We start from the raw sequence: 68,643 nt of genomic DNA, 5'->3' as shown, positions 1-68,643 counted from the left end.
AGATAGATAGATATGGGATAGATAGATAAATAGATAGATAAATAGACAGAAAGATAGATAGATAATAAATAGAAGGAATGAGATAGATAGATCTATAGATAGATGTAGATAGATATATGTATAGTTAGATAGATATATGGATAGATAAATCTATAGATAGATAGATATATCTATAGATAGATATATCCATAGTTTCTATAGATATAGCCATAGATATATAATAGCAAGGCTGATGTTTATTAATGAACAATACGTTTAATTTTGAAAAAAAAAAACGGGGAAAAAATGGCTCCCACGCAATTTTCTGTGCCAGAGTGGTAAAGCCGACGGCCGGGGGCCAATATTTGTAGCCTGGGAAGGGGGTAATACCCATGGGCCCTCCCAGGCTATGAATACCAGCCCGCAGCTGTCTGCGTAGCCTTTACTGGCTATTAAAATAGGGGGACCTCCCCAAAATGACGTGGGGTCCCCCTATATTTTGTAGCCAGAAAGGCTACACAGACAGCTGCGGGCTGATATTCATAGCCTAGAGAGAGGCCATGGTTATTGGCCCCCCAGGCTACAAATACCAGCCCCCAGCTGCCCCAGAAATGGCGCATCTGTAAGATGTGACAATTTCAGCACTCAGCACTTTCTTCCCATTGCCCTGCAAGGGTGGTATATGGGGTAATAAGGGGTTAATGTCACTTTTGTATTGTAAGGTGACATCAAGCTGGGTTAGGAATGGAGAGGCGTCAATAAGATGCCTATCCATTATTAATCCTATAGTAGTGAAAGAGTTACAAAAAAGACACAGCCAGAAAAAAAGTATTTTGATATTCTTAATTTCACCATACTTACAAGTACGCCTAATTCCTGCGATGCCCTCGATCGCCTGCAAAAAATATAAAATAATAAACCAACCGTATACTCCCTGTCAGACGCAGCCTAATTAATAACGAGTGTCCCACGATGATCTCCCCTATAGAACAGTGACATCGGGTGATGTCACCGCTCTATAAGACCCTCAATGACACACTGACAGGAGACAATGGCTCCTGCAGTGCATCACTGAAGAGGTTACAGGAGTTAATTCTCTCGCTTTATGGCAATGCTACGTGAGAATTTTCCCATCCAGCTGTGCCGCAAGTGACAGTATGAACTATACTGTACTAGCAGCCGCCGAGGGATACAGTGCGGAAGGATAATTTCTGTCATTGTATCCCGGAGTCCCTGGAGAGCGGTCACATCAGCTGATGAGGCAGCACTCCATAGTAGATCGTCGTGGAACAATCGTATTAATTGCATTACGTCGGACACAGGGAGCATATTGTTGGTTTATTATTTTAATTTTTTTCAGTTGAGCGAGGGCTTCGGGGATTAGGTGTAGATGGTGAGTATGAACTATATATGAACTGTACGTGATTTTTTTTTTTTTACATTCAACGCATTAGCCGGATGATGGGTCTACTACTGACCCATCATTGGCTAATGTGTCAATCACTGTCAATGTAGCAAGCATAGCCGGGTGGGACTTGTAGTCCCATCGGACGATGCCTGCACACACACACACACACACTGACACAGCCCCAGCAGACCACTGCACAGCCTCGCAGACCCTCGCAGACCCACGGACAGCCCGCAAAGCCCCGGTAGACCCCCGCTCAGCCCCGCAGACCCCCGCACAGCCCCAGCAGACCCCCGCTGAGCCCCTCAGACCCCCCCACAAAACCCTGCCAACCCCGCACACAGCCCCGCTGACCCCCGCACAGCCCCGCAGACCCCCGGACAGCCTGCAGACCCCTGGACAGCCCCTCAGACCCCCACACACAGCCCCGCCAACCCCGTACACAGCCCCGCAGACCCCTGCACAGCCCTGGCAGACCCACGGACAGCCTGCAGACTCCCGTAAAGCCCCGGCAGACCCCTGCACAGCCCCGGTAGACCCCCGCACAGCCCCGCAGACCCCCGCACAGCCCCATCAGACCCCCGCTCAGCCCCTCAGACCCCCCCACAAAACCCCGCCAACCCCACACACGGCCCCGCTGACCCCCACACAGCCCCGCAGACCCCCGGACAGCCTGCAGACCCCTGGACAGCCCCTCAGACCCCCACACACAGCCCCGCCAACCCCGTACACAGCCCCGCAGACCCCTGCACAGCCCTGGCAGACCCATAGACAGCCTGCAGACTCCCGTAAAGCCCCGGCAGACCCCCGCACAGCCCCGGCAGACCCCCACTCAGCCCCGCAGACCCCCAGACAGCCCCTCAGACCCCCACACAAAGCCCCACCAACCCTGCACATAGCCTTGCTAACCCGTGCACAGTCCCGGCAGACCCCCACACAGCCCTGCAGACCCCCGGACAGCCTACAGACCCCTGGACAGCCCCTCAGACCCCCACACACAGCCCTGCCAACCCCATACACAGCCCCGCAGACCCCCACACAGCCCCGGCAGACCCCTGCACATCCCCGCAGTCCCCCGGACAGCCTGCAGTCCCCCGGACCCCCTGTGGATGTGCCTGACTCAATGCAAGTCAATGGGTGCAGAAACGCTGCAGATCCGCAAAAAGAATTGACTTCCTCGGAAAATAAACCGCTGCGTTTCTGCGTGGAATTTTCCGAAGCATGTGCACAGCGGTTTTTGTTTTCCATAGGTTTACATGGTACTGTACACCGCATGGAAAACTGTTGCGGATCCGCAGGGCAAAATCCTCTGCGGATCTGCGGTAAAATCCGCAATGTGTGCACATAGCCTTACAGTAAATGCAAAAATATAAGTTCCAAAATACTTCTGTGGAGACAGGGGTCAGTGGGTGCTCTCATCTGTTGTCCGGAGACCGCATGGACTAGGGCTCATCCCACCAAACACCCACTTTTACCACGGGCGTAAAACTACTCAGACAACACAGGGCTAGAGTAAAAATGTGTGGCAATACTTTATTGAACCACCAATCAGACAATAACATAGAGAACGGTCCCAGTAAATACCCAAGATGGTGCAAAATTACAGAGTCTTACCCTTTCACTGACTCACCAGGATAAGACTAAAAAAGAAGAAATTTGGAGCTACAAGGTCCAAAGAATAATATAAAAAGGTATAAATTTATTGCAAAAACATGATCGTAACAAGCATATTAATCCATGTAGCATGAAATAGAAACAGTACAAGAGACATATTAGGAAAGAGATCAGGTATATAGCAGCGTGCGCGGCCCTATTACATCGGGTAATTACATAATAAAGTGCATAGTGCGATTCTATAGCATGAGATACAAGGATAAGGTATTGTGGCGGTAAATATATACAACAGTGATAATGGTATATAGAGCAAAAGTGCCCCCAACAGGTATGACCACCCCATATCCTATAGATTCTGACCCATAATAAGATGTTTCGGGTCACATACCACACAGCCCCTGGGGGCATTCGCGGGTCCCTTTCCAGGGTGGGAAGCATCTGACAAAATTTGGTTTTATAACATGGATCTAACAGAGTGGCCACCCAGTAGTCAGCAGTATTCCTATTCATAACTATACGGGGATCATGTTGCAGAAAGTGCAGCAAGAAGGCACTCATATGTCGGGCTCTACCATGAGGTCCAAGCCCATGCTGTGTTGGTGGCTGGGTAACAATGAGGCTCGTTTCCTCCGTACCCTCCTGACAACCACAAACAACGGAGAGGGGAGGATTATCCTCTTCATCTAACAGTTGCTCGCCCATCATCTCTTCCTCCTCCATTTGTCTGTTATCACCAGACCCCTCGATCACAGTAATCCACCCTCCCGTGGCACCCGCCTGTGTGATGACAGTCTTGAACTTAGAGACACTCTTTCGCATCCTCCTCTGCTTCCTCCTCTTCCTCTGGGACCACCATCTCCTCCCGCAGACTATTCAAAGTCTGCTCCAGCATATAGATGACCGGAATAGTGATGCTGATGATGGCGTCTTCAGCGCTAACCATCTTAGTAGCCATTTCGAAACTGCGCAGAAGGTGCAGAGGTCCTTAATCTGTGCCTGCTATGTAAACGTGATATGCGTCACGTCCGTACTGTGTTGGCCCAGGCTATATGACATGACATACTGCGTCAGGGCTCGTTGCTGCTGCCACAGTCGCTGCAATATGTGCAGAGTCGAATTCCACCGTGTCGGCACATTGCATATCAACCTGCTAACTGGCATGGACAAAGACCTCTGTATCGATCCAAGTCGATGACCAGAGGGGTGCGAACAATGGAAATGAGCACACACCTTACGTGCTTTCTGAAGCAGCTCACCCAGGCGAGGATAGTGGCGGAGAAAATGCTGTACTACCAAGTTGAGGACGTGAGCCATGCAAGGCACATGTGTGAGCTTGCCTCGCCGTGGGGCCATCACCAGGTTTGCACCGTTATCGGACACGGCCTTCCCTGGATGCAGATTCAGCAGAGACAGCCATTGATCAAACTCAGCCTGGAGAGCTGTCCACAACTCTTCAGCTGCATGACTGTGATCTCCAAGCCATGGCAATTTTAATACTGCATGATTGTGGTGAGCCCTGACTGCGCAGTACGAAGGTGGTGGGGATTCGCTCTGCACTGTTGGAATGCGTGTCTCATTAAATCAGAGGTTGAGGGCGCAGGTGGAGGCTCTAGAGGAGATAGAGGAGGCAGAAGCAGTGGAGGAAGTGCTAAATGTAGAGATTTGTCCTACAAGCCTTGGGGATTCCAAGACTTGGGGAGCAGCGCCTGTCCCCACAGCCACCAGAGACATCCAGTGCCCAGTCAGCGAGATGTAATGCCCTTGGCCATGCTTACTCCTCCAAGTGTTTGTGGTATAATGCACCCTGGCAGACAGAGATTTTGTCAAGGAACGGGTGATGTTGTGTGTGACATGCTGGTATAGCGCAGGCACAGCTTTCTTAGAAAAGTAATGGCTACTGGAAAATTGGTACTGGGAGACTGCGACGGCTATCAGCTCTCGGAAACCATCTGTATCTACCAGGCAGAAAGGCAGCATTTCCATGGCCAACAAATTGGAGATGGTGGAGTTCAAGGTCTTAGCTTTGTCATGCATAGGAGTAAACATTCTTTTACGTGACCACAACTGTGGAACTGTGGGCTGGCTGCAGTGCTGAGAGAGGGCGGAGTACGGTGAACCAGACAAACTGCTGGACAGAGAGAGAGGTGCAGGCGGAGATGTTATGGTGGATTGAGAAAGCTGTGGTGTTCTCATTCTCTGAGAGCGGTCAAAAACAGCAGGCATGTACGCTTCTGTTACAGCTGACAGTGGCCTCTCAGTCATCGTGACTGGAGCGGGTAAAGAACGCGAGGTTCTGCAGTCGAAGACCTCTGTCTCATTAGGTGGCACGGTAACAGAGGAGGAGGAAGAAGCAGCAGATGTGATTGATGGGGCGGCTGATGGTTGTTGAGGTCCACTGATTAGCATTTTATTGCAGTGGGATTTCCACAGTAATGCATGTTGATTGCGCAAGTGAAGGTTCATAAATGTAGTAGTCAAATTATTTCACTTTTTACCTTGACTCAGTTTTTTTTGCAAAGTTGGCAGATTACGTGAGTTAGCTCATCCTTTGCAGTATCAAAAGAGGCCCAGGCTAGGCAACATTTGCCATTAGCCTGTGAGCTACAGACCCATGGGCGCTGCTGGTCAAAGCCACAGTTGTTGCTGAGGATGCATTGCTCGTCGTGGCTGCATCAGTACGGTGCAACGTAACCTCGTACTCTTCCACCTCAGATGACCTACTCCGCTGTGTGCCTCTATGTTCACGTCAACTGGGATCTAGCACCTCATCATCCTCTGTGTTATCATATTCCTTGCTCTTGGAGTCACCCTCCTCTTCCTGCTCGGACAGCACAGTACATTTCATGTGAGCCTCAGATATCAGTCTCATCAGGATCACCTACCCCCCAGGGATTAATGTCTGATTATGAGGGTCAGGATGCTGTTCGGACCCTACTTTGTCCTGCCACGGATCCAAGCTAAAAAGATTTTGGGCATCAGTGCAGATTTCCTCCTCTTGACTCTGTGAAGATTTTGAGTACACTTCTAATGACCATGGCATAGAATGTGTGAGCAGCTCTTCAGACTCACCCATCTGTGGTTTCATACAGTCAGTTGTACGGTTGGAGAGTTGGGACGCGGGGAGAAGTAAGGGGAATTTGGGTGCCAACTCTGTGGACTGTACTGGGTGTGTTGTTGAGGTGGAAGAAGAGGAGGAGAGGCCACTTGAAGCTGCACTTGCCATCCACTCGAGCACATGCTCTTTTTGGGCATCATCAACCAGGCGTACCGCTGTGCGTCTGCCAAAGCAAGGTAGTGGAGTAGCCCATACAGTACAGAACTTGACAGTTGTCTTTGCATAGGACGTGATGTTGGTTCACTAGTGCTTGCACAAACATTACTACCTACCCCACGTACCCTTGCTTTTTCCCAGTCATGTTGCTTAGATAGTGTGGTAGGAGCACAGTATTACCAACAAAAAATTAGATGTTTAACTCTGCACCACCTCTGCAAACAGCTGAATGAATTTCCATGACAGTAAATTCCAAGGTGAAATATGGTGTACTGTATCGTCTTAGTCACAGAAGAAATAATTGTTTGAGTGTGGATGAGGCCTGTATGACAGAGAAGATATGCTACAAACAATTTGAAAGTCAGGTCTCCTACTGTATGATGTCAGGAACAGAATATTTTTTTGTGGCCTCTTTGACACACTAGATACTGCAAACTATTTTAAAGTCAGGTCCCTTACTGTATGACACTAGGAACAGAAGAATTGTTTGTGGCCTCTGGATCAGGCCTCTATAACACACTAGATGCTACAAACTATTTTTTTGCAGTTTAGCTCCGGTTGGACCAATTCTTGTATGTGTTTTATATTTTAATATAGATTAAAAGGTGAGTTTTAGGCTACCGCACATCGCTAAAGTGCGTTAATATAATACTGTTCCCCTATATACAGGAATAATACTGCTCCTATGTACAAGAATATAAGAACATAACTACTATAATACTAAATGTTAAATGCCTCCATTATATGAAAGATTTTAAATAAACAAAATGCACCCCCATTACTTTCCAAAAAAAAAAAAAACAATGGTACAAGTAAAGCTTTTTAGTTTCAAGTTCCAAAAGCAAGTGCCTGTAACAGGTCGCTGTTTTTTGGTGGGGTGACATGTACTGGTCTGGTCTGATATTGGAATACTACAACAACAAAAAAGTTTAACAAAAAATGTACATTTTTTCACAACACACATACTTTGATAAGTAGACAGATGATTTTACATTTCTGGATTCTGGAGATTTGTCATTTATTTAAAAAAAAATATGACTGGAACGCACAAGCCTTGGTTTCAGGATTCTTTTTTACTTGCAAAATTAGGACAGAGAGCATTAAACTGTCCTCCATGTTTGCAATTGCAGCATATGAAGAGTAAAAACATTTCTGCCGTTGTTAGTGCAATATACATTCACAGTTACACTGACTCTAGTGGTGCTGTGCCTCCCTAACACTTGACTCCTTGGATTATTATTCACAGACTTTTAATGTGCAGTAGTATAGCACAATCTGACCACTTCTTGTCCCTATGTGAATGATCTGTGCTATGACCTCTTATCTATATGGTATAAAAGCATAAAGTGGGCTGCTCTCCAACTTTTAGACTGGCTGTGATGTTCCCCTAGACCATGTGATGTGGTGGGGCATTATGGGGAAGCTCGTACAACTGTGCCTGATGCCATGAGATTTTTCTATGACTTCAGCATTGTGTGAAATAGTGCCTGGAATTGTTTGTTGACTCACCCTAGAGTATCACATCACAAGTTGTTAAAGTTTACAGCGTCCGGTGATTGTTACGAAATTCTGAAAAATGCAACATTGCGATGTCACAACTAAAACACACGCATGAGCACATGCTGACCTAAGTGATTGGCTGCAGCGGTGATGTCACAACTAAAATACATGCATGAGTGCATGCTGAGCTCGGAGATTGGCTGCAGTGGTCACACGCACTGTATTTCTGACGCCACCACAGCAGCTTGTCAACAAAGATTGGAGCAACTGCAGAGAGGTGAAACCAGAACAGCGAAGGGTGAGTAATAACTCTTTATTATTTTAATCAAGCACAATTTATAGGTTGCAGAAACTTTTATTCAGAAAACCCCTGTATCGTAAAAAATTCAAAACGAAAGGGATAGAGATAATTATGGATATTTATCCTATAGCTCAGAACCCGTGTGGATAAAAGAACGCTCATTAGCCACGGATGAAAAGTTCCTTTCCTGGAACACCGTGTGGGATCCACAAGTTTCACCACTGTGCCGGCTTCATCAGGGGAACCAATGCTAAAGGTAGTAACCAGTTTTTACAAAAACCCCTCGCGCATGAGAAAAACATCACAAAAGTCAAAAGTTTCCAAAAACAAATCCAAAACTTGTAGAATCCACAAAGCAGAACGACAAGAGACTTGCTGAAGTTTCACGGTGATGTCCTGAGGCGAAACGATCTCGGCCGGATCATCATGGAGACTTTCTTTAGCGAGTAGTAGTCAGTGTTCTTCCAGCTGTACCACACAACGCCGTCTGGTCCCATCATCTCACGACTTTTGACGTATTTTCCTCCCTAATACAGGACAAACAATTTCATTTCGATTTTATACAAAAAAACAAACATGAAAATAAAATGTTATGTGTGAACGACCTTTTTTTGGAAGTGCATTTGAACAGCAAGGTGGATTGCTGTTAAGGGAACTAGAGAAAGGAAAAAAAAATCTATAAATCTTCAGCATAACGAGTGTGAACGAGCTGAGTGTGGCAAGAGCGTAAGTGTGGACGGCGGTAAGTGTGACTTGTGATTCAGTGACTTTGGAGTCAGGGAGTTTCCAAGGGAGGAATTACTGAATTGCTGTCTGTTTTGTATTAATACTTTGTATTTATTTTTTTATTATTTAACTGTTCTGTCTGGTGCAATCCCCATTAGGAAATGTGCTCCACTCTTGTTAATGCCATCCAGTGCACATCTTGCCACATGTATGCAGTCCTTGAGCAGCCGATCGAGGGTGCACACTGCTGTGCGAGGTGTGAGCACGTTGTGCATTTGGAAACCCAGATTCTGACTCTAAATGTGCAGCTGGCAACACTGAGATCCATTGACAATATGGAGAGGAGTCTTCTGCTCACGGAGCAGACGCTCAATGGGACAGATGAGGCGGGGGATGGTGGGATGGAGCTGCAGGACGGTGAAGTAGCAAGCTGGGTGACAGTTAGGAAGCGGGGTAGAGGGAAGAGTGCCAGGGAGGCTAGTCCTGATCTGTTGGCAGATGAGGGGGTGCCAGTACAGGGGTAGCACTGCTGCAGCCAGGCATGTCCTCTGAAAGCCGGAGGAGTGACTGCTCCAGTAAGGAGGGAAATAGGAGAGCAGGGCTGGCCAGACAGGTGCTGGTAGTGGGAGACTCAATTATTAGGGGAACAGATAGGGCAATCTGTCACAAAGACGGATCGTCGAATGGTGTGCTGCCTACCTGGGGCTCGAGTCCGACACATCGCTGATCGGGTGGACAGATTACTGGGAGGGGCTGGTGAGGACCCAGCGGTCATGGTGCACATTGGCACAAATGACAAAGTTAGAGGTAGGTGGAAGGTCCTTAAAGATGATTTCAGGGAATTAGGCTGCAAGCTGAGAGCAAGGACCTCCAACGTGGTATTCTCCGAAATACTGCCTGTACCACGTGCCACGCCAGAGAGGCAACGGGAGATTAGGGAGGTTAATAAGTGGCTCAAGAATTGGTGTAGGAAGGAGGGGTTTGGGTTCCTGCAGAACTGGGCCGACTTCTCAGTTGGCTACAGGCTCTACGCTAGGGATGGACTGCACCTCAATGGGGATGGTGCAGCTGTGCTGGGGGAGAAAATGGCTAGAAGGTTGGAGGAGTGCTTAAACTAGGGATTGGGGGGGAGGGTATTCAATTTATAGGAGGGGAAGATAGTGCAGACAGAGACCTGGGCACAAATAAGGAAGTTGGGGGTGGCGGTGGCATGGGGGGTGGGGTTAGAACAGTTAATAATTTAAGAAAGAATAGAGGTACAGAGAGGAACATCAAGTGCATGTATACTAATGCCAGAAGCCTCGCCAACAAAATAGACGAATTAGAACTAATGTTGTTGGAGCATAATTATGACATGGTGGGGATTTCTGAAACGTGGCTGGATGAGAGCCACGACTGGGCTGTTAACTTGCAGGGTTATAGTCTGTTCAGAAATGACCGTACAGATAAGCGAGGGGGTGGGGTGTGTCTATATGTAAAATTGTCCTTAAAACCCATCCTGCGTGATAATATAGGTGAATTTAATGAAAATGTAGAATCCCTGTGGGTGGAGATAAGGGGAGGGGGAAAAAATAATAAATTACTGATAGGGGTTTGTTATAAATCTCCAAAAATAATGGAAGCAATGGAGAATATCCTCATAAAGCAAATAGATGAAGCTGCGACTCAAGGAGAAGTCATTATTATGGGGGACTTCAACTACCCTGAAATAGATTGGGGAACAGAAACCTGCAGTTCCAGCAAAGGTAATCGGTTTTTGACAACTATGAGAGACAATTACCTTTCACAACTGGTTCAGGACCCAACAAGAAGGGGGGCACTGCTAGACCTAATATTAACCAACAGGCCAGACCGCTTAGCAAATGTAAGAGTTGGGGGTCACTTGGGAAATAGCGATCACAAAATAATAAGTTTTCATGTATCCTTTAAAAAGATGTGTAGTAGAGGGGTTACAAGGACACTAAACTTCAGGAGGGCAAATTTCCAACGGATGAGTGAGGATCTTGGTGCAATTAACTGGGACGATATCCTGAGACACAAAAATACACAAAGAAAATGGGAGACGTTTATTAGCATCCTGGATAGGACCTGTGCACAGTATATACCGTATGGGAATAAACATACTAGAAATAGGAGGAAACCAATATGGCTAAATAGAGCTGTAAGGGGCGCAATAAGTGACAAAAAGAAAGCATTTAGAGAATTAAAGGAAGTAGGTAGTGAGGAGGCATTAAATAAATACAGAAAATTAAATAAATTCTGTAAAAAGCAAATCAAGGCAGCAAAGATTGAGACAGAGAGACTCATTGCCAGAGAGAGTAAAAATAATCCCAAAATATTCTTTAACTACATAAATAGTAAGAAACTAAAAAATGATAGTGTTGGCCCCCTTAAAAATAGTCTGGGTGAAATGGTGGATGAGGATGAGGAAAAAGCCAATATTTTTTCATCAGTATTTACACAAGAAAATCCCATGGCAGACAAAATGACTAGTGATAAAAATTCCCCATTAAATGTCACCTGCTTAACCCAGCAGGAAGTGCAGAGGCGTCTAAAAATCACTAAAATTGACAAATCTCCGGGCCCGGATGGGATACACCCCCGAGTACTGCAGGAATTAAGTACAGTCATTGATAGACCATTATTTTTAATCTTTAGAGACTCCATAATAACAGGGTCTGTGCCACAGGACTGGCATATAGCAAATGTGGTGCCAATATTCAAAAAGGGGACAAAAACTGAACTCGGAAATTATAGGCCAGTAAGCTTAACCTCTACTGTGGGTAAAATCCTGGAGGGCATTCTAAGGGACGCTATACTGGAGTATCTGAAGAGGAATAACCTCATGACCCAGTATCAGCACGGGTTTACTAGGGACCGTTCATGTCAGACTAATTTGATCAGTTTCTATGAAGAGGTAAGTTCCGGACTGGACCAAGGGAACCCAGTGGATGTAGTGTATATGGACTTTTCAAAAGCTTTTGATACGGTGCCACACAAAAGGATGATACATAAAATGAGAATAATGGGGATAGGGGAAAATATGTGCAAGTGGGTTGAGAGCTGGCTCAGGGATAGGAAACAAAGGGTGGTTATTAATGGAGCACACTCGGACTGGGTAGCGGTTAGCAGTGGGGTAACACAGGGGTCAGTATTGGGCCCTCTTCTTTTTAACATATTTATTAATGACCTTGTAGGGGGCATTCAGAGTAGAATTTCAATATTTGCAGATGACACTAAACTCGGCAGGGTAATCAATACAGAGGAGGACAATTTTATATTACAGGATGATTTATGTAAACTAGAAGCTTGGGCTGATAAATGGCAAATGAGCTTTAATGGGGATAAATGTAAGGTCATGCACTTGGGTAGAAGTAATAAGATGTATAATTATGTGCTTAATTCTAAAACTCTGGGCAAAACCGTCAATGAAAAAGACCTGGGTGTATGGGTGGATGACAAACTCATATTCAGTGGCCAGTGTCAGGCAGCTGCTACAAAGGCAAATAAAATAATGGGATGCATTAAAAGAGGCATAGATGCTCATGAGGAGAACATAATTTTACCTCTATACAAGTCACTAGTTCGACTACACTTAGAATACTGTGCACAGTTCTGGTCTCCGGTGTATAAGAAAGACATAGCTGAACTAAAACGGGTGCAGAGAAGAGCGACCAAGGTTATTAGAGGACTGGGGGGTCTGCAATACCAAGATAGGTTGTTACACTTGGGGCTATTTAGTTTGGAAAAACGAAGACTAAGGGGTGATCTTATTTTAATGTATAAATATATGAGGGGACAGTACAAAGACCTTTCTGATGATCTTTTTAATCATAGACCTGAAACAGGGACAAGGGGGCATCCTCTACGTCTGGAGGAAAGAAGGTTTAAGCATAATAACAGACGCGGATTCTTTACTGTAAGAGCAGTGAGACTATGGAACTCTCTGCCGTATGATGTTGTAATGAGTGATTCATTACTTAAATTTAAGAGGGGACTGGATGCCTTTCTGGAAAAGTATAATGTTACAGGGTATATACACTAGATTCCTTGATAGGGCGTTGATCCAGGGAACTAGTCTGATTGCCGTATGTGGAGTCGGGAAGGAATTTTTTTCCCCAATGTGGAGCTTACTCTTTGCCACATGGGTTTTTTTTGCCTTCCTCTGGATCAACATGTTAGGGCATGTTAGGTTAGGCTATGGGTTGAACTAGATGGACTTATAGTCTTCCTTCAACCTTAATAACTATTTAAATCTTTGGGTACACTCATATGGCTAACACTTATCCGCTCAGCCCCTTTCCCCAGAACCACCCCCCATACACATACATGCTGAACTTGGTCGAGATACATGTATTCTTGATAGAGGCAGAGTTTTTTGAAATGAGGAAAAAAGATTGGGCATGTTGAATTTCAGCATGTTCTATCCTCCCTTTTTATCTAACATCTGCCACCAATGAAATGTTGGACAGTGAATATAAAAAACATCTCTCACGTTTGAGAACCCATCCTGTCAAGCATACACAACCAGGGGGAGAGGGTCACTGAGATCCACCCACTGTTAACTGTTAATACAGAGCCGGGGGGGAACTAACAGTGAATGTATGGTACACACACCTCGGATTCCAACGCATGGAATATATGTATAGTATATATCCCATACAGTCACTACCTGCTCCACTATAACACATAGAAACTACTAGCTGCAACCACCAATCGCTTATACAGGCTGATTGGACACCTGTTACAGGAGCGTGTGGTTTCACAAGTGCGGTTTACAGAACAAGAGGAACAGAGCTATTAAATATTACATTTAATCGAGAAAGTTTGGCAGTGTTTATAAAAAATGTACCAGATGATACAAAATGGAAACAAACAATACATTACATACAATTACAGAAAATAAAAATAAATAACTAAAGAAAACTACTAATTCTGGTCACGGAAATGGCTCAGAGATTAGCGGAGTGAAGCACTTCGATTGAGAAAATGGACAGCCCACTGCCGGGTTGTTTACAATACATCCTTTCATGAAGGAAGCCTCTGGCTAGGTGGGCAGTTCTCTTGGGTAAACAAATTAATTTCCTTTTTAATTACCTGGACATGGCAGGGAGTCCTGGCTTCAAAAGGAGCTTCAATTGCTTGCTCTTACTAAGTTTTAATGAGCTTTTTTCACTTTCTATATGTTCAATGTGAGAAGGGGGGGGGGGCATGTCCCTTTCCTGGAGATGTCTTATGGATTTTAATTTTTCTATGGCACATCCCATCCTGTCCTGCATTACGCAGACAACCTTTCAAGCGAGTGTTCAATTTCCCTGCAGCGCCACCACAGGTGGGATAAAGTATTGCACATTTAATGCCTAGACATATTTGGTCCTCCAAAGAGAGACATTTATACTCATTAGCTGACTCTGATGTGGTCCGAAGCCCAGTAACTCCATATAGTTATGGCGATAAATGGCCACTTACCGGATGGTAAACACCATTGAGGTTGGAGTAGAAGCACTGATAGTACCACCAGCCCCCATGAGAGATGTCTGCACAGAGGTTCCCAGACCCCGGAGTGCTGAAGCTTCTCTTATTGTGGTACCAAGCAAATGAGTCCTCAGCTGTTCCACTGAACCCGGCCACGTGGAGCCGGTAATGGTTGGCTTCATTGTCTATGCTGCAAGAAAAATAAGAAACAGTAATCGTGTGTATGTACATAGTGTAATTACATCTAACTATTATCTATCTATTATCTGTTATCTATCTATTATCTATGTATTATTATCTATTATCTATTATTTATCTATTATCTGTTATCTGTTATCTATCTATCATCTATCTATTATCTATCTGTTATCTATTATCTATGTATTATCATCTATTATAATAATAATAAATCTTTATTTTTATATAGCGCTAACATATTCCGCAGCGCTTTACAGTTTTGCACACATTATCATCTATTATCTATTATTTCTCTATTATCTATCTATTATGTATTATTTATCTATTATCTATCATCTATCTATCTATCTATCATCTATTATCTATTTATTATCTATCTATTATCTATCTGTTATCTGTTATCTATCTATTATCTATGTATTATCATCTATTATCTATTATTTATCTATTATCTATTATCTATCTATTATCTATTATTTATCTATCATCTATTATCTATTTATTTATTATCTATCTATTATCTATCTATTATATATTATCTATCTATTATCTGTTATCTGTTATCTATCTATCATCTATCTATTATCTATCTGTTATCTGTTATCTATCTATTATCTATGTATTATCATCTATTATCTATTATTTATCTATTATCCATTATTTATCTATTATCTATCATCTATTATCTATTATTTATCTATTATCTATCTATTATCTATTATCTATCTATTATCTATCATCTATCTATCTATCTATTAATTATCTATCTCTTATCTATCATCTATGTATCTATTAATTATCTATCTATTATCTATCATCTATGTATCTATTATCTATATATTATCTATCTATATATTATCTATCTATCATCTATCTATTATCTATCTATTATCTATCTATCTATCTATCTGCAAAGAGTTTGTATGTTCTCTCCGTGTTTGCGTGGGTTTCCTCCGGGTACTCCGGTTTCCTCCCACATTCCAAAGACATACTGATAGGGAATTTAGACTGTGAGCCCCAATGGGGACAGCGATGATAATGTGTGCAACCTGTAAAGCGCTGCGGAATATGTTAGCGCTATATAAAAATAAAGATTATTATTATTATTATTATCTATCTATCATCTATTATCTATCTATCTATCTATTATCTATTATCTATCTATTATCTATTATCTATCTATCTATCTATTAGTTATCTATTTATTTATTATCTATCTATATCTATCTATCATCTTTCTATCATCCATCTCACAACGATCGATTTTTCCATTTATCTACCTATTATTCATGTCCTTATAATATAAAAAGAATACTGATTGGGTTCCTGAAGCTTTGACGTTACTGAAGGACCACCGGCGCCCCCTACTGTACGATCACATACTTACATTTCTCCGCCTGTTACCTGAACTCTCTGTAGTCTGCAGACTTCTGCTCTCCATCCCAGTCCTCCAGCTCAATCCTCAGGACATATTCCCCCTTGCTGGTGATTTTGTGGATATTTTCGTTTCCAAGCCAGAATTCATTGTTCAGGTCACCAAATCCTTCTCTATATTCTTTCCAGGTGCGGGTGAAATTCATCGACCCATTTCGACGTCTCTGAATCACCGTCCACCCCCCTCCTTACAGAGAAGAGGAAGAAAACGTAGAAACGGTATATGCCTATAGGGCGAGCGTTACTACTGTGGAGCTGATGAAAAAATCTCCCATTAATGAAAGCCTGAGTGATAAACTGTACTCTGTGCGGGAATTTGGTTGATAATTTGCCTACACTGCCCCCGCAGGCCAAATGAGGTATTACACTAACACCACGTAAACAGGACTATTTTGTCTATTTTTTTTTTTTTTGTGTGAAGTATAGTCTGGCACTACCGTGAGGTGCTCAAGTAGGCTACCAAAACCAATGTGCGGTAAAATAAAGAACTTGGCACTCAACTTAGTATGTCATTGCAAAATGATTTTTTATTATTTTATTATTTTTTTTATTATTATTTTCAGTCTGCAAAGGACTGCAAAAATAATACAAAATCCTTTTGCAATGACATACTAAGTTGAGTGCCAAATTCTTTATTTTACTATTTTATTTCTTTGTGGCCACGTCCCATTGGAAAATATCATAAATATTAGCATAAAGTAAAACAAACAATATCTCTATCAACAAACGACGGATTAAAAAAACCCAAAATATTCCGTGAAGCACAGATTTCCTTCTGTTACGGTGAAAATAGGAAGAAACAGCGGAATGTACAATATACATTTCTAATATTTCACACAAAATCACAGCGACAATATCATAATATGGCGACTCCTCTCCTCAGCGTGATATAGTAATACATATAGTAATATGGCCGCCCTTCTCCTCAGTGTGATATAGTAATATATATAGTAATATGGCCACCCTTCTCCTCAGCGTGATATAGTAATATATATAGTAATATGGCCGCCCTTCTCCTCAGTGTGATATAGTAATATATATAGTAATATGGCCACCCTTCTCCTCAGCGTGATATAGTAATATATATAGTAATATGGCCACCCTTCTCCTCAGCGTGATATAGTAATATATATAGTAATATGGCCGTCCTTCTCCTCAGGTGTGATATAGTAATATATATAGTAATATGGCCGCCCTTCTCCTCAGTGGTGATATAGTAATATATAGTAATATGGCCGCCCTTCTCCTCAGGTGTGATATAGTAATATATATAGTAATATGGCCGCCCTTCTCCTCAGTGTGATATAGTAATATATATAGTAATATGGCCGTCCTTCTCCTCAGCGTGATATAGTAATATATAGTAATATGGCCGCCCTTCTCCTCAGTGGTGATATAGTAATATATATAGTAATATGGCCGCCCTTCTCCTCAGCGTGATATAGTAATATATATAGTAATATGGCCGCCCTTCTCCTCAGCGTGATATAGTAATATATATAGTAATATGGCCGCTCTTCTCCTCAGTGATGATACAGTAATACATATATAGTAATATGGCCGCCCTTCTCCGCAGTGGTGATATAGTAATATATATAGTAATATGGCCGCCCTTCTCCTCAGTGGTGATATAGTAATATATATAGAAATATGGCCGCCCTTCTCCTCAGCGTGATATAGTAATATATATAGTAATATGGCCACCCTTCTCCTCAGCGTGATATAGTAATATATATAGTAATATGGCCGCTCTTCTCCTCAGTGATGATACAGTAATACATATATAGTAATATGGCCGCCCTTCTCCGCAGTGGTGATATAGTAATATATAGTAATATGGCCGTCCTTCTCCTCAGTGTGATATAGTAATATATATAGTAATATGGCCGTCCTTCTCCTCAGGTGTGATATAGTAATATATATAGTAATATGGCTGCCCTTCTCCTCAGTGGTGATATAGTAATATATATAGTAATATGGTATACTCGACCAATCAGCGACGAGCACAGCGACGATGATGTCATAAAGGACGTAGACATCCCGCATCTCTGATTGGTCGAGGTCGCCAGGCCTCGACCAATCAGCAACGGGCACAGCGACGATGATGTCATAATGGTTGCCATGGCGACGATGATGTCATAAAGGGTGCCTCGACCAATCAGCGACGGGCACAGTCTGCCGCGAATTCTGGAATTATCATTGTCCATATACTACAGGGACATGCATATTCTAGAATACCCGATGCGATAGAATCGGGCCACAATCTAGTAGTAATATATATAGTAATATGGCCGCCCTTCTCCTCAGTGTGATGTAGTAATATATATAGTAATATGGCCGCCCTTCTCCTCAGTGGTGATATAGTAATATATATAGAAATATGGTCGCCCTTCTCCTCAGTGATGATATAGTAATATATAGTAATATGGCCACCCTTCTCCTCAGTGTGATATAGTAATATATATAGAAATATGGTCGCCCTTCTCCTCAGTGATGATATAGTAATATATAGTAATATGGCCGCCCTTCTCCTCAGTGGTGATATAGTAATATAGTAATATGGCCGCTCCTCTCCTCAGTGATGATACAGTAATAAATATATAGTAATATGGTCGCCCTTCTCCTCAGTGATGATATAGTAATATATAGTAATATGGCCGCCCTTCTCCTCAGTGGTGATATAGTAATATAGTAATACTAGATGGCAGCCCGATTCTAAAGAATCGGGAGTCTAGAATCCATATATACTTTATTTATTCAAATGTAAGAATAATACAATTAATAAATAATAGTAAGAAAGAACAAAAAATGGCTGCACTCACCAGCTCTTGACAATTCTTGTTATTTAAGGTACAGTTACACAGGATCCATGAACATGCTTATGAGGGGAGGGATGAAAGACATCAGACGATCACTGAGGAGTTGGAAGGTGTATCGTGGTCAGAGTTTATTAATATGGAGGTGCAAGCGGTTTTTTTTGCGCCATTCACGGCGTGCACCAGCTGCATTTGGTAATGGTTTGTTTGTTGCCTTAGAAGAGTCAGGTGTGAAGCATGTCTTATAAGCAGACTTAACAGTGTGCAGGCGACGGCGTTTATCATTTGGAGTGTAAGTAGGACAGTGTTTGCGCTTACGTGCAGATTTACCAACGGTTAAAGGAGCTTCAAGCTGCACACATTCCATGAATGGAGACAAAGAAGCTGTATTGTGGGCAGAATCTATGACTGAGGACGTGGAAATATTATGTTTGCAACGTTGAGAGCGTGCAGCAGCAGCTTTATTACTTAATCGATTAGTTTTGTCCTCAAAAGACTCATTAGTAATGCGTTTATTGCAAGCAGCATTAACAGTGTCCAGGCGCTTATGTCTGTCCTCTGTAGTCTCGTTAGCACGCTGTTTGTGCTTACGTGCGGCATCGGCGGCTTTTCGCTCAGCGTCATTGGTATACTTATTATCAGACCTGATCTTACGTGCGCCATCAGCAGCTTTGGACTCTGTGTCATTAGTATACTTAACAGTATCCAGGCGCTTGCATTTATCCTCTGTACTCTTGTTAACACGCTGTTTGCGCTTACGTGCGGCATCGACGGCTTTTCGCTCTGCATCATTACCATACTTTATATCAGACCTGATCTTACGTGCGCCATCAGCAGCTTTGGGCTCTGTGTCATTAGTATACTTAACAGTATCCAGGCACTTGCATCTATCCTCTGTACTCTTGTTAACACGCTGTTTGCGCTTACGTCCGGCATCGGCGGCTTTTCGCTCTGCATCATTACCATACTTTATATCAGACCTGATCTTACGTGCGCCATCATAAGCTTTGGACTCTCTGTCATTAGTATACTTAACAGTGTCCATGCGCTTGCATCTATCCTCTGTACTCTTGTTAGCACGCTGTTTGCGCTTACGTGCGGCATCGGCGTCTTTTTGCTCTGCATTATTAGTATACTTTCTATCAGACCTAATCTTACGTGCGCCATCAGCAGCTTTGGGCTCTGTGTCATTAGTATCCTTACTATTAGAGCTCATGTTGGCTAAGCTAAACAGCTTTAAGCGTGGTGGTGGCAAACAACAGGTTAATAAGAGGCAGTGTCAGGTAGTAGGAAAATAGCCAGTTAATAATAGGCAATAGTTCTTTGCAGGAATGCAGATATTAATAAATAGGCAGTTTATATTGCAGAGAAATTGCTGGGCAATAATGGACAATGTCCTTATGTGGCAAATAATAGAGCAATATACCCAATGTGGCAAAGAAGAGGTTAATAAACGGCAGTCTCTCAGTATAACAGTCAGTGAATAATAGGCAGTATATGGAGAAAACACCAAACAAAAGTTCAAAATTGGTGTGAAAATGTCACTGAACCACTTCACAACTAAATATATATAGTTTTGGTAAATGGTATTATCATTTTTTTGACGAAATTCGGCAGGAGCTTGAAGAGCAACGTCACTGGGCCCGCCTCCACGCAGTAGAAACTTGCTGTGAGGTAAAAATTCAAAAATCACACCAAAATGGCGGGCGGAGTGTGTCACAGTACGGCACGTTTCTGATTGGTCGCTCGCAGCAGGCGGCAACCAATCAGACACTGGACACTGTTGACGTCACTTATCTCTGGACATTAGCTCCGGACATTAGCTCCGGACATTAGCTCCGGACATTAGCTCCGGACATTAGCTCCGGACAAAGCCACGGAAGTTGGCACAAATTGCAGGAAGTAGTATTCTAGGCAATTATATATTAGATGGCCGCTCCTCTCCTCAGTGATGATACAGTAATAAATATATAGTAATATGGCCGCCCTTTTCCTCAGTGTGATATAGTAATATATATAGTAATATGGCCGCCCTTCTCCTCAGTGGTGATATAGTAATATATATAGTAATATGGCCGCCCTTCTCCTCAGTGTGATATAGTAATATATATAGTAATATGACCTCTCTTCTCCTCAGTGATGATATAGTAATATATATAGTAATATGGTTACCCTTCTCCTCAGGTGTGATATAGTAATATATATAGTAATATGGTCACCCTTCTCCTCAGGTGCGATATAGTAATATATATAGTAATATGGCCGCCCTTCTCCTCAGTGGTGAAATAGTAATATATATAGAAATATGGCCGTCCTTCTCCTCAGTGGTGATATAGTAATATATATAGTAATATGGCCGTCCTTCTCCTCAGTGGTGATATAGTAATATATATAGTAATATGGCCGCCCTTCTCCTCAGTGGTGATATAGTAATATATATAGTGATATGGCCTCTCTTCTCCTCAGTGATGATATAGTAATATATATAGTAATATGGTCACCCTTCTCCTCAGGTGTGATATAGTAATATATATAGTAATATGGTCACCCTTCTCCTCAGGTGCGATATAGTAATATATATAGTAATATGGCCGCCCTTCTCCTCAGTGGTGAAATAGTAATATATATAGAAATATGGCCGTCCTTCTCCTCAGTGGTGATATAGTAATATATATAGTAATATGGCCGTCCTTCTCCTCAGTGGTGATATAGTAATATATATAGTAATATGGCCGCCCTTCTCCTCAGTGGTGATATAGTAATATATATAGTAATATGGCCTCTCTTCTCCTCAGTGATGATATAGTAATATATATAGTAATATGGTCACCCTTCTCCTCAGGTGTGATATAGTAATATATATAGTAATATGGTCACCCTTCTCCTCAGGTGTGATATAGTAATATATATAGTAATATGGCCGCCCTTCTCCTTAGGTGTGATATAGTAATATCTATAGTAATATGGCCGCCCTTCTCCTCAGTGGTGATATAGTAATATATATAGTAATATGGCCGCCCTTTTCCTCAGGTGTGATATAGTAATATATATAGTAATATGGCCGCCCTTCTCCTCAGTGGTGAAATAGTAATATATATAGAAATATGGCCGTCCTTCTCCTCAGTGGTGATATAGTAATATATATAGTAATATGGCCGTCCTTCTCCTCAGTGGTGATATAGTAATATATATAGTAATATGGCCGCCCTTCTCCTCAGGTGTGATATAGTAATATATATAGTAATATGGCCGCCCTTCTCCTCAGTGGTGAAATAGTAATATATATAGAAATATGGCCGTCCTTCTCCTCAGTGGTGATATAGTAATATATATAGTAATATGGCCGTCCTTCTCCTCAGTGGTGATATAGTAATATATATAGTAATATGGCCGCCCTTCTCCTCAGGTGTGATATAGTAATATATATAGAAATATGGCCGTCCTTCTCCTCAGTGGTGATATAGTAATATATATAGTAATATGGCCATCCTTCTCCTCAGTGGTGATATAGTAATATATATAGTAATATGGCCGCCCTTTTCCTCAGGTGTGATATAGTAATATATATAGTAATATGGCCGCCCTTCTCCTCAGTGGTGAAATAGTAATATATATAGAAATATGGCCGTCCTTCTCCTCAGTGGTGATATAGTAATATATATAGTAATATGGCCGTCCTTCTCCTCAGTGATGATATAGTAATATATATAGTAATATGGTCACCCTTCTCCTCAGGTGTGATATAGTAATATATATAGTAATATGGTCACCCTTCTCCTCAGGTGTGATATAGTAATATATATAGTAATATGGCCGCCCTTCTCCTTAGGTGTGATATAGTAATATCTATAGTAATATGGCCGCCCTTCTCCTCAGTGGTGATATAGTAATATATATAGTAATATGGCCGCCCTTCTCCTCAGTGGTGAAATAGTAATATATATAGAAATATGGCCGTCCTTCTCCTCAGTGGTGATATAGTAATATATATAGTAATATGGCCGTCCTTCTCCTCAGTGGTGATATAGTAATATATATAGTAATATGGCCGCCCTTCTCCTCAGTGGTGATATAGTAATATATATAGTAATATGGTCTCCCTTCTCCTCAGTGGTGATATAGTAATATATAGTAATATGGCTGCCCTTCTCCTCAGTGGTGATATAGTAATATCACCCAGCTAACTACAGAGGCATATGCGTCAGCAGCAACCTGGGAAAACTGTTCAACAGTATCCTGAACAAGAGGATCCTCACCTTCCTCACCGAGCACAACGTCCTCAACAAGAGCCAAGCAGGGTTCATGCCGAACCACCGCACCACTGACCACATCTATACTCTGCACAGCCTCATTCAGAGACACGTCTACAATACAAAGAATGGGAAGATATACGCCTGCTTTGTGGACTTTAAAAAGGCTTTTGATTCAGTGTGGCACCCGGGCTTATTCCTGAAACTGCTGGAGAGTGGAATAGGAGGAAAGACCTACGATGTCATCAAAAGCTCCTACACCGAGAACAGCTGCAGCGTGAGTGTGAGCGGCACAAGAACGGCTTTTTTCCAGCAGAGCCGCGGAGTAAGACAAGGCTGCAGCCTAAGCCCAACGCTCTTCAACATCTACATCAACGAGCTGGCTACCGCCCTGGAATCCTCCTCAGCACCAGGTCTCACCCTCCACGACGCCCAGGTGAAATTCCTGCTGTATGCAGATGACCTGCTGCTGCTGTCACCAACCGAGAAAGGCCTCCAGGACAACCTGAAAATCCTAGAGAAATTCAGCTCCACCTGGGCCCTACCGGTCAACCTAAAGAAAACCAACACCATGGTGTTCCAGAGGAGAAAGAGAAGATCAGACCAACACCCATCATTTATCCTCAACAACTGCGACCTCACAGGAACGGACAAATATACCTACCTGGGCCTAGAGATTCACCGGTCAGGGAACTTCAAACAAGCCATAGAGACCCTGAAAGACAAGGCCTGCAAAACCTTCTATGCCATCCGAAGGACACTCTACCATCTGAAGCCACCAGTGAGGGTCTGGCTAAAAATCTTCGACTCCATCATCGCCCCAATCCTCCTGTATGGCAGCGAAGTCTGGGGTCCTCACACCTACCCAGACTGGTCAAAGTGGGACTCCAGTCCAACAGAAATATTCCACCTGGAATTCTGCAAGCACCTTCTCCAGGTCCATCGGAGCACCTCCAACAGTGCTTGTCGGGCCGAGCTGGGCAGATTCCCTCTACACCTAACAGTTCTAAAGAGGGCGCTGTCATTCCGGGCTCACCTGCATAGGAGCAATCCAAGCTCCCATCACCATAAAGCCCTGATACATGAAGGTGAAACAGAAAAACCAGAACCCCCGGAACAGCCCAGCCAAACCCAACCGGAGCAGAACACCAATCACAACAACCTGACAAAAGCCGGAATTAGGAAGATGGCAGATGAAGGCCAGGAGAGGTATGTCAGTGACTGGAAGAATGATATCATCAGCTCACAGAAACTGACCATGTACCGGAGCCTACAGAGAGACTACAGACTGGCCCCCTATCTGGAGAAACTCCCGGACCCCAGAGACCGCCAGATCCTGAGCCGATATAGACTCAGTGCCCACAGTCTGGCCATCGAATGTGGCCGACACAGGCAGAGCTACAAGCCCAGGGAGGAAAGACTGTGCCAACACTGTGATCAGGAGGCCATAGAGGACGAAACCCACTTCCTGCTACACTGCTCCAAATACTCAGCAGTGAGGGACACTCACTTCAGGAGACTCTCACATCTCTTCCCAGACTTCATCACCATGAAGGAGGAAGAGAAAACCTATATCTTGCTGGGAGAAGAAGAGAGAGCGGTGGAGATAGCAGCGCGGTATGTGAGTGAATGTCATAGACTACGAGAAAGAGAACTATGATGCCATGGACTATAGCCCCCAACCTGGACCTGCCCCATCCACCTCCCCTATGCCATGGACTATAGCCCCCACCCTGGATCTGCCCCATCCATCTCCCCTATGCCATGGACTATAGCCCCCACCCTGGATCTGCCCCATCCACCTCCCCCCACAGCTCCTACCCAACATCCCCTCAGTCCCTATCCCTATTGCCTCTATACACTTGCTTTGGCAAAACTGATGTGTATTTGGTCCTGCCAATAAAGCTTCTTTGAATCTTGAATCTCTAGTAATATATATAGTAATATGGCCGCCCTTCTCCTCAGTGATGATATAGTAATATCTATAGTAATATGGCCGCCCTTCTCCTCAGTGGTGATATAGTAATATATATATAGTAATATGGCCGCCCTTCTCCGCAGTGGTGATATAGCAATATATAAAGTAATATGGTCACCCTTCTCCTCAGTGGTGATATAGTAATATATAGTAATATGGCTGCCCTTCTCCTCAGTGGTGATATAGTAATATATATAGTAATATGGCCGCCCTTCTCCTCAGTGATGATATAGTAATATATATAGTAATATGGCCGCCCTTCTCCTGAGTGGTAATATAGAGATATCTATAGTAATATGGCCGCCCTTCTCCTCAGCGTGATATAGTAATATATAGTAATATGGTCACCCTTCTCCTCAGTGGTGATATAGTAATATATATATAGTAATATGGTCACCCTTCTCCTCAGTGGTGATATAGTAATATATATAGTAATATGGCCGCCCTTCTCCTCAGTGGTGATATAGTAATATATATAGTAATATGGTCACCCTTCTCCTCAGTGGTGATATAGTAATATATATAGTAATATGGCCGCCCTTCTCCTCAGCGTGATATAGTAATATATATAGTAATATGGTCACCCTTCTCCTCAGTGGTGATATAGTAATATATAGTAATATGGCCGCCCTTCTCCTCAGTGGTGATATAGTAATATTTAGTAATATGGCCGCCCTTCCCCTCAGTGATGATATATTAATATCTATAGTAATATGGTCACCCTTCTCCTCAGTGGTGATATAGTAATATATAGTAATATGGCCGCCCTTCTCCTCAGTGGTGATATAGTCATATATAGTAATATGGCCGCCCTTCTCCTCAGTGGTGATATAGTAATATATATAGTAATATGGCCGCCCTTCTCCTCAGTGATGATATAGTAATATATATAGTAATATGGCCACCCTTCTCCTCAGTGAGATAGTAATATATATAGTAATATGGTCACCCTTGTCCTCAGTGGTGATATAGTAATATATAGTAATATGGTCACCCTTCTCCTCAGTGGTGATATAGTAATATATAAAGTAATATGGCCGCCCTTCTCCTCAGTGATGATATAGTAATATATAGAGTAATATGGCCTCTCTTCTCCTCAGTGGTGATATAGTAATATATATAGTAATATGGCCGCCCTTCTCCTCAGTGGTGATATAGTAATATATATAGTAATATGGCCGCCCCTTCTCCTCAGTGGTGATATAGTAATATATATATAGTAATATGGCCGCCCTTCTCCTCAGTGATGATACAGTAATATATATAGTAATATGGCCGCCCGATATAGTAATATATATAGTAATATGGCCGCCTTTCTCCTCAGCGTGATATAGTAATATATATAGTAATATGGCCGCCCTTCTCCTCAGTGGTGATATAGTAATATATATAGTAATATGGCCGCCCTTCTCCTCAGTGGTGATATAGTAATATATATATAGTAATATGGCCGCCCTTCTCCTCAGTGATGATACAGTAATATATATAGTAATATGGCCGCCCGATATAGTAATATATATAGTAATATGGCCGCCCTTCTCCTCAGCGTGATATAGTAATATATATAGTAATATGGCCGCCCTTCTCCTCAGTGGTGATATAGTAATATATATATAGTAATATGGCCACCCTTCTCCTCAGTGATGATACAGTAATATATATAGTAATATGGCCGCCCGATATAGTAATATATATAGTAATATGGCCTCCCTTCTCCTCAGTGGTGATATAGTAATATATATAGTAATATGGCCTCCCTTCTCCTCAGTGGTGATATAGTAATATATATAGTAATATGGCCTCCCTGCTCCTCAGTGGTGATATAGTAATATATATAGTAATATGGCTGCCCTTCTCCTCAGTGGTGATATAGTAATATGTATAGTAATATGACCGCCCTTCTCCTCAGTGGTGATATAGTAATATATAGTAATATGGACGCCCTTCTCCTCAGTGGTGATATAGTAATATATATAGTGATATGGCCGCCCTTCTCCTCAGTGGTGATATAGTAATATATATAGTAATATGGTCACCCTTCTCCTCAGTGGTGATATAGTAATATATAGTAATATGGCCGCCCTTCTCCTCAGTGGTGATATAGTAATATATATTGTAATATGGCCTCCCTTCTCCTCAGTGGTGATATAGTAATATATATAGTAATATGGCCTCCCTGCTCCTCAGTGGTGTTATAGTAATATATATAGTAATATGGCTGCCCTTCTCCTCAGTGGTGATACAGTAATATGTATAGTAATATGGCCGCCCTTCTCCTCAGTGGTGATATAGTAATATATAGTAATATGGACGCCCTTCTCCTCAGTGGTGATATAGTAATATATATAGTGATATGGACGCCCTTCTTCTCAGTGGTGATATAGTAATATATATAGTAATATGGCTGCCCTTCTCCTCAGCGTGATATAGTAATATATATAGTAATATGGCTGCCTTTCTCCTCAGTGGTGATATAGTAATATGTATAGTAATATGGCCGCCCTTCTCCTCAGTGGTGATATAGTAATATACAGTGGGGCAAAAAAGTATTTAGTCAGTCAGCAATAGTGCAAGTTCCACCACTTAAAAAGATGAGAGGCGTCTGTAATTTACATCATAGGTAGACCTCAACTATGGGAGACAAACTGAGAAAAAAAAATCCAGAAAATCACATTGTCTGTTTTTTTAACATTTTATTTGCATATTATGGTGGAAAATAAGTATTTGGCCAGAAACAAAATTTCATCTCAATACTTTATAATATATCCTTTGTTGGCAATGACAGAGGTCAAACATTTTCTGTAAGTCTTCACAAGGTTGCCACACACTGTTGTTGGTATGTTGGCCCATTCCTCCATGCAGATCTCCTCTAGAGCAGTGATGTTTTTGGCTTTTCGCTTGGCAACACGGACTTTCAACTCCCTCCAAAGGTTTTCTATAGGGTTGAGATCTGGAGACTGACTAGGCCACTCCAGGACCTTGAAATGCTTCTTACGAAGCCACTCCTTCGTTGCCCTGGCGGTGTGCTTTGGATCATTGTCATGTTGAAAGACCCAGCCACGTTTCATCTTCAATGCCCTTGCTGATGGAAGGAGGTTTGCACTCAAAATCTCACGATACATGGCCCCATTCATTCTTTCATGTACCCGGATCAGTCGTCCTGGCCCCTTTGCAGAGAAACAGCCCCAAAGCATGATGTTTCCACGACCATGCTTTACAGTAGGTATGGTGTTTGATGGATGCAACTCAGTATTCTTTTTCCTCCAAACACGACAAGTTGTGTTTCTACCAAACAGTTCCAGTTTGGTTTCATCAGACCATAGGACATTCTCCCAAAACTCCTCTGGATCATCCAAATGCTCTCTAGCAAACTTCAGACGGGCCCGGACATGTACTGGCTTAAGCAGTGGGACACGTCTGGCACTGCAGGATCTGAGTCCATGGTGGCATAGTGTGTTACTTATGGTAGGCCTTGTTACATTGGTCCCAGCTCTCTGCAGTTCATTCACTAGGTCCCCACGCGTGGTTCTGGGATTTTTGCTCACCGTTCTTGTGATCATTCTGACCCCACGGGGTGGGATTTTGCGTGGAGCCCCAGCTCGAGGGAGATTATCAGTGGTCTTGTATGTCTTCCATTTTCTAATTATTGCTCCCACTGTTGATTTCTTCACTCCAAGCTGGTTGGCTATTGCAGATTCAGTCTTCCCAGCCTGGTGCAGGGCTACAATTTTGTTTCTGGTGTCCTTTGACAGCTCTTTGGTCTTCACCATACTGGAGTTTGGAGTCAGACTGTTTGAGGGTGTGCACAGGTGTCTTTTTATACTGATAACAAGTTTAAACAGGAGCCATTACTACAGGTAATGAGTGGAGAAAAGAGGAGACTCTTAAAGAAGAAGTTACAGGTCTGTGAGAGCCAGAAATCTTGATTGTTTGTTTCTGACCAAATACTTATTTTCCACCATAATATGCAAATAAAATGTTAAAAAAAACAGACAATGTGATTTTCTGGATTTTTTTTCTCAGTTTGTCTCCCATAGTTGAGGTCTACCTATGATGTAAATTACAGACGCCTCTCATCTTTTTAAGTGGTGGAACTTGCACTATTGCTGACTGACTAAATACTTTTTTGCCCCACTGTATATGGTAATATGGCCACCCTTCTCCTCAGTGGTGATATAGTAATATATATAGTAATATGGCCGCCCTTCTCCTCAGTGAGATATAGTAATATATATAGTAATATGGCCGCCCTTCTCCTCAGTGGTGATATATATAGTAATATGGCCGCCCTTCTCCTCAGTAAGATATAGTAATATATATAGTAATATGGCCTCCCTTCTCCTCAGTGGTGATATAGTAATATATATAGTAATATGGCCACCCTTCTCCTCAGTGGTGATATAGTAATATATATAGTAATATGGCCGCCCTTCTCCTCAGTGGTGATATATATAGTAATATGGCTGTCCATCTCCTCAGTGAGATATAGTAATATATATAGTAATATGGCCGCCCTTCTCCTCAGTGGTGATATAGTAATATATATAGTAATATGGCCGCCCTTCTACTCAGTGGTGATATAGTAATATATATAGTAATATGGCCGCCCTTCTACTCAGTGGTGATATAGTAATATATATAGTAATATGGCCACCCTTCTCCTCAGTGGTGATATAGTAATATATATAGTAATATGGCCGCCCTTCTACTCAGTGGTGATATAGTAATATATATAGTAATATGGCCGCCCTTCTACTCAGTGGTGATATAGTAATATATATAGTAATATGGCCACCCTTCTCCTCAGTGGTGATATAGTAATATATATAGTAATATGGCCGCCCTTCTACTCAGTGGTGATATAGTAATATATATAGTAATATGGCCGCCCTTCTACTCAGTGGTGATATAGTAATATATATAGTAATATGGCCACCCTTCTCCTCAGTGATGATACAGTAATATATATAGTAATATGGCCGCCCGATATAGTAATATATATAGTAATATGGCCTCCCTTCTCCTCAGTGGTGATATAGTAATATATATAGTAATATGGCCGCCCTCCTACTCAGTGGTGATATAGTAATATATATAGTAATATGGCCGCCCTTCTCCTCAGTGGTGATATAGTAATATATATAGTAATATGGCCGCCCTTCTACTCAGTGGTGATACAAAACCTTCACAAAAAGACCAGAAATAACAAGAAATATATAAATATTATTAAATAAACATAAATAGAATAAAAACAAGGCAGTAGCCACCAGTGCAGCAGCAACGGTGAGACTCACTCAGGGACGACCTCAATGTACAGGCATATGCAGCAGTGGTATGAAATCTATAATATAACGCTGGGAGCGTCACTCTGTCCGAAGCCTTTATAGACTGCGCAGGCGCAAGCGCCGGCGCAGTCTGGCCCCCACAGAGTGACGCTCCCAGGAGATCGCGGTATGCGTAAGCACTGAACGCATACCGCGATCTCCACCGGAGAGTCAGGGACCGCGAGGAGGGTAAGTATATTCACCTTTCCCCGTTCCGGCGCTGCGTGCGGCTCTGTCTCCCGGCTCCTCTGCTGTGACAGTTCAGAGGGCGCGATGACGCGCTTAATGCGCGCCGGCGCCGCCCTCTGACTTACCAGTCACAGGCAGAGGAGCCGGAGTGTGTCTTCAAGAAAATGGCGCCGAAAAGCGCGGACTGCGCAGGCGCCGATTCCTGCTGCCGGAATCGGCGCCTGCGCAGTCCGCGCTTTCCGGCGCCATTTTCTTGAAGACACACTCCGGCTCCACTGCAGGTGTGTCTTCAAGAAAATGGCGTCGGAAAGCGCGGACTGCGTAGGCGCCGATTCCTGCTGCCGGAATCGGCGCCTGCGCAGTCCGCGCTTTCCGACGCCATTTTCTTGAAGACACACCTGCAGTGGAGCCGGACGATAGGTGAGTATGGTATTTTTTTTTTTTTATATGGCAGCAGCATACGGGGGCATACACACTGGAGCGTCTTATGGGGGGCATATAATACAATGGTGGCGCAGGATGGGAGCAGCACATGACAGAATGGGGGCAGGATGGCAGCAGCACATGACAGAACGGGCGCAGGATGGCAGCAGCACATGACAGAACGGGCGCAGGATGGCAGCAGCACATGACAGAACGGGCGCAGGATGGCAGCAGCACATGACAGAACGGGCGCAGGATGGCAGCAGCACATGACAGAACGGGCGCAGGATGGGAGCAGCACATGACAGAACGGGTGCAGGATGGCAGCAGCACATGACAGAACGGGCGCAGGATGGGAGCAGCACATGACAGAACGGGCGCAGGATGGCAGCAGCACATGACAGAACGGGCGCAGGATGGGAGCTGTTGTGAATTCTGTGGCAGAGCTCCCTCCTGTGGTCACAAGTGGTACTTCGGCTGATTCTCTCTGTGAGCTTCTGTTGGTGGAGGGAAGTGGTACTGCGGCTTCTGAGTTTCCTCCCTCAGGTGATCTGGTGATTAGGTGCTTCTCTACTTAACTCCACCTAATGCTTTGATCCTGGCTTCCTGTCAATGTTCCAGTGTTGGACTTGTGTTTCTCTGGATCATTCCTGTGGCCTGCTGCTCTGCATAGCTAAGTTCTTCTTTGCTATTTGTTTGCTATTTTTTCTGTCCAGCTTGTCTAATTTGTTGCTGGAAGCTCTGGGACGCAAAGGGTGTACCTCCGTGCCGTTAGTTCGGTACGGAGGGTCTTTTTGCCCCCTTTGCGTGGTTTTCTTTAGGGTTTTGTGTAGACCGCAAAGTTACCTTTTCTATCCTCGATCTGTTAAGAAAGTCGGGCCTCACTTTGCTGAATCTATTTCATCTCTACGTTTGTCTTTTCATCTTAACTCACAGTCATTATATGTGGGGGGCTGCCTTTTCCTTTGGGGTATTTCTCTGAGGCAAGGTAGGCTTATTTTCTATCTTCAGGCTAGTTAGTTTCTCAGGCTGTGCCGAGTTGCATAGGCATAGTTAGGCGCAATCCACGGCTGCCTCTAGTGTTGTTTGGAGAGGATTAGGGATTGCGGTCTGCAGAGTTCCCACGTCTCAGAGCTCGTTCTATGATTTTGGGTTATTGTCAGATCACTGTATGTGCTCTGACCGCTATGTCCATTGTAGTACTGAATTGCCTTTCATAACAGTACAGGAAGCCAAAAGTACTAATGATTCTCAATAGAGGGAAAAAAGAAGTTCTGAGACCATTTTTTTTTCTTTGCACTGTGTTTTGCCTTTTTTTTCCCCTAGACATTTGGGTGGTTCAGTACACAGGTGTAGCGATGGACATTAGAAGTCTGTCTTCATTTGTGGATCAGCTCTCGGCAAGAGTACAAAAGATTCAAGACACTATCGATCAGAAAGCTATGTTGGAACCAAGAATTCCTATTCCTGATTTGTTTTTTTGGAGATAGAACTAAGTTTCTGAGTTTCAAAAATAATTGTAAATTATTTCTGGCCTTGAAACCTCGCTCCTCTGGTGATCCAGTTCAACAGGTTTTGATTGTTATTTCTTTTTTGCGCGGTGACCCTCAGGACTGGGCATTTTCTCTTGCGCCAGGAGATCCTGCATTGAGTAATTTCGATGTGTTTTTCCTGGCGCTCGGATTGCTGTATGATGAACCTAATTCAGTGGATCAGGCAGAGAAAAATTTGCTGGCTCTTTGTCAGGGTCAGGATGAGATAGAGGTATATTGTCAGAAATTTAGAAAGTGGTCCGTGCTCACTCAATGGAATGAATCTGCGCTGGCAGCTATGTTCAGAAAGGGTCTCTCTGAAGCCCTTAAGGATGTCATGGTGGGATTTCCTATGCCTGCTGGTTTGAATGAGTCTATGTCTTTGGCCATTGAGATCGGTCGACGCTTGCGTGAGCGTAAATCTGTGCACCATTTGGCGGTATTACCTGAGCTTAAACCTGAGCCTATGCAGTGCGATAGGACTTTGACCAGAGTTAAACGGCAAGAACACAGACGTCTGAATGGGCTGTGTTTCTACTGTGGTGATTCCACTCATGCTATCTCTGATTGTCCTAAGCGCACTAAGCGGTTCGCTAGGTCTGCCACCATTGGTACGGTACAGTCAAAATTTCTTCTGTCCGTTACCTTGATCTGCTCTTTGTCATCGTATTCTGTCATGGCATTTGTGGATTCAGGCGCTGCCCTGAATTTGATGGACTTGGAGTATGCTAAGCGTTGTGGGTTTCTCTTAGAGCCCTTGCAGTGTCCTATTCCATTGAGAGGAATTGATGCCACGCCTTTGGCCAAGAATAAGCCTCAATACTGGACCCAGCTGACCATGTGCATGGCTCCTGCACATCAGGAGGTTATTCGCTTTCTGTTGTTTCATAATCTGCATGATGTGGTCGTGTTGGGGTTGCCATGGCTACAAGCCCATAATCCAGTATTAGATTGGAAATCCATGTCGGTGTCCAGCTGGGGTTGTCAGGGGGTACATGGTAACATAGTAACATAGTAACATAGTTAGTAAGGCCGAAAAAAGACATTTGTCCATCCAGTTCAGCCTATATTCCATCATAATAAATACCCAGATCTACGTCCTTCTACAGAACCTAATAATTGTATGATACAATATTGTTCTGCTCCAGGAAGACATCCAGGCCTCTCTTGAACCCCTCGACTGAGTTCGCCATCACCACCTCCTCAGGCAAGCAATTCCAGATTCCCACTGCCCTAACAGTAAAGAATCCTCTTCTATGTTGGTGGAAAAACCTTCTCTCCTCCAGACGCAAAGAATGCCCCCTTGTGCCCGTCACCTTCCTTGGTATAAACAGATCCTCAGCGAGATATTTGTATTGTCCCCTTATATACTTATGCATGGTTATTAGATCGCCCCTCAGTCGTCTTTTTTCTAGACTAAATAATCCTAATTTCGCTAATCTATCTGGGTATTGTAGTTCTCCCATCCCCTTTATTAATTTTGTTGCCCTCCTTTGTACTCTCTCTAGTTCCATTATATCCTTCCTGAGCACCGGTGCCCAAAACTGGACACAGTACTCCATGTGCGGTCTAACTAGGGATTTGTACAGAGGCAGTATAATGCTCTCATCATGTGTATCCAGACCTCTTTTAATGCACCCCATGATCCTGTTTGCCTTGGCAGCTGCTGCCTGGCACTGGCTGCTCCAGGTAAGTTTATCATTAACTAGGATCCCCAAGTCCTTCTCCCTGTCAGATTTACCCAGTGGTTTCCCGTTCAGTGTGTAATAGTGATATTGATTCCCTCTTCCCATGTGTATAACCTTACATTTATCATTGTTAAACCTCATCTGCCACCTTTCAGCCAAAGTTTCCAACTTATCCAGATCCATCTGTAGCAGAATACTATCTTCTCTTGTATTAACTGCTTTACATAGTTTTGTATCATCTGCAAATATCGATATTTTACTGTGTAAACCTTCTACCAGATCATTAATGAATATGTTGAAGAGAACAGGTCCCAATACTGACCCCTGCGGTACCCCACTGGCCACAGCGACCCAGTTAGAGACTATACCATTTATAACCACCCTCTGCTTTCTATCACTAAGCCAGTTACTAACCCATTTACACACATTTTCCCCCAGACCAAGCATTCTCATTTTGTGTACCAACCTCTTGTGCGGCACGGTATCAAACGCTTTGGAAAAATCGAGATATACCACGTCCAATGACTCACCGTGGTCCAGCCTATAGCTTACCTCTTCATAAAAACTGATTAGATTGGTTTGACAGGAGCGATTTCTCATAAACCCATGCTGATATGGAGTTAAACAGTTATTCTCATTGAGATAATCCAGAATAACATCCCTCAGAAACCCTTCAAATATTTTACCAACAATAGAGGTTAGACTTACTGGCCTATAATTTCCAGGTTCACTTTTAGAGCCCTTTTTGAATATTGGCACCACATTTGCTATGCGCCAGTCCTGCGGAACAGACCCTGTCGCTATAGAGTCCCTAAAAATAAGAAATAATGGTTTATCTATTACATTACTTAGTTCTCTTAGTACTCGTGGGTGTATGCCATCCGGACCCGGAGATTTATCTATTTTAATCTTATTTAGCCGGTTTCGCACCTCTTCTTGGGTTAGATTGGTGACCCTTAATATAGGGTTTTCATTGTTTCTTGGGATTTCACCTAGCATTTCATTTTCCACCGTGAATACCGTGGAGAAGAAGGTGTTTAATATGTTAGCTTTTTCCTCGTCATCTACAACCATTCTTTCCTCACTATTTTTTAAGGGGCCTACATTTTCAGTTTTTATTCTTTTACTATTGATATAGTTGAAGAACAGTTTGGGATTAGTTTTACTCTCCTTAGCAATGTGCTTCTCTGTTTCCTTTTTGGCAGCTTTAATTAGTTTTTTAGATAAAGTATTTTTCTCCCTATAGTTTTTTAGAGCTTCAATGGTGCCATCCTGCTTTAGTAGTGCAAATGCTTTCTTTTTACTGTTAATTGCCTGTCTTACTTCTTTGTTTAGCCACATTGGGTTTTTCCTATTTCTAGTCCTTTTATTCCCACAAGGTATAAACCGCTTACACTGCCTATTTAGGATGTTCTTAAACATTTCCCATTTATTATCTGTATTCTTATTTCTGAGGATATTGTCCCAGTCTACCAGATTAAGGGCATCTCTAAGCTGGTCAAACTTTGCCTTCCTAAAGTTCAGTGTTTTTGTGACTCCCTGACAAGTCCCCCTAGTGAAAGACAGGTGAAACTGCACAATATTGTGGTCGCTATTTCCTAAATGCCCAACCACCTGCAGATTTGTTATTCTGTCAGGTCTATTAGATAGTATTAGGTCTAAAAGTGCTGCTCCTCTGGTTGGATTCTGCACCAATTGTGAAAGATAATTTTTCTTGGTTATTAGCAGAAACCTGTTGCCTTTATGGGTTTCACAGGTTTCTGTTTCCCAGTTAATATCCGGGTAGTTAAAGTCCCCCATAACCAGGACCTCATTATGGGTTGCAGCTTCATCTATCTGCTTTAGAAGTAGACTTTCCATGGTTTCTGTTATATTTGGGGGTTTGTAACAGACCCCAATGAGAATTTTGTTACCATTTTTCCCTCCATGAATTTCAACCCATATGGACTCGACATCCTCATTCCCTTCGCTAATATCCTCCCTTAAAGTGGACTTTAGACAAGACTTTACATAGAGACAAACCCCTCCTCCTCTCCGATTTTTACGATCGTTTCTAAACAGACTGTAACCCTGTAAGTTAACTGCCCAGTCATAGCTTTCATCTAACCATGTCTCGGTTATTCCCACTATGTCAAAGTTACCTGTAGATATTTCTGCTTCTAGTTCTTCCATCTTGTTTGTCAGGCTTCTGGCGTTTGCGAGCATGCAGTTTAGAGGATTTTGTTTTGTTCCAATCTCCTCACTGTGGATTGTTTTAGAAATGTTCTTACCTCCCTTCTGAGTATGTTTTCCTGGGTCGTCTTTGTTCGAGTCTAATGTTTTTCTTCCCGTCCCCTCTTCTTCTAGTTTAACGCCCGCCTGATGAGTGTAGCGAGTCTTCTGGCGAATGTGTGTTTCCCAGGTTTGTTGAGGTGTAGTCCGTCTCTGGCGAGGAGTCCATCATACCAGTAATTCACACCGTGGTCCAGGAATCCAAATCCTTGTTGTCTGCACCATCGTCTTAGCCAGTTGTTTGCATCAAGGATCCTGTTCCATCTCCTGGTGCCATGCCCGTCTACTGGAAGGATAGAAGAAAAAACTACCTGTGCATCCAGTTCCTTTACTTTCTTCCCCAACTCTTCAAAGTCCTTGCAGATTGTCGGTAGGTCCTTCCTTGCCGTGTCATTGGTGCCAACACGTATCAGAAGAAATGGGTGGACGTCCTTGGAGCTGAAGAGCTTTGGTATCCTATCGGTCACATCCTTGATCATCGCACCTGGAAGGCAGCATACTTCTCTTGCAGTTATGTCCGGTCTGCAGATGGCTGCTTCTGTGCCTCTCAGTAGTGAGTCTCCCACCACCACCACTCTTCGTTGCTTCTTGGCTGTACTTTTTGCTGTCACTTGTTGCTGTGTGCCCTTTTCTTTTTTGCTTGCTGGTATTGCTTCATTCTTAGGTGTGCCATCTTCATCCTCTACAAAGATTTGATATCGGTTCTTCAGTTGTGTGGTTGGTGATTTCTCCATGGTCTTCTTGCTTCTTTTGGTCACATGCTTCCACTCATCTGCTTTTGGAGGTTCTCTGACACTTTTTTCACCTTCTGTGACCAGTAGAGATGCTTCTGTTCTGTCTAGAAAGTCTTCATTCTCTTTGATGAGTTTCAAAGTTGTTATTCTTTCTTCCAGACCCCGCACCTTTTCTTCTAAAAGGGCCACTAGTCTACACTTCTAACAGGTGAAATTGGATTCTTCTTCTGGTCGATCTGTGAACATGTAGCACATGCTGCAGCTCACCATGTAGGTTGTCACATCTGCCATGTTGCTCCTAGATCCTGCTGACTTGCTGTGTGTTTTCCTTCTTGTGTAATCTACTCAGCCAAGCTCTCTTGCAATAATGTCCTACAGGCAAAAATTTGCGCGTCGTAAGGCGCGCGGTTTGGTGATGCTTTCGAAGCAGCTGGTCCCGGCTGTACCCAACGATCTTCTAGCTTAGGGAGACTTCGCTTCTCCCAGAAGGCACCTGGAATATGCAAATTAGCCTCCTGAAGCTTGAATCCCTGGTTTGGTGATGCTTTCGAAGCAGCTGGTCCCGGCTGTACCCAACGATCTTCTAGCTTAGGGAGACTTCGCTTCTCCCAGAAGGCACCTGGAATATGCAAATTAGCCTCCTGAAGCTTGAATCCCTGGTTTGGTGATGCTTTCGAAGCAGCTGGTCCCGGCTGTACCCAACGATCTTCTAGCTTAGGGAGACTTCGCTTCTCCCAGAAGGCACCTGGAATTTGCAAATTAGCCTCCTGAAGCTTGAATCCCTGGTTTTCTTCCCTGGTGATGTTCCATTTCTGTCAATTTCGTCATCCACCCCTTCTGAGGTTCCAGAGTTCTTGTCTGATTACAGGGATGTATTTGATGAGCCCTAGTCCGATGCCCTACCTCCGCATAGGGATTGTGATTGTGCTATCAATTTGATTCCTGGTAGTAAATTCCCAAAAAGTCGACTGTTTAATTTATCCGTGCCTGAGCACGCCGCTATGCGCAGTTATGTGAAGGAATCCCTGGAGAAGGGGCATATTTGCCCGTCATCGTCACCATTAGGAGCAGGGTTCTTTTTTGTAGCCAAGAAGGATGGTTCGCTGAGACCTTGTATAGATTACCGCCTTCTAAATAAGATCACGGTTAAATTTCAGTACCCCTTGCCATTGTTATCTGATTTGTTTGCTCGGATTAAGGGGGCTAGTTGGTTCACCAAGATAGATCTTCGTGGTGCGTATAATCTGGTGCGAATCAGGCGAGGAGATGAATGGAAAACTGCATTTAATACGCCCGAGGGTCATTTTGAGTATCTAGTGATGCCATTCGGACTTGCCAATGCTCCATCAGTGTTTCAGTCCTTTATGCATGACATCTTCCGAGAGTACCTGGATAAATTCCTGATTGTGTACTTGGATGACATTTTGATCTTCTCGGATGATTGGGAGTCTCATGTGAAGCAGGTCAGAACAGTTTTTCAGGTCCTGCGTGCTAATTCTTTGTTTGTGAAGGGATCAAAGTGTCTCTTTGGTGTGCAGAAGGTTTCATTTTTGGGGTTCATCTTTTCCCCTTCTACTATCGAGATGGATCCTGTTAAGGTCCAAGCCATCCATGATTGGACTCAGCCGACATCTCTGAAAAGTCTGCAAAAGTTCCTGGGCTTTGCTAATTTTTATCGTCGCTTCATCTGCAATTTTTCTAGTATTGCCAAACCATTGACCAATTTGACCAAGAAGGGTGCTGATTTGGTTAATTGGTCTTCTGCTGCTGTGGAAGCTTTTCAAGAGTTGAAGCGTCGTTTTTCTTCTGCCCCTGTGTTGTGTCAACCAGATGTTTCTCTTCCGTTCCAGGTCGAGGTTGATGCTTCTGAGATTGGAGCAGGGGCTGTTTTGTCGCAGAGAGGTTCTGATTGCTCAGTGATGAAACCATGCGCTTTTTTTTCCAGGAAGTTTTCGCCTGCTGAGCGAAATTATGATGTGGGCAACCGAGAGTTGCTGGCCATGAAGTGGGGATTCGAGGAGTGGCGTCATTGGCTTGAAGGAGCTAAGCATCGCGTGGTGGTATTGACTGATCATAAGAACTTGACTTATCTTGAGTCTGCTAAGCGGTTGAATCCTAGACAGGCTCGTTGGTCGCTGTTTTTTGCCCGTTTTGACTTTGTGATTTCGTACCTTCCGGGCTCTAAAAATGTGAAGGCGGATGCTCTGTCTAGGAGTTTTGTGCCCGACTCTCCGGGTTTGTCTGAGCCGGCGGGTATCCTCAAGGAAGGAGTAATTGTGTCTGCCATCTCCCCTGATTTGCGGCGGGTGCTGCAAAAATTTCAGGCTAATAAACCTGATCGTTGTCCAGCGGAGAGACTGTTTGTCCCTGATAGGTGGACCAATAAAGTTATCTCTGAGGTTCATTGTTCGGTGTTGGCTGGTCATCCTGGAATCTTTGGTACCAGAGAGTTGGTGGCTAGATCCTTTTGGTGGCCGTCTCTGTCGCGGGATGTGCGTGTTTTTGTGCAGTCCTGTGGGATTTGTGCTCGGGCTAAGCCCTGCTGTTCTCGTGCCAGTGGGTTGCTTTTGCCCTTGCCGGTCCCGAAGAGGCCTTGGACACATATCTCTATGGATTTTATTTCTGATCTTCCCGTTTCTCAAAAGATGTCAGTCATTTGGGTGGTCTGTGATCGCTTTTCTAAGATGGTCCATCTGGTACCCTTGTCTAAATTGCCTTCCTCCTCTGATTTGGTGCCATTGTTCTTCCAGCATGTGGTTCGTTTACATGGCATTCCAGAGAATATCGTTTCTGACAGAGGTTCCCAGTTTGTTTCAAGGTTTTGGCGAGCCTTTTGTGGTAGGATGGGCATTGACTTGTCTTTTTCCTCGGCTTTCCATCCTCAGACTAATGGCCAGACCGAACGAACCAATCAGACCTTGGAAACATATCTGAGATGCTTTGTTTCTGCCGATCAGGATGACTGGGTGTCCTTTTTGCCTTTGGCTGAGTTCGCCCTTAATAATCGGGCCAGCTCGGCTACCTTGGTTTCGCCATTTTTCTGCAATTCTGGGTTCCATCCTCGTTTCTCTTCAGGACAGGTTGAGTCTTCGGACTGTCCTGGTGTGGATACTGTGGTGGACAGGTTGCAGCAGATTTGGACTCATGTAGTGGACAATTTGACCTTGTCCCAGGAGAAGGCTCAACGTTTCGCTAATCACAGACGCCGTGTGGGTCCCCGACTTCGTGTTGGGGATCTGGTTTGGTTATCTTCTCGTCATATTCCTATGAAGGTTTCCTCTCCTAAGTTTAAACCTCGTTTCATTGGTCCGTACAGGATTTCTGAGGTTCTTAATCCTGTGTCCTTTCGTCTGACCCTTCCAGATTCTTTTTCCATACATAACGTATTCCATAGGTCATTGTTGCGGAGATACGTGGCACCTATGGTTCCATCTGTTGATCCTCCTGCCCCGGTTTTGGTGGAGGGGGAATTGGAGTATATTGTGGAGAAGATTTTGGATTCTCGTGTTTCTAGACGGAAACTCCAGTATCTGGTTAAATGGAAGGGTTATGCTCAGGAAGATAATTCCTGGGTTTTTGCCTCTGATGTCCATGCTCCCGATCTTGTTCGTGCCTTTCATGTGGCTCATCCTGGTCGGCCTGGGGGCTCTGGTGAGAATTTGGTGACCCCTCCTCAAGGGGGGGTACTGTTGTGAATTCTGTGGCAGAGCTCCCTCCTGTGGTCACAAGTGGTACTTCGGCTGATTCTCTCTGTGAGCTTCTGTTGGTGGAGGGAAGTGGTACTGCGGCTTCTGAGTTTCCTCCCTCAGGTGATCTGGTGAGGTCGTTAGGTGCTTCTCTACTTAACTCCACCTAATGCTTTGATCCTGGCTTCCTGTCAATGTTCCAGTGTTGGACTTGCTTTTCCCTGGATCATTCCTGCGGCCTGCTGCTCTGCATAGCTAAGTTCTTCTTTGCTATTTGTTTGCTATTTTTTCTGTCCAGCTTGTCTAATTTGTTGCTGGAAGCTCTGGGACGCAAAGGGTGTACCTCCGTGCCGTTAGTTCGGTACGGAGGGTCTTTTTGCCCCCTTTGCGTGGTTTTCTTTAGGGTTTTGTGTAGACCGCAAAGTTACCTTTTCTATCCTCGATCTGTTAAGAAAGTCGGGCCTCACTTTGCTGAATCTATTTCATCTCTACGTTTGTCTTTTCATCTTACTCACAGTCATTATATGTGGGGGGCTGCCTTTTCCTTTGGGGTATTTCTCTGAGGCAAGGTAGGCTTATTTTCTATCTTCAGGCTAGTTAGTTTCTCAGGCTGTGCCGAGTTGCATAGGCAGAGTTAGGCGCAATCCACGGCTGCCTCTAGTGTTGTTTGGAGAGGATTAGGGATTGCGGTCTGCAGAGTTCCCACGTCTCAGAGCTCGTTCTATGATTTTGGGTTATTGTCAGATCACTGTATGTGCTCTGACCGCTATGTCCATTGTAGTACTGAATTGCCTTTCATAACAGGGAGCAGCACATGACAGAACGGGGGCGCAGGATGGGAGCAGCACATGACAGAACGGGGGCGCAGGATGGGAGCAGCACATGACAGGATGGGAGCAGCAAATGACAGAATGGAGGCGCAGGATGGGAGCAGCACATGACAGAACGGGGGCGCAGGATGGGAGCAGCACATGACAGAACGGGGCGCAGGATGGGAGCAGCACATAACAGGATGGGGATGCAGGATGGAGCAGCACATGACAGAATGGGGGCGCAGGATGGAGCAGCACATGACAGGATGGGGACGCAGGATGGAGCAGCACATGTCAGGATGGGGAAGCAGGATGGAGCAGCACATGAGAGGATGGGGGCGCAGGATGGGAGCAGCACATGACAGGATGGGGACGCAGGATGGAGCAGCACATGACAGGATGGGGACGCAGGATGGAGCAGCACATACCAGGATGGAGACCATATACCAATATAAATGCTCGCCACCCGGGCATAGAACGGGTTCAATAGCTAGTAAACAAATAATGGTGACTAGCTATATATAAAATAGAATTAAGTGAAATACAAACAAATACATGTGGAACAAAAACCAAATTTAAGTAAAGGTAAATAATACCATGTGAATACTAGTAACCAATAACCAATGCTAGCTGTTTAGTTTAGTCTTTTACTTCTATGTGTACGTAGTGGAAGGTTATTGGTTACTAGTACTCACGTGGTATTATTTACCTTTACTTAAATTTGCTTTTTGTTCCACATGTATTTATTTGTATTTCACTTAATTCTATTTTATTTTTAGCTAGTCACCATTATTTGTTTATTTCATACCACTGCTGCATATGCCTGTACATTGAGGTCGTCCCTGAGTGAGTCCCACCGTTGCTGCTGCACTGGTGGCTACTGCCTTGTTTTTATTCTATTTATGTTTATTTAATAAAATTTATATATTTTTTGTTATTTCTGGTCTTTTTGTGAAGGTTTTTTATTAATATTTTCATTATGGTTCCTTCATGGTCCTGTTAAGGATATTATTTGGTGTTTTCAGTGGTGATACAGTTATATATATAGTAATATGGCTGTCCATCTCCTCAGTGGTGATATAGTAATATATATAGTAATATGGCCGCCCTTCTCCTCAGGGGTAATACAGTAATATATTTAGTTATATAGCCGCCACTCTTCTCCTCATTGTGATATAGTAATATATATATACGTGTGCGACGGCCAGCCACAGTGCCCCCTCCGGGTCAGCACAACTCCGCCTACACTTCCTTCTCAAGCTGTTTCTTATTTTTAATCCCTCCTTCAATCCAGGTGGCCTGCCCGAGGCAGGGGACGGGGCCTTCCACCGCGTGATGGAAATGCGAGGCGCCAAGGGCTGACACGTTATTAGATGTGGGCCTGGGTCCTGGGGTTTGGGACCGTGGAGTGGAACGTTCTACCAGGGTGAAAGGCATAGCAACAGCTCCAACAGTGAAGGCCCGGGGTTTGAACCAACCCTCTGTGGTCAAGGGCCGAGGTACACTCACCCTCTCTTGTTCCTGGACACTGACCACGCCCACCCTGGGACCTCGGTATGATATCCTTTCGCGGCTGCGCACTCCGGTATATGTGGATAAAAATTGGGCTGAGCCTTCATCCCTGAGGCCGGTATCACAGGTCAGTGGTTCTAGTACATGTGGTGACAGTTTCCTCACGTACCGGAGACACTGACTCACGTAGACACATTAAAATAAATGTGTCTCTGCACATGTCAGCGTGTTTTCACGGACCGTGTGTCCGTTTGCAAAACACGGAGACATGTCAGTGTTCGAGGGAGCACACTGATCACACGGACCCATTAAAGTCAATGGGTCCGTGTAAACACGTACCGCACACGGATGCTGTCCGTGTGCCATCCGTGTGCTGTCCGTGTGCGTTTGTCCTGTCATAGGGTTAAAATTGGAAAAAATTGTTGCAATACACGGACACACGTTCAGCAAACGGACAGCACACGGACCCTAAAAACGTACTCACGGATGACCTACCTGAGCACACGGACACGGATAACTCCGGTACCGGAATTATCTGGACGTGTGAGACTGGCCTGACACAGACTCCTCCAATGCTTCCGGTCCTCCAGCCTCAAACTCCTGAGACTTCGGTTCTGGCTTCTGCTGCAAAGGTCCCAGCTCCAGATACAGTCACGACACTTGCTCTGTCACGTGATGACATTGCGGCTCTGGTGGATGATGTTCCAGCTCCAGCTGCCAGTACTGCTCCTCCAGTGACACAGGGAACTCGTGAGTCCAACACTCGTCCTCGACTTCACTCAGCTGTTCATGTCGTGTCCTCTCCACCTGCTGCCACCTCCACTTCACGAGCCTACTAGCCTGCAGTGCCACGTGCAAGAAAGTTCCATCGTTGTTGCTTCTGTGTCACACAATGGCGCCACACCACTGCACTCGGGGTTTTCTTCGGGACCCCACCTGCACCAAGGTGGGGCCTCTTCCGACCACTCCACCCACTTTCTGGTATTCTGCAGGGAGGGTCAAGATGTTCTCCTTCCCATCATGGGCGGGCCGGAGGGTGTTGCCAGACAGCTATTCGTGCCGTTTCTGTACCGAAACGCCCACAAAGGGTGAGATCACAGTCATCATTCTCTTTTTTGGTGCCATTTTCTGCCATCTTCATGGTCAGCATCTTGGTCGCAAACAAACTAAGTTAAATCCAGGGATTCTGTTACTTTCGGGGTATCAATCTCTTCTTCCTTCACGGCATCTCCGCTTTGCAAGGCTGCAGGATCCTGCCGACTAGTGTGAGCGTCAGCCAGGGCCATAGTCATGGTCCACATTGGTGTCTACTTTAGCGCTCCCTGACTATCAGCATAGTTCGATTGTCTCACTTGCCAGATTCTCCAAGGCCTTTTCTAAACACAGAGACAATTTGTTAGGTGTCGAGTTCCCTCCGCTGCACAGGGGGACTCCTGAACCACCTCCGCTGCGGTCTCCCATTCTCCTCCAGCCGCAGTGGAGCCTGCTCAGCAGAGACGTCGGTCCCAGCATCTGGCTCAGGCTGATACTGTGCAGCTGCTTACTGCTGTCCTTCCAGGCTCAGCCATTGTAACCAGTACTGATCAGCGGCGAGCAGGCGTCCCTGTGACTAAGGGTACCGTCACACTATAACATTTCGATCGCTACGACGGTACGATTCGTGACGTTCCAGCGATATCGTTACGATATCGCTGTGTCTGACACGCAGCAGCGATCAGGGATCCTGCTGAGAATCGTACGTCGTAGCAGATCGTATGGAACTTTCTTTCATCGCTGGATCTCCCGCTGTCATCGCTAGATCGGTGTGTGTGACACCGATCTAGCGATCTAGCGATGCGATCCAGCGATGCGTCCGCTTGTAACCAGGGTAAACATCGGGTAACTAAGCGCAGGACCGCGCTTAGTTACCCAATGTTTACCCTGGTTACAAGCGTTAAACTAAAAAAAAACAAACAGCACATACTTACATTCTGGTGTCCGTCAGGTCCCTTGCCGTCTCTGCTTCCCGCACTGTGACTGCCGGCCGTAAAGTGAAAGCAGAGCACAGCGGCTGTGCTTTCACTTTCACTTTACGGCCGGCAGTTACTGAGTGCGGGAAGCAGACTGCAAGGGACCTGACGGACACCAGAATGTAAGTATGTGCTGTTTGTTTTTTTTTAGTTTAACGCTTGTAACCAGGGTAAACATCGGGTAACTAAGCGCGGTCCTGCGCTTAGTTACCCGATGTTTACCCTGGTTACCCAGGGACCTCGGCATCGTTGGTCGCTGGAGAGCTGTCTGTGTGACAGCTCCCCAGCGACCACACTGCGATTTACCTACGATCACGGCCAGGTCATATCGCTGGTCGTGATCGTAGGTAAATCGTATAGTGTGACGGTACCCTAAGTCCTGCTTTTCTTCTTCTGAGCATGCCCAAGGGAGGACCTCTCATTGGAGGTCGGGGGTCACATGCTCAGGTCCTGTAGCCGCTCCTATTGGACAACTAGGAAGGTCTTGGAGAGCTTCTGCTATAAAAGGTTTGCATGGCCACACGGCCATGCGCTAGTATAAACTTATTAATGTGTTTGTGTGGATGTATGACTGTCGATGGATGAAAGCTCCGAATCATTCCCATCCCTAGTGTTGTTGACTGTTCGAGAATGGTGTAAGCTACCTAGCGCCTGACAGTGCAATTCTGCACAGCTAGCACTCGATACAGTGTCTGATAGCAGTGACCGCCAGTGCAAAGCTGTGCGCTAATAGAGCGCTTTCCTGGCCCTAGTCTTGGTGGTAAGTGGCGTCCGCCAGAGCAGTACTGCACGCACTCTTGTGCATTAAATTATTATTTCTGTTAATCTCTGACACCCCAGTAGCGGTGTCGGGCACAAGAGGTCTAGAGGAACTCTTTCCCTGAGTCTTGGGACAGAGATCTGTGACCCTTTGCTTGCGCTCTTTGTGCGGTACCGCGGCTCTGTGACGCAACAGGGTTCCTTCATACCGGGTGAAGCTAACCCGTGTGTGTATCCACATTATACCGCCATAGAGTCCATTTCAAACTTTAACTGAAGAACTTTACTTGTTTGCAATCGCAGCACATCCACATCAGTAACAGCTTCAACACAGAGTTCTGCACCGTTCACATTCGTCACTTTCCCTGTACTCTTCCTTATGTCCTCCAGATTGCACCTGGGACGTCCTGTCCCACACAGTACCGCAGCATCCTCCCTGTCTGGCTTGACTACCCTTAAGAATTCCCTTGTCCGTGTCGCACCAGACATGAGGGCATCTGTCCAATTAGCAAGCTGCCACTTTTTTGGGAGCAACCTGTGTTACTGTCCTGCTGTGACTCTTGCTGTAGCCCCTGCTCTCACTACCGCTGTCACTGCTTCTTTTCACTACTGCTGTCACTGCTGCACTTTTGGCCAGCTGACCCTGGATGGCTGGGCTTCTCACTTCGAACGTTGTGGGGCCCACTGTGTTGCCCCAGGCTCTAGGGCCCTATGGATAGCTCAGAAACCGGACAGTATGGTCCTCCATACAGTATTATGGGCACCGTATAATGCTCCATACAGTATAATGGGCCCCATATATTGCGCCATACAGTATAATGAGCCCCACATATTCCTCCATGCAGAATAATGAGCCCCATATATTGCTCCATACAGAATAATGAGCCTCATATATTACTCCATACAGTATAATGAGCCCCGCATAGTCCTCCATGCAGAATAATGAGCCCCATATATTGCTCCATTCAGAATAATGAGCCCCATATAATGCTCCATACAGTATTATGGGCACCACATGTTGTTCCATTCAGAATAATGAGCCCCATATAATGCTCCATACAGTATAATGAGCCCATATATTGCTCCATATCATATAATGAGCCCCATATATTGCTCTATACAGAATAATGAGCCACATATATTGCTCCATTCAGTATAATGAGCCCCATATATTGCTCCATACAGTATAATGAGCCCATATATTGCTCCATATCATATAATGAGCCCCATATATTGCTCCATACAGAATAATGAGCCACATATATTGCTCCATTCAGAATAATGAGCCCCATATAATGCTCCATACAGTATTATGGGCACCACATTTTACTCCACACATTATAATGAGCCCAATATAGTGCTCCATATAATATGAGCCCCATATATTGCTCCATATAGTATAATGAGACCCATATATTGATCCATACATTATAATGAGCTCATATATTGCTCCATACCAAATAATGAGCCCCATATATTGCTCCATACAGTATTATGGGCCCAACATTTTGCTTCATACATTATAATGAGCCCCATATATTGCTCTATATAGTATAATGAGCCCCATATATTGCTCCATATATTATAATGAGCCCCATATATTGCCTCATACAGTATAATGAGCTCATATATTGCTCCATATAGTATGAGCTCTATATATTGCGCCATACAGAATAATGAGCCCCATATATTGCTCCATTCAGAATAATGAGCCTCATATAATGCTGCATACAGTTTTATGGGCACCACATTTTGCTCCATACAGTATAATGGGCCCCATATATTGCTCCATATAGTATAATGAGCCCCATATATTGTTCCATATAGTATAATGAGCCCCATACATTGCTCCATATAGTATAATGAGCCCCTTATATTGCTCCATTCAGAATAATGAGCCCCATATATTGCTCCATATAGTATAATGAGCCCCATATAGTGCTCCATACAGTATAATGAGCCCCATATTTTGCTCCATATAGTATAATGAGCCCCATATATTGCTCCATTTAGAATAATGAGCCCCACATAGTGCTCCATATAGTATAATGAGCCCATATATTGCTCCATACAGTATTATAGGCACCACCTAGTGCTCCATACAGAATAATGAGCCCCATATATTACTCAGCCTCTTTCTGTGTCTTGTAGTGGTCAGGGTCAGTCTTTTACAACACATATCTGTTCCTACCTGTAAACCATTAATATGCTGCTAGATGATGATGGATTCATGTTAATGACCATCAGCTGTTCTAAGTGTTTATGCAAATGAAGAATTAAAAAAAATGAAACACATTAAAAAAACAGACAAAGATCAGTGCCGAGCAGCGAACCTTCTTGTTGACAGTTTCCTGACAATAAGAATATTTTCACCACTATTGAGAGTAAGAAGAAATAAAACAAAAAAGCACATGGAGGAAAAATCCAAACAGTAAATGCAATGATGGGTGCTGTAATCTGACATGTGTGGGAAGTCTCAGATACAGACCAGCAGAAGTCACCAGTTTACCTTGCTTGTCCATGTCACATAGCACGTTGGTGGCGCTCCCACCACTAGAGGTCAGTATGGTATAGATGCCGGTGCTGCTGATCCCGCTGTTGTATAGACTGGCGCAGTCGGAGTGACAAGGCTTCATGGGTTTTATTGCTGCAAAAGGAACAAAAATACTGAAAAACAGCAGAAAGTCCAACTGAAGATGAATGTTTATTATTAATTCATCCAATTAATGCAATTTCTAACTAATAAAAAAAAGTCTAATTCTGAAAAACCTAATTATTATCTTAAAATATATATAGATTGATAGATAATAGCTAGATAATAGATAAAAGGTAGATAATAGATAGATAATAGATAAATAGATAATAGATAAATTATAGATAGATAATATATAGATGATAGATAGATAATAGATGATAGATAGATAATCTATAATAGATAGATAGATGATAGATACTAGATTTATAGATAACAGATAGATATAGAATATAGATTATATAGCGCTGTATTACATTCCATGGTCTGCCTTATACTCTATGGGGCTGCATCATATTCTATGGGGCTGCATTATATTCTATGGGGCTGCATTATATTCTATGGGGCTTCATTACAAACTATGGGGCTGCATTATACTCTATGTGGCTGCATTATATTATATGGGGCTTCATTACATGCTATTGGGCTGCATCATACCCCATGAGGCTGCATTACATTCTATGGAGCTGCATTTTATCCTATGGCACTGCATTACATTCTATGGGGCTCCATTTTATTCTATGGCGCTCCATTACATTCTATGGGGCTGCAGTTTATTCTATCGTGCTGCATTACATTCTATGGTGCTGCATTACATTCTATGGTGCTGCATTACATTCTATGGTGCTGCATTACATTCTATGGTGCTTGCTACATTATACTCTGTGGGGCTGCATTACATTCTGTGGGGCTGCATTACATTCTATAGGGCTGCATTACATTCTATGGGGTTACATCATACTCTATGGGGCTGCATTACATGTTATGGGGCTGCATCATACTCTAGGGGGCTGCATTACATTCTATGGGGCTGCATCATACTCTATGGGGCTGCATTACATTCTATGGCGCTGCATTACATTCTATGGTGCTTGCTACATTATACTCTGTGGGGCTGCATTACATTCTATAGGGCTGCATTACATTCTATGGGGTTACATCATACTCTATGGGGCTGCATTACATGTTATGGGGCTGCATCATACTCTAGGGGGCTGCATTACATTCTATGGGGCTGCATCATACTCTATAGGGCTGCATTACATTCTATGGGGTTACATCATACTCTATGGGGCTGCATTACATGTTATGGGGCTGCATCATACTCTAGGGGGCTGCATTACATTCTATGGGGCTGCATCATACTCTATAGGGCTGCATTACATTCTATGGGTCTTGATTATACTCTATGGGGCTACGTTATACTTTATGCGGCTGCATTACATTCTATGGGGCTGCATTATACTCTATGTGGCTGCATTATATTCTATGGGGCTGCATTATATTCTATTAGGCTGCATTATGTTCTATGGGCTGCAGTACATTTTATAGGGCTGCATTATACTCTATGGGGTTGCATTATATTCTAAGGGGCTGCATTACATTCTATGGGGCTGCATTATATTATGTGGGGCTGTATTATACCCTATGGATCGGCATTACATTTTATAGGGCTGCATTACATTCTATGGGGCTACATCATACTCTATGGGGGCTGCATAACATTCTATGGGGCTACATCATACTCTATGGGGCTGCATTACATTCTATGGGGCTGCATCATACTCTATGGGGCTGCATCATACTCTATGGGGCTGCATTACATTCTATGGGTCTGCATTATACTTTATGGGGCTGCATTACATTCTGTCTGCATTATACTCTATGGCACTGCATTAGTATCTATGGGGCTACATTATACTTTATGGGGCTGCATTACATTCTATGGGGCTGCATTACACTCTATGGGGCTGCATTACATTCTATGGGGCTGCATTATATTCCATGAGGCTGCATTATGTTCTGTGGGCTGCAGTACATTTTATGGGGCTGCATTATATTCTATGGGGCTGCATTACATTCTATGGGTCTGCATTATACTTTATGGGGCTGTATTACATTCTGTCTGCATTATACTCTATGGCACTGCATTAGTATCTATGGGGCTACATTATACTTTATGGGGCTGCATTACATTCTATGGGGCTGCATTATACTCTATGGGGCTGCATTACATTCTATGGGGCTGCATTATATTCCATGAGGCTGCATTATGTTCTGTGGGCTGCAGTACATTCTATGGGGCTGCATTATATTCTGTAGAGCTACATTATACTCTGTGGAGCTGCATTTCATTCTATAGGGCTGCATTACATTGCAATACAGGGATGTCCACATGGGATGCATTGAGAGAGTACAATGTAATGGCTGCATTATACTCTAAGGCAGCATTATTTTCTATGGGGCTGCTTTATACTCCATGGCGCTGCATTATACTCTATGGGGCTGCATTACACTATATGGGGCTGAATTTAATTTTATGGTGCTACATTACATTCTATTGGGCTGCATTAAATTCTATGGACCTGCACTATATTCTGTGAGGCTGCATTATATTCTATGGGACTGCATTATACTCTTTGGGGCTGCATTATATTCTGTGAGGCTGCATTATACTCTTATGGGGCTGCATCATTATTCTTTTATGGGGCTACATTATGTTATATGTGTCTGCATTATACTTCTATGGGTCTGCATTATACTCCTATGGGGCTGCATTGTACTCCTGTGGAGGCTACATTGTACTATATGGATCACTATGGGGTTGCATTTTACTATATGGAGGACTATGGGGTGTATATTATACTGCATTGAGCACTTTGGGGCACATTATACTATATGGAGGACTATGTGGGCGCATTATATTATATGGAGGACTAAGGGATGTGTATTATACTGTGTGGAGGAATATGGGGTGTGCATTATATCATGTGAAGGACTATGGGGGTGCATTGTACTATATGGAGGACTATGGAATGTGCATTATACTTTATGGAGGACTAAGGGGAGTGCATTATACTATACGGAGGACTATGGGGTGCATTATACTATATGGATGACTATGAGGTGTGTAGTATACTTTATGGAGGACTATGGGGTGTGCATTATATTATATGGAGGACTTTGTGGTGCATTATACTATATGGAGGACTATTGGGTGTGCATTATACTGTACTATATGGAGAACTATGGGGTATGTATTATGCTATATGGAGGACTATGGGGTGTGCACTATATTATATGAAGGGCTATGGGGTGTGTATTATACTATATGGAGGACTATGAGGTGCATTAAACTATATGGAGGACTATGGGGTGCTTTATACTATATGGAGGACTATGGGGTGCATAATATTATATGGAGGACTATGGGGTGCATTATACTATATGGAGGACTATAGGGTGTATTATGCTATATGGAGGACTATAGGGTGTATTATACTATATGGAGGACTGTAGGGTGTATTATACTATATGGAGGATCATCGGGTGTGCATTATACTATATGGAGGACTATGGGGTGTATTATACTACATAGAGGACTAAGGGGTGTGCATTATACTTTATGGAGGACCATGGGGAGTGTATTATACTATATGGAGGACTATGTGGAGTGCATTACATTATATGAAGGACTATGGGGAACATTATACTATATGGAGGACTATGGGGAGTGTGTTATACTAATCAAGCAAAATGATGCCTATTCATCGGGTGATTGAATTGTTTATGCCAGAACAGAAATCGTTGTTCTCGGCAGCACATAGCCTGGTGAAAACTGATAACATGATACTGTATGTGGACAGATTGATCTATTAGTGATTGTTCTGTGCCCATCATTCTTCCTCAGCTGGTGTAGAGGTCGGGAAACAAGCGCTGAACGACTTCAATATTGTCGATCGCAGTCGTTTAACGGACTGTGTAAATACAACCAACATGTTTCTATGTGATGGAGCAACATGTGAGCATTTGGGGCCCCACTTCAATTTTTTGCCAAGTCCCCCACTTTGTCTATCCCCGGCCCTGATGGGAGATGAACACTTATGTTTTTATAGGACTGAGAACTCTACGAGGGCCTATACATCTGACCAATATACAGGTGGGGGCTCAGGGGCTCAAATTTTGCATCAGGGCCCATTGGACTATAGTTACACCACATATTGTGGTGGTCTCTCCTGGTACCATGCCCCATGTCTGCCACCATTACCTGCTGCGTGCGGTGGTCTTTGAGCTCGCAGTGCTGCTGGTAGAGGACACGTTGTGTTCCAGGGGGCTCCGTCCATCATGAGGGACAGGTTACGGACTTGGGCTTGAATGTCATAGATAAAGGTGGCTTGTAGGTGCTGCAGGGTGCTGCTCTCGCTGGCCCATACCTCCAGGCTCTGCACCCTGTGCCCCAGGGATGAGTTGTAGCTTCCAACTTCAGGCTATGGAAACAACATAATGGGTGCACTGACTTCATTTTGGTCACTTCCTTCCTTTCTGCTAGGGGAAGATCACTGCAAACACCAAACAAGTAACATCCGGTCTTTGTGGTCATAGACTCATTTATTGCTATAATTACCTGTATATGTCCCTGCTCTAATCCTGACTTCTGTGTACTCTGCATATTACCCTGCCCCTGGTCCTCACTTCTGTGTACTCTGCGTACTGCCCTGACCTCTGTATCCTCTGATTCTGATCTCTGTGTATTCTGCATACTGCCCTTCCCCTGATTCTTATCTCTATGTACTCTGCATACTGCCCTTCCCCTGATTCTGATCTCTGTGTATTCTGCATACTGCCCTTCCCCTGATTCTTATCTCTGTGTATTCTGCATACTGCCCTTCCCCTGATCCTTATCTCTGTGTACTCTGCATACTGCCCTTCCCCTGATTCTTATCTCTATGTACTCTGCATACTGCCCTTCCCCTGATTCTTATCTCTATGTACCCTGCATACTGCCCTTCCCCTGATTCTTATCTCTATGTACTCTGCATACTGCCCTTCCCCTGATTCTTATCTCTATGTACTCTGCATACTGCCCTTCCCCTGATTCTTATCTCTATGTACCCTGCATACTGCCCTTCCCCTGATTCTTATCTCTATGTACTCTGCATACTGCCCTTCCCCTGATTCTTATCTCTATGTACTCTGCATACTGCCCTTCCCCTGATTCTTATCTCTATGTACTCTGCATACTGCCCTTCCCCTGATCATTATCTCTGTGTACTCTGTATACTGCCCTTCCCCTAATCCTTATCTCTGTGTACTCTACATACTGCCCTTCCCCTGATCATTATCTCTGTATACTCTGTATACTGCCCTTCCCCTGATTCTTATCTCTATGTACTCTGCATACTGCCCTTCCCCTGATCATTATCTCTGTGTACTCTGTATACTGCCCTTCCCCTAATCCTTATCTCTGTGTACTCTACATACTGCCCTTCCCCTGATCCTTATCTCTGTATACTCTGTATACTGCCCTTCCCCTAATCCTTATCTCTGTGTACTCTACATACTGCCCTTCCCCTGATCCTTATCTCTGTATACTCTGTATACTGCCCTTCCCCTAATCCTTATCTCTGTGTACTCTACATACTGCCCTTCCCCTGATCCTTATCTCTGTGTACTCTGCATACTGCCCTTCCCCTGATCGTTATCTCTGTGTACTCTGCATACTGCCCTTCCCCTGATCGTTATCTCTGTGTACTCTGCATACTGCCCTTCCCCTGATCTTTATCTCTGTGTACTCTGTGTACTGCCCTTCCCCTGATCCTTATCTCTGTGTACTCTGTGTACTGCCCTTCCCCTGATCATTATCTCTATGTACTCTGCGTACTGCCCTTCCCCTGATCCTTATCTCTGTGTACTCTGCATACTGCCCTTCCCCTGATCATTATCTCTGTGTACTCTGTATACTGCCCTTCCCCTGATCATTATCTCTGTGTACTCTGCATACTGCCCTTCCCCTGATCATTATCTCTGTGTACTCTGTGTACTGCCCTTCCCCTGATCATTATCTCTGTGTACTCTGCATACTGCCCTTCCCCTGATCATTATCTCTGTGTACTCTGCATACTGCCCTTCCCCTGATCATTACCTCTGTGTACTCTGCATACTGCCCTTCCCCTGATCATTATCTCTGTGTACTGCCCTTCCCCTGATCCTTATCTCTGTGTACTCTGCATACTGCCCCTCCCCTGATCCTTATCTCTGTGTACTCTGTGTACTGCCCTTCCCCTGATCATTATCTCTGTGTACTCTGTATACTGCCCTTCCCCTGATCTTTATCTCTGTGTACTCTGCATACTGCCCTTCCCCTGATCCTTATCTCTGTGTACTCTGTATACTGCCCTTCCCCTGATCATTATCTCTGTGTACTCTGCATACTGCCCTTCCCCTGATCATTATCTCTGTGTACTCTGCATACTGCCCCTCCCCTGATCCTTATCTCTGTGTACTCTGCATACTGCCCCTCCCCTGATCCTTATCTCTGTGTACTCTGTGTACTGCCCTTCCCCTGATCATTATCTCTGTGTACTCTGTATACTGCCCTTCCCCTGATCTTTATCTCTGTGTACTCTGCATACTGCCCTTCCCCTGATCCTTATCTCTGTGTACTCTGTATACTGCCCTTCCCCTGATCCTTATCTCTGTGTACTCTGTATACTGCCCTTCCCCTGATCATTATCTCTGTGTACTCTGCGTACTGCCCTTCCCCTGATCATTATCTCTGTGTACTCTGTGTACTGCCCTTCCCCTGATCATTATCTCTGTGTACTCTGCATACTGCCCTTCCCCTGATCATTATCTCTGTGTACTCTGCATACTGCCCTTCCCCTGATCATTACCTCTGTGTACTCTGCATACTGCCCTTCCCCTGATCATTATCTCTGTGTACTCTGCATACTGCCCTTCCCCTGATCCTTATCTCTGTGTACTCTGCATACTGCCCTTCCCCTGATTCGTATCTCTGTGTACTCTGCATACTGCCCTTCCCCTAATCCTTATCTCTGTGTACTCTGCATACTGCCCTTCCCCTGATCCTTATCTCTGTGTACTCTGCATACTGCCCTTCCCCTGATTCTTATCTCTGTGTACTCTGCATACTGTCCTTCCCCTGATCCTTATCTCTATGTACTCTGTGTACTGCCCTTCCCCTGATCCTTATCTCTATGTACTCTGCGTACTGCCCTTCTCCTGATCCTTATCTCTGTGTACTCTGCATACTGCCCTTCCCCTGATCCTTATCTCTGTGTACTCTGCATACTGCCCTTCCCCTGATCCTTATCTCTGTGTACTCTGCATACTGCCCTTCCCCTGATTCTTATCTCTGTGTACTCTGCATACTGCCCTTCCCCTGATCCTTATCTCTGTGTACTCTGCATACTGCCCTTCCCCTGATCCTTATCTCTGTGTACTCTGCATACTGCCCTTCCCCTGATTCTTATCTCTATGTACTCTGCATACTGCCCTTCTCCTGATTCTTATCTCTATGTACTCTGCATACTGCCCTTCCCCTGATCCTTATCTCTGTGTACTCTGTATACTGCCCTTCCCCTAATCCTTATCTCTGTGTACTCTGCATACTGCCCTTCCCCTGATCCTTATCTCTGTGTACTCTGTATACTGCCCTTCCCCTAATCCTTATCTCTGTGTACTCTGCATACTGCCCTTCCCCTGATCCTTATCTCTATGTACTCTGCGTACTGCCCTTCCTCTGATCCTTATCTCTGTGTACTCTGCATACTGCCCTTCCCCTGATCCTTATCTCTGTGTACTCTGTGTACTGCCCTTCCCCTGATCCTTATCTCTATGTACTCTGCATACTGCCCTTCCCCTGATCTTTATCTCTGTGTACTCTGCATACTGCCCTTCTCCTGATCCTTATCTCTGTGTACTCTGCATACTGCCCTTCTCCTGATCATTATCTCTGTGTACTCTGCATACTGCCCTTCCCCTGATCCTTATGTCTGTGTACTCTGCATACTGCCCTTCCCCTGATCATTATCTCTGTGTACTCTGCATACTGCCCTTCCCTTGATCTTTATCTCTGTGTACTCTGCATACTGCCCTTCTCCTGATTCTTATCTCTGTGTACTCTGCATACTGCCCTTCCTCTGATCTTTATCTCTGTGAACTCTGCATACTGCCCTTCCCCTGATCCTTATCTCTGTGTACTCTGCATACTGCCCTTCCCCTGATCTTTATCTCTGTGTACTCTGCATACTGCCCTTCCCCTGATCTTTATCTCTGTGTACTCTGCATACTGCCCTTCCCCTGATCATTATCTCTGTGTACTCTGTGTACTGACCTTCCCCTGATTCTTATCTCTATGTACTCTGCATACTGCCCTTCCCCTGATCATTATCTCTGTGTACTCTGCATACCATCAGCCAAGTCCCAAAACCACTATCCTTGGCAGAATATTTTTGGCTGGAAAGGTGTGTAGCATGGCTAAAGGGTGTGTAGTCGACGGGAGGTATGTGCCACATAAGTGCCTTGTTGCTGTAATGTAGCCCGGAGTATTTCTTTGCTGTACATAACCATGTATATATATGTGTTTCAGGACCTGTGGTGATGTCAGACCACATGGCTAATCATGTGATGGGTTACTGGGTGTGGTTAGCTTTATATAAGACAGGCTAATGCTTAACACAGCAGATATGTGTGGAGGTGAAAACCCCCCTGAGTGTGTGAAGGCTCCAGGACTGAGCCTGATGGACTGGACACCTTGTTTTCTTTTCCTGAGCTAAAGGCTATTTGCTGTTATTTTGCTATGTGGTTTATGAAGTAATAAACCCTGTGAACTTTTAAAGGAATGTGCCTCCTGAGTGTCAGCCGTCGCACCTGAGTGAGTGAAATCCCTACAATTGGTGGTAGACGTGCGGGCAGCGTTCCCAGCGGAAGACGTAAGTCTATTATTGAATGTCCTGGGTCAAGTCTGTTGTAAGCCAGCAAGCATTGCCGGGGAAAATGGAGGACCTGCTGAAACACTTGGTCCAGTTGCAGTCACAGCAGGAGCAACGGCAGCAAGAGACCAACAGGCTGTTGATGCAGCAGATACAACAGAGCCAGCAGGAGCAACGGCAGAGCCAGCAGGAGCATTGGCAGCAGATGCAACAGAACCAGCAGGAGCAACGGCAGCAGATGCAGCTTCTGGCAACCGCCATCCAGGGCAGGACGAGCGCCCCAACCCCAGGTCTGGCTGATGACACCCACGTCCGGAAGACGGTAAGACGCGCATTGCAGAAAATGACTCCCGGGGATGATGTTGAGGCCTTCCTGACGGTGTTTGAGAGGGTCGCTGAGAGGGAAAAACTTCCGCCATACCTGACGGGAGAACCCCAGAAGATGTACTATGATTTGACTTTGCAGGATGCCAAAGAGTATCACAAATTGAAAGTTGAGATTCTCGCACGTTTGGGGGTGACACTGACTGTCAGGGCACAGCGAGTTCACTGCTGGGCCTATCACCGGGACAAACCGCCTCGCTCTCAATTGTTTGACCTGTTGCACCTGGTCCAGAAATGGCTGCAGCCAGAGTCGTGTACACCTGCACAGATGGTGGAACGAGTGATGATGGATCGGTTTGTGCATTCCCTTCCGAGGTCCATACAGACTTTGGTTGCCCAGGGTGATCCCCAGAATGCCGATGAGCTGATCGGACTGGTTGAGAGATACCAAGGGTTGGAAGGCTCCTCCGGGAGACAACCCATGCCGTACTGGGGGTCCCAGAAGGGAGCTGAGTCCCAAAAAGGGGTGGCGCGTCCAAGGTCACAAAGGGCGGGGGAGGTGGTGCTCAAGGTCCCTACGGGTGATATTATTTGTTGGAGGTGCCACGGGCCAGGACATATAGCTGCCCGTTGTTCCCAGACCACTGAGCAGATGTACTGCAGCATGGGACACCGTTGTTCATACTATGCGTATCCAGCCTGCAGTGTGAACTCTCCGCCCAATAAGGGACCTCAAGAGTGTCCTGTAAAGGTGAAAGGTCGAGCAGTAACGGCACTGTTAGACTCGGGGAGCCTAGTGACCCTGGTGAGGGCCACTTTTCCTCTCCACCTGCTCCCGGGAAAGAAGGTCGGAGTGCGGTGCATACATGGTGATGCAAAGGACTACCCTATGGCCAGGGTGGACATTGAAACGGCATGTGGCACTGAGTCCCACATAGTCGGCGTCGTGTAATTATTGGCCGGGATTTCTGTTTGTTTTGGGATTTGTGGGGAAAAGGTTCTGAGCTCCCTAGCAAGAGTAGGGAACCAATGAACCCTGGAAAGGTGTCACCACACCCGGAGTCAGACAGGTTTCCCTTTTGTGTTCTGGTTGGGGATGAGGAGGAAGTGTCCCCTGCATCTGACATTCTGGAGTTAGAGGTAACCGGTGAAAATTTTGGGACTGCCCAACATAGGGACCCCACTCTGAGGGAAGCTTTTAATAATGTCACAGTTATTGACGGGGTGGTACAGGAGCCAGGGGCAGACACAAGATTTCCCCATTTTCTGATGAGTGGGGAGTTGTTGTACCAGGACACGAAAATAAGGGAGGAGTTGGTAGAGCAGTTGGTAGTGCCGTGTCCATATAGACGGAAGGTGTTGGACATGGCCCATTCACACATCTTGGGTGGACACCTAGGGGTGGAAAAAATGCAGGAACGGGTTGTGCAGAGGTTCTATTGGCCTGGGTGTCACCGGGAAATAGTGAACTATTGCAGGTCCTGCCCTACATGTCAGCTAACTGCTCCTACTCCTCATTTCCGGAACCCCCTTGTGCCACTGCCCATTATTGAGGTGCCGTTCGAGAGAATTGCCATGGACTTGGTTGGTCCCTTAGTTAAATCAGCCCAGGGCCATCAGTATATATTAGTCATCCTGGACTATGCCACACGCTATCCTGAGGCAATTCCCTTGAGAAATTCTTCCTCGAAGAGTATAGCCCGCGAGTTGGTCCATGTCTTTTCCCGGACAGGTCTGCCGAAGGAGATCCTGACTGACCAGGGGACACCTTTCATGAGCAAGGTAATTAGGGAGTTATGCAAAGCCCTGAAAATCTCCCAGTTGAGGACCTCGGTGTACCATCCCCAGTCAGATGGCCTTGTTGAGAGATTTAACAAGACACTGAAGAGCATGCTGAGAAAAGCTATAGAGAAAGACGGTAGAGACTGGGATTGTCTCTTACCCTATCTGATGTTTTCCATTCGTGAAGTTCTACAGGCCTCCACAGGGTTCTCATCGTTTGAGCTTCTATATGGCCGACATCCGCGAGGACTCCTGGATATAGCCAAGGAAACCTGGGAAGCCGAAGTCACACCTCACAGAAGCGTCATTGAGCGTGTGGCCCTGATGCAGCAGAGGATTGCAAAGGTGATGCCTATCGTGAAAGAACACCTCCTCCAGGCACAAGAAGCTCAGGCCAGAGTCTACAACCGGTCTGCAAGAGTGAGGCAGTTCAATCCGGGAGACCGAGTTCTTGTGTTAGTTCCGACGGTGGAAAGCAAGTTCTTGGCCAAATGGCAAGGGCCATATGAGGTTGTCGAGAAGCTTGGTGAAGTAAATTATAAAATTCACCAACCAGGAAGACGGAAACCATTCCAAGTATACCATGTCAACCTCATCAAGCCATGGCAAGATAGAGAGACGGAAGTAACTCCATCTTTGTTAAGCAACCCAGAAGGTGAGGTTGGAGCGGTTACTATAGCAGAAACGCTATCGAAGACCCAGAAACAGCAGTGCCGGGAGTTACTCCAGAAAAACAGGGACCTGTTTTCAGAGTTGCCAGGACACACGAAGGTCATAGAGCACGAGGTCCTAACAGAGCCACATGTGCGGGTGAACGTGAAGCCCTATCGTATTCCTGAGGCTCATCGAGAAGTTATCTCCAAGGAGGTGGAGCGTATGTTGAAGCTTGGAGTCATTGAGGAATCCAAGAGCGGTTGGTCGAGCCCAATTGTCCTGGTCCCAAAACCTGATGGAGAGTGGAGGTTTTGCAACGACTATCGGAAGTTGAATGAGGTCTCCAAGTTTGACGCTTATCCCATGCCCCGCGTTGATGAGCTCATTGAAAGGCTTGGGCATGCCAGATATATATCCACATTGGATTTGACAAAGGGGTATTGGCAGATCCCCATGGCACAGGAAGCCAAGGAAAAGACGGCCTTTTCGACACCTGATGGATGCTTCCAGTATGTCCGGATGCCGTTTGGCCTACAGGGAGCTCCGGCGACCTTCCAGAGGGCTATGGATAGAGTCCTTGCACCCCATAAGGCTTACGCTGCTGCGTACCTAGATGATATCGTCATCTTTAGCCCGGACTGGGAGAGTCATCTGGAGAAAGTCCAAGCGGTGTTTGATGCTCTAAGAGAGGCGGGGTTTACAATAAACCCGAAGAAGTGTGCCTTGGGTAAGGAAGAAGCTAAATACCTAGGCTATATAGTGGGTCGTGGAGAAATAAAGCCCCAAATCAGGAAAGTGGAGGCAATCCAAACATGGCCGAAACCACTCTCCAAAAAGCAAGTTAAAGCCTTTCTGGGAATCGTGGGATATTACAGGAGGTTCATCCCGAACTTTGCCACAGTGGCTGCGCCTCTGACTGATCTGCTAAAGGGGACAAAATCGGTGATGGTTAAATGGTCCGAAGAGACAGAGTCAGCCTTCCAAGAGTTGAAAGGGGCTCTATGTAAGCAGCCCGTTCTGATGACCCCAGACTTCAAGAAAGAATTTATTCTTCAGACAGATGCCTCAGATGTTGGGGTAGGAGCAGTCCTTTCCCAAGAGCTACATGGGGAGGAGCATCCTGTTCTCTATCTGAGTAGAAAGCTGTCCTCATCTGAGAGGAAGTACTCAATCGTAGAAAAAGAGTGTTTGGCCATAAAGTGGGCGGTGGACACGTTACGGTACTATCTGCTTGGTCGTAAATTCAGACTAATATCTGACCATGCCCCACTTAGATGGATGAGGGAAACAAAGGGTAGAAATGCTAGGGTCACCCGTTGGTTCTTAGCCCTGCAGGACTTCAGTTTCCATGTGGTACATAGGGCCGGAAAGCTGCACGGTAATGCGGATGCCCTATCAAGAATCCCTTGTTTAGTGGGGAAAAGTGCCAAGCCCCACGGCTTTAGGCAGAGGGGGGAGTTATGTAGCATGGCTAAAGGGTGTGTAGTCGACGGGAGGTATGTGCCACATAAGTGCCTTGTTGCTGTAATGTAGCCCGTAATGTAGCCCGGAGTATTTCTTTGTTGTACATAACCATGTATATATATATGTGTTTCAGGACCTGTGGTGATGTCAGACCACATGGCTAATCATGTGATGGGTTACTGGGTGTGGTTAGCTTTATATAAGACAGGCTAATGCTTAACACAGCAGATATGTGTGGAGGTGAAAACCCCCCTGAGTGTGTGAAGGCTCCAGGACTGAGCCTGATGGACTGGACACTTTGTTTTCTTTTCCTGAGCTAAAGGCTATTTGTTTGCTGTTATTTTGCCATGTGGTTTATGAAGTAATAAACCCTGTGAACTTTTAAAGGAACGTGCCTCCTGAGTGTCAGCCGTCGCACCTGAGTGAGTGAAATCCCTACAGGTGGAGAAATCAAATTAACTGGACTATGGAACAAAACAAGAGAAGCAGCCAGGAGGAAACACATGAACACGCCGGAGAATAAAGGAGAATAAACGTAACTAATCAAACACATTCAGAATCTCCCTGAAATTTTGGATTTGCCAGAGCCAAGACTTAGCATGAATCTAGAAAAATGGTGGCCAGTCATTTTGCTGGATCCTTCTAAAAGGGCCAAGACAGGGATAAAATGTGCTTGGAAGAGCAGGCAGATGTCATTTGTTTTATTTTTTAAGCCTCCATTTATTGTGCTTTGGGGACCGTTCGTTGTTTTTCGGACTAAACTTAATCTGCTCAAGACAAGTTTGAGGGTAGTTTGCACTTCTGCGACAATCAAGCTCTGTGTTGATGTTGCCCATGGTTGGACTGGAATATGGACCCCAGCTCTACACAGCAAACCACCAAACCATTGTACTAGTTAGGAAAAATCCTGTAAACGTTTTTTGATAGCGGTCATGCAGTGCCAAGCTGGGGCCTCCAGGTGTCACTATAAAGTAAAAAGCTGTACCTGATGTTCTAACATCCGCAGACGATGTCTATGGTTCCTTAGCTCCTCCTGAAGCTCAGCTATGAGCTCCCGCATCTCTAGAATGTGCTGTTTCCTCTTCTCATTCTCATGGAGCCAGTAGGACACTTCGTCAGTACAACGAAAAATATCTGGGCAGCGGTGTCCATCTTGTTGAGGCAGTGTAGCAATCATCTTGCACTTTCCATTCGTCAGGACATGATTGCTGTATTCCCCACAGCCTCTATGCGTGGAGTCCCCTCGAGATTTCTGATAGGAGTGATAGTCATTCATAGACAAGATGCCTGGAATTAGAAGCCATATGAAGCCAGACATGAGCAGATGGACCGCCATTTATAAAATGACTCCAATCATCAAAGCCATGAAGGGAGTGTGGAGATTAGGACGGAGCAATATCCCAGGTAAGGAAGTCCATAAGAAGTCTTTTGCTTTAGCTCCGGGATCACTAGTCGACATTCGTTATGTACAGTCCAAAGGAGTCACTTGATCATCCTGGAAAGACAATTACGGGTAAAAATTAGCGATAAGGACATTAACACATACATATCAAAGTATGGACAAGGCATCAAGAGGATCGGAGGGACACAAGAAGAGGAAGGAACCACAAGGGTCATCCATTCATCTCAACCACTTTCCTTATGCTCTATTCTTCCTCACCATCTTTTAGCAAAAAAACTTTTGCAATCTGGAAGACTCAGCAAAACATTGTACCATTAATTTCCAAGAGTTTCATGCATACACAACCACGTGTCTTCTGCAGTGGCCGACGTAAGAGAAATATGGTCCTCAAACAGTGATTGTCAGAAGGTTTTTTGCTCCTAAATTATTATTATTATTATTTATTGTTATAGCGCCATTTATTCCATGGCACTTTACATGCAAGGAGGGGTATACATAATAAAAACAAGTACAATAATCTTAAACAATACAAGTCATTAGGGTTGAGCGACCTTGACCTTTTTAGAGTCGAGTCGTGTTTCGCGAAACCCGACTATCTTAGAAGTCGAGTCGAGTGGAATCGGCCGATTATGGCGAAAAGTCGGGTATCGCCCGAAACACGAAACCCAATGCAAGTCAATGGGGGAGCATAGTCGGCAGTGAGTGGAGGCCAGGAAAACACCTACACTGCCCATTTTAATGGCAAAAACATCCATTCTTGTTACAGAAGCTTGTCAATCGTAATTTACCTTATAATAATTGGAAGGCATTTGAAATTTTCAAGTAATTAGTGGGCCCAGTAAATCTGGACCACGTCACGGCAGTGGAGCAGGGAGAGGTAAGTATTTCAACTTTGCAAGTGCTGTGATCCTGAGCAAGCAGGGGGGGCCCACTCGTTGGCATTGGCACTGGCACAGGACCCCTCAAAGTACAGCAGTGTGTTTGCACGGCGGGGGCGCCTCCCACCGGCAGCAACACTTTTGCGTACTATGAGAGGCCCTGTGCCAGTGACGTCGCCAACTAGTATTCCTCCCCCCACCTGATGAAGGAACCTGCACTTTCATCTGCACCTTCCTCTTTGTCCCCGTGTAAGGTGGTATGGTATGCGGGAAGAGGAACCTGACTTTCAGCAGGGTCACAATCTTGCTGTGTAGCGTGCACGGGGAATTTTGCGTTATGGGTCAATGTACCAGCAGACTCATCTATCACTGGCTGGGCAATGGGCAGGATGAGGAGGAAACACAGATATAGGCCCAAAGAATAAAGTGGGCTAAATGCAGTTCAAAATTGGTAACACAGGACTAACCAGGGGGCATTGCAGTGGAGGACAACTGGAATGAAAGGCTGACACAGAGAGTAGGCCCAAATCAGTAAGTAGTCGAAATGCAGTTCAAAATTGGCAACCGTAGTAAACAGGCGGCACAGCTTTGTTCAGTGGAGGAGAACAGCAAGGAGTGGCAGACACCGATAGTAGGCCCCAACCCAACTAGTAGGCCAAATGCAGTCTAACATTAACAACTACTTAACGAGAGCTTGAAAATGGAATTTCAGGACAGGAAACCAGGAGAACAGCAAGGAGTGGCAGACACCGATAGTAGGCCCCAAACCAACTAGTACGCCAAATGCAGTTGTTCCATTTAACTACAATTTAATGAGAGCCTGAAGATAGAAGTTCAGGAAAGGCAACCTGGAGTGTAACACACCATCTCTCTACACCCCATACCCAATTTGTAGGCCTAATGCAGCGTAGTTTCCAACAACTACTAAACGAGAGCATGAAGATCGAAGCAATGGAGAGGAAACCTGGAGAACACCTTGGAGTGGAACACACCATCTCTCTACACCCCATACCCAATTTGTAGGCCTAATGCAGTGTAGTTTCCAACAACTACTAAACGAGAGCATGAAGATCGAAGCAATGGAGAGGAAACCTGGGGAACACCTTGGAGTAACATAGTAACATAGTTAGTAAGGCCGAAAAAAGACATTTGTCCATCCAGTTGAGCCTATATTCCATCATAATAAATCCCCAGATCTACGTCCTTCTACAGAACCTAATTGTATGATACAATATTGTTCTGCTCCAGGAAGACATCCAGGCCTCTCTTGAACCCCTCGACTGAGTTCGCCATCACCACCTCCTCAGGCAAGCAATTCCAGATTCTCACTGCCCTAACAGTAAAGAATCCTCTTCTATGTTGGTGGAAAAACCTTCTCTCCTCCAGACGCAAAGAATGCCCCCTTGTGCCCGTCACCTTCCTTGGTATAAACAGATCCTCAGCGAGATATTTGTATTGTCCCCTTATATACTTATACATGGTTATTAGATCGCCCCTCAGTCGTCTTTTTTCTAGACTAAATAATCCTAATTTCGCTAATCCATCTGGGTATTGTAGTTCTCCCATCCCCTTTATTAATTTTGTTGCCCTCCTTTGTACTCTCTCTAGTTCCATTATATCCTTCCTGAGCACCGGTACCCAAAACTGGACACAGTACTCCATGTGCGGTCTAACTAGGGATTTGTACAGAGGCAGTATAATGCTCTCATCATGTGTATCCAGACCTCTTTTAATGCACCCCATGATCCTGTTTGCCTTGGCAGCTGCTGCCTGGCACTGGCTGCTCCAGGTAAGTTTATCATTAACTAGGATCCCCAAGTCCTTCTCCCTGTCAGATTTACCCAGTGGTTTCCCATTCAGTGTGTAATGGTGATATTGATTCCTTCTTCCCATGTGTATAACCTTACATTTATCATAGTTAAACCTCATCTGCCACCTTTCAGCCCAAGTTTCCAACTTATCCAGATCCATCTGTAGCAGAATACTATCTTCTCTTGTATTAACTGCTTTACATAGTTTTGTATCATCTGCAAATATCGATATTTTACTGTGTAAACCTTCTACCAGATCATTAATGAATATGTTGAAGAGAACAGGTCCCAATACCGACCCCTGCGGTACCCCACTGGTCACAGCGACCCAGTTAGAGACTATACCATTTATAACCACCCTCTGCTTTCTATCACTAAGCCAGTTACTAACCCATTTACACACATTTTCCCCCAGACCAAGCATTCTCATTTTGTGTACCAACCTCTTGTGCGGCACGGTATCAAACGCTTTGGAAAAATCGAGATATACCACGTCCAATGACTCACCGTGGTCCAGCCTATAGCTTACCTCTTCATAAAAACTGATTAGATTGGTTTGACAGGAGCGATTTCTCATAAACCCATGCTGATATGGAGTTAAACAGTTATTCTCATTGAGTGTAACACACCATCTCTCTACACCCCATACCCAATTTGTAGGCCTAATGCAGCGTAGTTTCCAACAACTACTAAACGAGAGCATGAAGATCGAAGCTCAGGAAAGGCAACCTGGAGAACACCTTGGAGTGGAACACACCATCTCTCTACACCCCATACCCAATTTGTAGGCCTAATGCAGTGTAGTTTCCAACAACTACTAAACGAGAGCATGAAGATCGAAGCAATGGAGAGGAAACTTGGGGAACACCTTGGAGTGTAACACACCATCTCTCTACACCCCATACCCAATTTGTAGGCCTAATGCAGCGTAGTTTCCAACAACTACTAAACGAGAGCATGAAGATCGAAGCAATGGAGAGGAAACCTGGGGAACACCTTGGAGTGTAACACACCATCTCTCTACACCCCATACCCAATTTGTAGGCCTAATGCAGTGTAGTTTCCAACAACTACTAAACGAGAGCATGAAGATCGAAGCTCAGGAAAGGCAACCTGGAGAACACCTTGGAGTGGAACACACCATCTCTCTACACCCCATACCCAATTTGTAGGCCTAATGCAGTGTAGTTTCCAACAACTACTGAACGAGAGCATGAAGATCGAAGCAATGGAGAGGAAACCTGGGGAACACCTTGGAGTGTAACACACCATCTCTCTACACCCCATACCCAATTTGTAGGCCTAATGCAGCGTAGTTTCCAACAACTACTAAACGAGAGCATTAAGATCGAAGCAATTGCGAGGAAACCTGGTGCACACCTTGGGGAGGCAGACACCGTTAGTAGGCCCTACCAAAGTTGTACCCCCAATGCAGTTTTAAAATTCCTAGAGGCTGAAAACAAGACTATTGACACTCAGCTTTTTTCAAAGGAACACAGCTGAATTGAGTGGCGCAGACAGACACAGGTAGTAGGACTCAAACCAAAAATGTGGCTCACTGCAGCTTAAAAAAGTTACAGGGGTACACAAGCAGCAGTGCTCTGGGCAGTGGAGGACAATTTCAATAGTGGACCGCAGACAGACTTTGTACGCCTACTATTAAAAAAAGGATGCTCTATGCAATTAAAAATAGGTTCCAGGGGTCAACGGGCAGCAGTGGTGTGGTCAGTGGACGAGTATTGGAAGGAGGGACCGCAGACAGGCGTAGTAGGCCTAACATAACAAAATGAGGCTGTAGACACTGTAAAATTGGTTCCAGGGGTACACGGGCAGCAGTGGTGTGGTCAGCGGAGGAAAATTGGAATTAGGGAATGCAGACAGACTTTGTAGGCTGTCCCCTGTGGACCATGCATCCAACACATTAACCCAGTGCGCAGTAATGGACACGTAACTTTTTGTGGACATGCCTACTGGTCCATGCGTCTCTTGTCAGGTGCACCTTTCTACTGTTTGATTGCCTGAGTGCTATGACAATGCAGACTTTTTCATGCCGGTGGAGGGCTGGGATGGCTTTTCTCGCAAAAGAAATGCTTGAACCGTTGCACAGCGTAGTTCATCTGGGCTTTCTAAATATAAAACAAAGAAAAAAAGGAGGCTACATGCACTTTCAGCTGGGTTCCAGGGGTACACGGCCAGCATTGGTCTGGTCAGTGGAGAACTATTGGAAGGAAGGACCGCAGACACGCTTCGAAGGCCTAACATAGTAACAGATGGCTGTAGGCAATTTTAAATTGGTTCCAGGGGAACACAGGCAGCAGTGGTGTGGTCAGTGGAGGCCTAGTGGAAGGAGTGACCGCAAACAGGCATCGAAGGCCTAAAATAAAAAAATTGGGCTGGCTGTAGGCAATTTTAAATTGGTTCCAGGGGTACACGGGCAGCAGTGGTGTGGTCAGTGGAGGCCTAGTGGAAGGAGTGACCGCAGACAGGCATCGAAGGCCTAAAATAATAACACATGGCTGTAGGCAATTTTAAATTGGTTCCGTGGGTACACGGGCAGCAGTGGTGTGGTCAGTGGAGGCCTAGTGGAAGGAGTGACCGCAAACAGGCATCGAAGGCCTAAAATAAAAAAATTGGGCTGGCTGTAGGCAATTTTAAATTGGTTCCAGGGGTACACGGGCAGCAGTGGTGTGGTCAGTGGAGGCCTAGTGGAAGGAGTGACCACAGACAGGCATCGAAGGCCTAAAATAAAAAAATTGGGCTGGCTGTAGGCAATTTTAAATTGGTTCCGTGGGTACACGGGCAGCAGTGGTGTGGTCAGTGGAGGCCTAGTGGAAGGAGTGACCGCAAACAGGCATTGAAGGCCTAAAATAAAAAAATTGGGCTGGCTGTAGGCAATTTTAAATTGGTTCCGTGGGTACACGGGCAGCAGTGGTGTGGTCAGTGGAGGCCTAG

General features: G+C 44.7%; 1 protein-coding gene across 1 annotated transcript; it reads right to left on the bottom strand.

The window, feature by feature from the left end:
• Window positions 1-8,071: 8,071 nt before the first annotated feature.
• Window positions 8,072-52,928, bottom strand: LOC138638817 (angiopoietin-related protein 7-like). Its single transcript, XM_069728433.1, has 5 exons — window positions 52,690-52,928; window positions 48,399-48,536; window positions 15,877-16,093; window positions 14,269-14,464; window positions 8,072-8,600 (listed from the first exon to the last, which is right to left on the bottom strand). Exons 1-5 carry the CDS (start codon window positions 52,766-52,768, stop codon window positions 8,457-8,459), a joined length of 774 nt encoding a protein of 257 aa, XP_069584534.1. The 5' UTR covers window positions 52,769-52,928; the 3' UTR covers window positions 8,072-8,456.
• Between the last annotated feature and the right edge of the window lie 15,715 nt (window positions 52,929-68,643).

The sequence above is a fragment of the Ranitomeya imitator genome, chromosome 5 (assembly GCF_032444005.1).
Source record: "Ranitomeya imitator isolate aRanImi1 chromosome 5, aRanImi1.pri, whole genome shotgun sequence".
Classification (NCBI taxonomy): domain Eukaryota; kingdom Metazoa; phylum Chordata; class Amphibia; order Anura; family Dendrobatidae; genus Ranitomeya; species Ranitomeya imitator.
Note: the sequence above shows the minus strand (reverse complement) of the source record. Positions and strands in the feature narration are given on the sequence as shown.

Coding starts and splice junctions, on each gene's coding strand:
- LOC138638817 (XM_069728433.1), bottom strand. CDS start 52,768: ATGATGGACGGAGCCCCCTGGAACACAACGTGTCCTCTACCAGCAGCA. Junction 48,537..52,689: donor AAGACCACCGCACGCAGCAG/GTAATGGTGGCA, acceptor TTCCTTTTGCAG/CAATAAAACCCATGAAGCCT. Junction 16,094..48,398: donor ATGTGACATGGACAAGCAAG/GTAAACTGGTGA, acceptor CTTCTCTGTAAG/GAGGGGGGTGGACGGTGATT.